This window comes from Trematomus bernacchii, unplaced genomic scaffold (genome assembly GCF_902827165.1).
Source record: "Trematomus bernacchii unplaced genomic scaffold, fTreBer1.1, whole genome shotgun sequence".
NCBI classification, from domain to species: Eukaryota; Metazoa; Chordata; class Actinopteri; order Perciformes; family Nototheniidae; genus Trematomus; species Trematomus bernacchii.
The window spans coordinates 1,750,373-1,821,729 of NW_022987616.1; the positions used below are offsets into that span (position 1 = coordinate 1,750,373).

Here is a 71,357-nt window from a genome sequence, read left to right on the forward strand (position 1 = left end):
AATCTGGGCATATGTAGGTTTTTATTCCCTTAGTAACGATAAAAAGAAGGTTATCTTTTTGTAGGATTGAAATTCAGATATTACAGTAAGGCTTGTACTGTACATAAGTCTGACAAATAGTGGATGTCAATAGGTAAGCCTGGTGCTTATTATATCTGATGGGTCTCTTAACTGTTATACTTTCTTAGATTCTCCAAATTTCTTAATGACATGCTGTGACATATGTGACACATTCCCCGAGCGCTGTACAATAGCTGCCCACTGCTCCTAAAAGCAGAGAACAAATGTCACTGTGTGTGCTGTGTGCTCTGCATGTGTGACCATTAAAGAGAGTTTCATCCCTCCAATTCTATACATGATGTGATTTGACAGTGACACAGACCGATTAAAGTATTCCATCATATTGTTTTCTAGCGTTTGGCAGTTATTTTGCCTGAAATCTCACTGCACGTTAGCCTATTTTAGCCAGGTTTACTGTTAGGTTGGGTCCAGGTTAATGGCAGCCAGGAACAACACACACACACACACACACACACACACACACACACACACACACACACACACACACACACACACACACACACAGCTATAATTAAATGTCTGCTGTGAGAAAAAAAACACTATTTTCCAAGGCAGTAACTCTCTTTTGCTATGTGAGAAGTTGTCGAAGTTTAGTGTTTTTCAGTTTCATATATTACTAAACCCAGCAGACACAATAATACACTAACACACACCTACAACTAAATTATAACTGCTCTAACAACCCTCTTGCTGGCTATTAAGAATAGAATATGTCTTCCTGTTAGCTTTTTTAATTTGAAGTTAATTACAGACAGAGAATGGAGGAATGGAGGGCAGAGCACCTGTCACCATGACAGCAAAGATGTTTGCTCCCAAACAAACAGCAAGGTTGTATATGATGTGAATCACAAATATGTATTATTTTAGCAATTACAGAGAAACGATCGACTTTGTACAAGTGTGTTTACAGTTGAGGTCATACCTGTTCTACACAATAAGAAACAAGGACTTAAGGACATTGTGTACAGGAAAACACAGAAATAACTTACTATTGCTGGACCAACCCTGAAGGAACAGTGGCAATTATATCACACACACACACACACACACACACACACACACACACACACACACACACACACACACACACACACACACACACACACACACACACACACACACACACACACACACACACATAAATTGGCCCTGATAAAGAGTTTTACCATAGGTGCCAATAAAACAAATTGTTTCTGTAGTTACTGCAGCATGTAACCCCACATTGTGTACTTTTTACACTTTGATTTTTACATAGATTAAGCAAACACAATAGTGCTATGCTATATCCTTTTAATTCATAAGCTTTATTGGTGTTTATGTCTTAATTTTGTTACCTTTTCTTGTAACATTCACTATATATATTTACTATATTCATTATAGTAGAAATAGTTCTGTGCCTTTTATATAAATTCAGTTTCTTTCTTTTATGTCTCCTTCTCCTCACCGCTCATGCACAAATTAGTGTAATTCATTTGCAAAAAAATAGACAAAGTGCACAATAAACCAAGCATTTGTTTTATTTTCTATAGGTATCACAATATTTGTATCACTCTTTTGGCCAGAATAATCTTGTAGTAAATAAATCTAATATTGAGCCAGGAAAGCCATGAGCAGTCTTTTATGCTAAGCTAAGCTAACCGGTGTTGGCTTCATATTTACAGTGCAGTAGTTATTGATGTCTTATCTAAATTACCTTTACAGCGCAAGTAAGTATTTTCCAAAAATCTCAAAAAATATATTTAATACTTTTTTTTAACAAAACCCTTGGCTGTCACCATTACATTACATTTCATTTAGCTGACGCTTTTATCCAAAGCGATTTACAATAAGTGCATTCGACCAAGAAGATACAAACTTGAAGAAAACAGAATCATATAAGTACATTAGGTTTCATAGAGCCAAACCATTTTAAGTGCTACTCAACAGGCTTTAGATAAGCCAGTCCTTTGTTAGTATATTAAGTGCTTTGTTAGTATGTAAGTGCTTAGTTAGTATATAAGTGCTTTTTATTTTGTGGAGTCGAAAGAGATGAGTCTGCGCCGGAAGATGTGTAAGCTTTCTGCTGTCCTGATGTCAATGGGGAGCTCATTCCACCATTTTGGAGCCAGGATAGCAAACCGATGTGTTTTTGCTGATGGGAACTTGGGTCCCCCTCGCAGTGAGGGTGCAGCGAGCCGTTTGGCTGATGCAGAGCGGAGTGCACGTGCTGGGGTGTATGGTTTAACCATTTAACCACCAATCAAAGAAATACTTAAATCATCCACAGTCATAAAAGTATACATAAATCGAATTCAAAGTAAGATCAATACATTGCTGTCATGCTAACCTGCTTTTTGCAGCTGGTCCTAACAAATTCTTTGAGATAATAAACCTCTTTTTAAAACAGAAATGTGCCTGTATATTCTTAATACAAATATTATTGATGCTCAAACCATCCACTTGTGCCTTACCATATTGTCATGTACTGTTGTCTTCTGTCTTCCCCTTACTTGCTAAGACTGCTGTTACAATCCCATACCTAAAGATGGAACATGTCATTTACACAATTTGAACAAATCAAAACAAATACAGTATAATAATGTTGTAAATTATATAATACACATAAAATAATATAAAACAAATATACTATATAGTTAAAGAGAGTTTAAGCTTACTCTTAAGCTGGATAGTTTATTCCATCAGCTGCCTTTTACAAGAGGTATAAATGTGCTTTGGCTGGGATGATGCTTATCGTCCCATCCATATGACGCATCTGTCTGTGTATTGAAGTGGTTGAATAAACTGAAATAACTCAACTGTGGCATGGCTGATGTTCATTGCCCTGTTAAGTTTATCTTTGCGTCTCAGTTTTGGTTGTACCGGTGTTCCTTGTGTTCTCTCCTCGTATTACGATTTGGTCCTGCGGCAGAAGCAGATAGCGTTGAAGAAGCGGCAGTGGCATGTGGCATTGGTGTCACAGCAGCCGGACAGCGGCAAACAGCTTTGTTTAAGCTGAGAGCACTTGTCCTTCATAGGTTTGCGTGGCACTTTTCTGGATGTTTTATTTGGACGAACAGGGACCACTTTGGGCTTCTAGAAAGTGAAGAGAACAGAAGTCAATTTGGGAGCATAACAATGACAGTATTATTGCTACGTTCTACTTTTGACTGGAACATAAATCACACAGCTCTTACCGGCACTTGAACCCTTTGCCGTTCACACCGTCCCCTCCTCGCAAAGAGTGGTCTCTGTCGGCCTTGGTTTGGAGGCACTGTTGAAACAAAATCAAGACTGTGTATAAAAAATACTGCTGCAGAATATCTCTGCTAGAGATTGTTCTGTGTCCAATCTCAAATCACGATTATTCCCAGTTTTTGCTTCTCTTGGATTACCATTACTATTCATTCAAAGCCACAGAGCTAAGCATCAGATGGTTGTTTCCCAATTATTATTAGAAGAGTACAACATGTATCAAAGGCTCTCATCGTGCAGAATGGACATTGTCATATCCTGTTATTTTTAATGCAAGTATATTGGAAGCATTTTGATGTTGTAGCTGGTTGAGATGGTGCACACGCTAACTACATATTGGATTAACTGTCTTATTACTTGTAATGCATATTCTTTTCTAAAAGTATCAAAATGATATATGCATTAACAGTTAAGTCATCATATGCACCTGCTCACTTTTAAGGCACAGAAGCATCATTTTATTCCCTGTAACATCCTCATAATATATTGGAAACATCTCCTGATCATGAGATGGAAAACCAGTTATGTTGAGATCATAAAATAAATATTCTGTAATCATAAAAAATAAATACATATGATTGCAATGTAGGCATATCCAGCTTTCTGACACATCCCTCCCCTCCCCACCAGAGGTCCTGAAATCCCCTGTGAGCCTTTCAACTCTGCCTACTGCCAGCTGCATCTCATCTCCTAATGTCTCCGGGAACATACTTTAGGCCTATATGGGCTACAGTACTGTATAGCCCTATATAGTGTAAAATAAACAGAAGTTTTGGCATGAGATTTTACAAAACAATCCCAATTACTTTATTCATAACTCATGATTATGAGAGTTCCCTGGATTACACCAAATACATTCAAATGTGCACCTACAGAATCATTTATCACTTAAATAAATTACTATTTCAGACACAGCAGCTGTTAAAACCTATGGGACTTATTTTTAAGAGGTTAAAACAAACACATCATCTCCGCAGTAACCACGCTGAGAGATAAAACATTTGGGGCCAATTCTACAAAGCTGTTGGAGGTACCAGGAGGCCTCATGGCCTGTTCAATTATTATTAATAATAAAATACTATAAATCCTAATGTACTGCATGACATTCATATGGATTAATGCCAGTTAGTTCCCAAAAGCATTTGACCACCATGTTAACACAATAAAACCATATTTAAATGGTGTTCAGATAGCTGGAAAGATTTAATTTATGTATTATTAGGCCCACTAAGCTGTTTTCCTTGAAGATTTTTGAAAAAATGGCCATGTAGACATGCTGTGCTATGTGGAGCCGAGGGCCTCCTGCCTCCATATCATATTGTGCTAGTCAAACATGGGAGCTGCCTGACATTTTAGGGTTTCCATTTGAACCCCTTTAAATAGAAATTGTTTGGTGTTACTGTGTTTACTCAATGTAAGCACATACTCCTGACTCCTGCATTCAACTCTAAACTAAAATTACGCTGTCATAAATCTGCACGCCTATTAAACTGTCTCATTAAAAAGATATACATAACATAACTTTTATATTCTAACTGTAAACATGTTATACTATCCAAACTAACAGCATGTGCCATGTGTATCATTTTTACAACGTTATTGAGAAGTATTTTGTCAGTATTAGCTTTATCGGGCAAGTATTACATACAAGGAATTTACTTACACAGAAATAGAAAACATCTAAGTTATGGCAATTTCTATTTGCCAGCTCCTTTTAATTGACTCTAAGACATAATAGGCATTAATGTGCAATATCATGGATTATTAGATCATCAACATTCTTTATTAACCATGAATTTTTACTTTACTTCAAATCTGATAGTTGCCATAAATCTATAGACCTATCCCAGACAATCACCTATATATATTTTTTTTTCATTTGATATGTACTGTTAAAGCATTTTATTGAATATAGTTTGGAGTTTCCACTTTTTTGGCACTATTCAAATTTGAATTATTTCCCCTAAGTATTGCACTTGTTGCATTCCCCTGGTATACATTACGTTTTATGTTATCCTAAATATCTAACCTCTTGGTCTGTCTCATGTAGTTATCACATCTGTCACTGTGTAAGATCATAACAAAGGAATTTAACCACCGACCTGCAACCTTACTCCAATTCAATCTCCACTATAAAGAGACTTATGCAGGAATTCAGATTTTGGAAAGCCAATAAGATCAATTAAAATGCATTCCTACAGTTAAAAGGCTACATTTAAAAAACAATATGGAATAGGGTAAAAAATCAATCGGTTGAAATTGCGTTATCGATGCGTAGAGATATTATATTCCCTTGAAAACAATTCAGTAACTTTGTGAAATGTAATGCTAATGTTAAACTTTAAAACAACTTGTTCTACACACATTACAGTTTATAATTAAATACAAGTCTATTTGTCGCTTTTTTTGTGCAGTTATTTTTATTCCTAAGAGATTTCCTCGTTTTATTTGTGTTTAAATGTAAACTGAAGGATGGTCTTTCTTATGTTTTCTTACCAAACAAATCGGACGCGGATAGTCCATTTTGAATACATACTTTAAAAAAAATATGTAGGCTAATCATTACCGAACATTATTACAGTTTCGTTCGTCTACATTATAGATTGTGTGCGTCAACATCAGGTAGCAGTGATTATTGATGCATTTAAACTATTTTTTTTAATCGATTTAAACCCATGAATAAAGAGCAGCCATGCACTCACCTGTGTTGGGGGTCTGCTGCCTCTGAGGGGCTGGGGCCCTGCTCACTGTCACATTGCTGTGGGTAGTTTGGAGATCGTTGCTCCGGCGGAAGAGTCCACCACTAGCAAAGGCCAACGGCAGAAAGGACAACCAAATGAACGTCATCTTCATCATGACTGTAAACTGCCTCTCCTCCGATGGGTAGAAACCGCAGCGTGGAGATGGCACATCCAACTTATTTGGAAGTCTTGTTCTTAGTCTCTGCTTCTCACTCCTCGCGGACTTTAATTTATTAGAGAGGCAGGTTTATACATGCACAGCACACGCCCCCCTTTGTCTTCACGCCTCCCCGTATAATCAAATGTGACTTGCGTTTTTTTATTATTCTAGATTATACACGCAATAAAACTGATGAATTATTTTCTACATTTTAGTGCAGTTTCAGAAAGACTGACTTTAAGACGAGCAGGTTATTCAACATTTATGACTTAATATTAATTGTAAGACAACAATCAAAGCCTCAGGTAAAAATCAAATAAAAGTTTGGTTTGTATGTTCCTTAATTTTATTGGGTTATTGTTTAGTTGTTGCTCCAGTTGTGATGTGACTCATATCATAAAATGTCCTCTTAAAAATGTCACACATATACCATCCACTTCCCTGCTGATAAAGCTAATCAGATTTCAAAGACATGCTTGCTTGAACTTCAGCTTTACATTGCATGTAGCCGTGACAGTAATTGATGGGACAAGGATTCTTAGCCACACTTAATAACATACAGGCCATTACTGCAGTGCTTCAGGGCGATTTCACTTTCTCCCTGTGTTCCCACTGTTGATACAAAGAGAAAGTAAGCCAAAGAAATAACACATTTATTTGATGAATTCACAGATTTATCTTCAGATTCTAAACTTGGGAATGTGATGTTAACATAAGGCTATTCAGAACATATTTTTTGGACAGTGTTTCTGAAGAAAAAAAATATTAGAGAGATATTTATAATATGTCTTTGAAATACAACATGGTGTTTTGTACATGCCCAGTAATTTGCAGCATGGTTAGAGCGTGTTGACTTTATTTATAGCAACAGTTTGTCACACTTTTATATTCAAATGTTATTTTTTTGGCCAGCCATTGGTCCTTTTTACCGTTTTGGAAAAGGGAGATATGTTTATTGGACCAGATGATTGTTAATGGTCATATCCAAGAACATGTCTGACTGATTGAAGGGATTATGTCATGATCCTGGGTTGCGTTCGAATACTCCAAAAAAACAGCTCCTATCGTCTATTCCTTGACCTCGGAGTGAAACGTCATGGGGTTAAGGGATAGTGGATAGGAGAATTCAAAAGGATTTAGGAGAAGAGACTGCGGCACTTTAGAGAATCCGACTGCACTTTCACTATCCGACGTGTTTATGATGCGCCAGCAGAGGTCATAAATGTGCGCCTGCTGCTGTGGGGAAACTATGGAAACTACAGTTTTCTATACAGCGGACTACAACATGGATGTTTAATAAGAACGAGGGACTACTGTAAACTCATCTAGAGACTCTGCACCGTGCTCTGATGCTGTTGTTTTATGCTTTATGAACGGGGACAACAGAGAAACATATTCTTCATGACCAAAGTTGGAATTGAAATAAAAAAGGAAAGTGAAACTTATGCTCGTCACCCTCTCCCTCCGGTCCACATTAATACAAATGATCCCAATACGTATGATTGTATGAAAAGATCTTAAAATCAATACAAATGTATTTATTATAACGGTTAGTCCTTAACATCTATCACTGTGTATATCACCATTCAAACATCTTTTAAAAGTTGAACAAACCCCACACAGCTCAGTAAAGACTGTGAAATGTTGACTTTATTTGATCATTTCAGTAAAAACTAACGTTCATATTTCTCTTTTTGATTATAATACTGATGAACGTTCAAAACAAAGCACTTTGGCAACTTACCACATACGTTTTAAAATGCTTAATAAGCACCGTAACTTTCATGATATCATTTCTCGTTCATAATCGGTTGTTTCCGTGAACGGCCGACTGTTGTGTGACAGCAAATGCTGCGGCCGCAAGGCATTGTGGGGCAGCATTTTCTCCTCTCCTTTCGGTTAGGGAGGTCCAGTGGTTCCTAAGCTAAAGGAGGTTATAAAGGAAGTTTGAAACCTCCTTTCCTTTTAATTTAGAGAATTCGAACGGCACTTATCATGGCTGCCACTGAGGGACTTCCGGGTCATTTCACTCCGTTAGGAAGGTTCCTAAGCTAAATGGACTATTCGAATGCAACCTTAGTGTTATGTCACAGGTTTAGTTTTGTCTGTCTTGTAATGGGTTTTATTTTGCTGTTCTGTGCTCCCTGTCTCTTGTTTTCCTTCCTGTGTTTTTCCTCCTGTGTCTGATTGTCTGATTGTGTTCACCTGTTGCCCTTGTGTTTCTGCCTCCCCTGCCCAGCTGTGTCTTGTCCTGTGATTACCCCTCTTTGTATTTAGTCTTGTCTTCCCCTGTGTTCCTTGTCGGTTCATTGTCTTTCCTGTCTCCCTCCATGTTGGTCACGGTCAGTTTTGGTGGTGTTGTTGTTTTACCTATGTGTTTCATGCCATGTTTTTTGTTCATCAGCTTTTAAAATAAAGCTCGCTTTTTGTTTCTAGACCTTTTTAGTAGTCTGCATTTGGGTCCTACCTTTTCCACGCATTCTAACAGATTATAAATAATTGTGGTTTGAGTTAAACCCAACCCCAATAATGATATTTGCCTTGAAGATTATATATTATTGATCCGATCAGAGGTGATATTTGGTTGCAGCATTACAAGGACCGAACAAGTACAGATAAAAAGAGAAGTAAAATCAAAAGATTCAGAAATGTATTTTAATTTTATGAAACATTAATACTGTGTATATGCTTCACAAAATAGTCTCTGAATCCTTCTCTGAAGTTCTTAATGTTGTAGAAATGTATCATTAAGTCTAATTTAATCATAAGTATTACTGTAACTTAATTATCTATTTTATTTCCCACGGATTGAATTCACATCTAGCCTCTAATTTCCACTTCCTTAGAACAGACAAAAGTCTGCCTCTATAACCATTGGTTTGTAATGAACATGTATGCGAGTTAAACCGTCTGGCCAAATGTTTTCCTGTAATGTATATTGCATAGCTGTATGTAAGTTTCAACCGTCTGGTCAACACTTCTTGTAATGTAAATTCGCTTGCTGAGGACCTTCCCCTTCCCTCCTTCTGTAGTGTATAAAGTGTTTGTATTTTCTGTTGTATGTTGTCAGATCTTGCACGAACTTCTTGGTGCAAGACTCTGTCCTTTCAGCTGAAATAGATTAACTCTGTTAAATGCTTTTGGACTTTTATTGACTTTATTAAATAACACAACTTTGCTTTAAACTTCTATTATTTGTTCATTTCTTGCCAACCAGGTTGTTTCTGTTTTTTAAGTGGAATTTCCTCCACAAACTTGGAGCAGTGAGCAGGGTCAGACTACAGGCGGGGACTCCGAAGAGAACAGATGGCCAACTTAATAGGAAAATTCCTCCCTATCCGGTGAGAAGCTGAACACGGAAGGAGGACCCGACCAGAGCTCTGATCCAGATTTAAGGAAGGGCCTGTGCGGTAAGACAAGAATAAATAATACTTTTCTTTGTTCAAGAATAATTTAACAGAATTAAATGTATTACCGGGAAATCTTTTTAGACAGACGTGTCTAGTTATTATTGTAGTGGTTGTTATTATCTGGTTAAAACTGGACCAGATTTTGTTCATCTCACAAGAGGCAAAATAATTAGAGATAATGGGTGGTTTTAACAGTAAAACTGTGTCTGAGGATGATCTTAGTCCAGCACCAGTCTTCTCCTCAATAATGCAAACAATGTTTGACAGACAACGATAGTCTAAAACAATTAAAAAAAGTGGGAAGAATTGGGTTTTTCAAAAGATGTGAGCTTCAGTTTAAGACAACTGGATGCATTGAAATTTAAAAATGATAGAAAAAGAGAAAACAGACACCGCAGCACATTACATTTTTTCCAAAAAACAGCAAGCAAGGGAAAAGCAATTTATTCCAGATTGGAGAGCATATTGTGTTTGGAGGGAAGAAGCAGAATTAAGAGAATGAGAAGGAACATGTTAGGGAAAGGTACAAAAAGTAAATGTAATGAAGAAAACTCACATGTTGATGCAGAACCAACCACTAATTCTCTGTATCCTTCTTTGTCTGAGAAACAATCGAATAACCTGAAACTGGATCCGGATGTGGACTCCCTTCCACCCCCCTACGCTCCAGTTGCCGCAGAACCAGCTCCTGCAGCACCAGTAGACACAGCTCCCGCAGCACCAGATGAAGCAGACACTGCAGCCGCAGATCCAGAAGCCATGAATCCCTTCAACCCCACACCACCGACATCAAAAAGCCAAGCAGATGCTTTATCCCCTGAATCCAGCCACTACCAGACCAGAAGCAGAGGCCAACTGGATGACATCGACCATATTGGAAACTTCCCTATGATGGAAGTTCCAACAAACAACGGTCCAATGTTGGTGTTCAAACCACGAGAGACATTGATGAGGCCATGCACCATGTGACTTCCCCCACTGACAACTGTCAGAGATTTGAGACAACCTTCCGCCAGTTTGTAGGAGAATACAGACCTACCATGCTTGAAGTAAGAAGATTAATGGCAAAACTACTAAAAGAAAAGTTCCACAAGATATCCAGAGTTTTCACTATGGAAAGGATGGGACAAAGACTGACAGCCTTAGATTATGATGATGCAGTAAATCATGATTATCAGGTAACAATTGCCGCACTCCTTGAAGCTTGCAGAACAGTTTTTCCACTTCAAATGAACATGAGTCAGATAACCAGTCTGATACAAGGCTCAAAAGAATCAGTCAGTGCCTTTCTGGCTCGCCTCACCACAGTGTTTGATTTACATAGTGGATTGATCAAGCCTGTCGATTTAGGAGTGCAACCTCTCAGTCCATACTGTATGAAGCACACCTAAAAGAACATCTTTTAAGTCGTATGCATGACGAACTCTCCAGAATTATCAAGAAGAACTGCATCACATGGAAAACTGCATCATTACAGACAGTACAAGAACATGCCGAACATGCAGAAGATATCGTCAACACCAAAGAGGAGGGGAAGAAAAACACAAGGCAGAGGAAATTAGAGGAGGCCCAGCTGACAATGTACAGTGCGCTTGCCACTGAAGCAAGAGGAGGGCATCAGCGAGGAAGAAGCAGGGAACGTGGTGGCCGAGGAAAATATAGGGGAAAAGATGGATTTTCAGGAACATACAATCTGTATGTTTGTTTCAATTGTGGAGAAGAGGGACATTGGAGAAAAGATTGTTTGAAAAACAAAAAGCCGTCTACCGAAAACGTTGTGTCTACATCATCTGACTGAGAGCAAGGGAGGGTGGAATGGACTCCAGAGACGGACCAGAATCCACCATTTGGTGAGTCACAACACACTGATCATGATAAAATAATACTTGCAATACAACATTTAGAAGCTAAAGCTAAAATGCCAGAACCTAAATTGACTTATTGCATGTATAATGATCAGTGCTTGAATTGGGCCGGTACTTCTGATTTTTACCCATCTGGTACCGTTACTTCTTACTGTGTACCGGCACGGCGGTACTCAGTAGATGCGTCATGAGGTGCCGCCGCCGCTTTGCCCGCCTCGCCCCCGGAGCAGCAGTCTTCGTCGCCCCAAACACCGCCACCCCTCGGCGGCCCGCAAGTGCCAGAGGACCTCGGCAAAACAGAGCCTACCCAGGTATATTTAAACAAGTTCCCAACTCGCCTGTACAGTGGGGTAAGGCGCTCATTTTGCAGCTCATGGTTTAAAAACAGAGATTGGCTGGAATTTCCTGTAAAAAAGATGCCATCTTCTGCTATGCCTGTAGACATTTCGGTTCAAATACATCTAACTCAGATGCCTTCACCACAATTGTACCAGAGTACCAAACGCTGTCTCCTGGTACTCATGAGTAACTCACTAAATGAAATACTATATGACAGTAAAACAAGAATAGAGTTTAAAAGGAGAGTGATTTGTAAAATATCCATAAAGAAATAGAAAATCTGTTTACAGTTCTGTTTCATATGGATGTTGAGAGATGTATCCATAGATCTCTTAATTTTGCTCTCAAAGTGCACCAGATTGATGCTTTTAACTTCAATATTAAAAAAATAAATCTTGTGTTAGATCCACTCCCCACTTATAAAAATAGCACTTTACCCCTGCACCCCCTCTAATCTCAGATGCACCTCGAGTCATTTTGTTTAAGTACAGTGAGCCTTTCTAAAATATACAGTAAAGAGACAAACCCACCAGCATTATAGGATACTATATGACTTTGAGCCAAATTCTTCTTTTTGGGCTGTATAAATAAATTGACTTGAAACAGTTGCTGATTTAGAGTACTGGCACCTTTTTTTTATTCAAGCACTGATAATGATGTTGCAGAAGGGTTCAAAAGGTTACCTGAAATATGCAAATTGGAGGACAGGATGTTATATTTTTGGTAGATTCAGGGGCCACAGTATCTGTATTAAAAGATTCCACCCTGTCCAAAAGGCCAAAGAAAAGTAGTCGATTTTGTAAAACAATTGGAGCCATATACCACCCCATTACATGTACATGTATTGCACTATTCCACTTTTTTTTTCTTCTCACTTTTAAAAAAAAATATTTTTCTTTTTGTATTACTTTTAATATTGTCTGCTTATCTGTATTATTGTGTTGCATTGTTGGAGAAGCCTGTGACCTAAGATTTTCAACGACATAATTACTCTGTAGCTATGTTAGTTTGACAATAAAGAACCTTGAACCTTGAACATTTGAAGGCACAAACACTCTTTTCTGCTGTCTGCAAATTGTCCGATACATTTGATGGGACGTGATTTGATGTGCCACTTTGGCATTGTCATATCATATGCAGATGGCCTCAAGATCTCCCGCTTAACAGATGTAAATGTACCACAAATGGCAAAGTACTGCCCAGCCCCCCTAAAATATGCATATTAATGGTCTTTGACACCAGAGGGTGATCATTCTACTGCTTTACAACTCTTGACTTTGCAAGAACACACGTCACCGCTACAGTTCTCTATCGTATAGACGAACAGTCCACACGGAAACGGAGCCCTCAAACGATAACGCATCCCAAGGTGGGTAGATCTGCGGACGTAATGCTCTGGGGGGCCAAATGGCTCCGTGTGTACGCCCTATACGATCATTTCCTGATAACGATGACACCATAGCCCCGCCTCTCCCCACCTCTACTGCTCACCCCCGTCATTGCTGATGTGTTTCGCCAACAACAACAATGGCGGATCACAGGGTTGCTTTCGTGCTCCAGACGCTACTGACAATGCTACAGATGTTAGTGCATCATCTACAGCTCCTCTACCACAACCATCAGCAACAAGTGGACATGGAGAACTACATGAACTACATGTTGCTAAATCCACCGCGGAGAATAAACAGAAGGGCAACCATGCTCGGGAGGTCTTATCCGCTGCTTTTGGTGTATTTTGTGGCGGAAGTACAGCGCCACTTACAGGCCCGACATATGTACTACAGCGGGTCGAGCGGTCTCGTGTGGACGGACACGTTTCTTGAGCCGATTCAGTGTGGACGGAAGACTTTTTTGATATCGAATTCGGTTCGTTTTAGTCTTCGTGTGTCTCGTATGTTGACGATTTATTGATTTGCCGTCCATCTGAGGCCGTGTGTAAATCTGACACGATAGTCCTCCTAAAACATTTGGCTGCTACTGGTAACAAAGCAAGTCTGTCCAATTACAGTTTGCTCAAAAACAAATAACTTATTTGGGACATGTTATCACAGCAAATCCCTTTCTCCAAAGCGTATTGAAGCAATTATTTCCGTTCCTAAACCTACTACTAAAAAACAAATGATGAGTTTCCTTGGAATGGTGTCATTTTGTCGCCAGTGGATTTCTCACTTCTCAGAAAGGGAGTCTCCTTTCTCTTCTATGATTCATGGCAAAAATCTTAATGCAAACGACAAATTGACTTGGACTGCTGCCGCTGAAAGAGCATTCACTGACTTGTGAAAAGTGCTCTTTCAAACGCTCCCACACTGGGTCTTCCATCACCTGACTTACCTTTTACCCAGATTGTTGACCAAAAGGACGGCTACATGACTTCTGTACTGACACAAGACCATGGGGATAAGAAAAGACCTATTGCTTATTTCTCCACTAAACTTGACCCTGTAGCTTCAGGACTTCCTCTTTGGCTCCGTGCTGTGGCAGCCATTGAAAAAGCTGTGCTTGCCTCACGTGACCTGTTGGGATACGGAGAACTCACACTAATGGTTCCTCATGCAGTAACTCACATTCTTCACACCAGAGGTCGCATTAACCGAATATTTTCCGTCTATGACGGATTTTTTTTAACAATGACAGAAAAATCTGTAAGCAGTCCGTCATTTTGACAGATTAGAACAAACTCAGAACAGCGCCAAAGCTTCCCCGGTGTTATGCCGTGTTCTGGATGCCCGCCAAAAAGGAAATGATATCGTTTGCAACAGTTCACTTTGGGATTGCTTTTAGCAATGAAAGGTGCTTTATAAATACACTTTTTTTAAAAAAAATTTATATTATTATTATGTGCCTCTTTCTAACCCGGAGATGGAGTTGTTTGTGGATGGTTCAGCATCATGTGTGCTTCTGTAAATTCAGTTTGGTACACAAAAGGTTTCTCTGTTTTTGCAAAAAAATTCTGCAAAAGGTGTATTATGTGCTGCTAACAATGCATCAGGTACTATTCATATGCCTCCCGCAGCTCATCAACCACCAGACAGACCCTTTGACCATTTTATGATGGTCATTGAACGAACCCCATGTGAAGGAAAGAGATATTGTCTTGTCATTGTGGATATGTTCAGTAAATGGGTTGCAGTTTCCCCTCAGCTAAACAAGACTTAAGTGCAGTGGCTAAAGCACTAGTGAGGGAAATTATCCCCAGATGGGGTATACCGTCATTAGTCAGCAGTGACAACGGCCCTGCATTTATCAAAGCAGGGCCCTGACTGAGGTATCACAATATCTAGGTTTTGATATACACCATCATTGCTCTTACCACCCACAGAGTGCAGGTGCGGTAGAGCGCGAAAATGGTACGATCAAGTCAAAACTAGCCAAATGTTGTGATGACACTGGTCTTTCATGGGTAAAAGCTCTTCCTCTGATTCTTTTCCACATGCGCACTCGAGTAAGATCAAAACACGGTCTCAGCCCGTTTGAAATATTGTTTGGAAGGTCACCACAAACTGGCATAGGTCCAAAAAGACATGTTATACCAACACACAGAGCCGCAAGCGGTACGTCCGCAGATCTACCCACTTTTGGGATGCGTTATCGTTTGAGGGCTCCGTTTCCGCGGTTCCGTTATGGCCTCGTGTGGACGAACCGTCTATACGATAAAGAACTGTAGCGGATACAACCCGTTTCGTCTCCGTGTGGACGGGGCCTAACTATCTCCCTTGGCCCAACTACTAATACATGAAATGTCTATTTGCATTTTACTTACCCTTTTTATCAGTGTATGATGTGTTTATGTAAAACTCTTGAAATGTATTCATTGATGTCATGAAATTGTGCAAAAAATTGTGTAATATGTATTGTGGTCAGGCCAAAGGGGAAATTGTTGTAGAAATGTATCATTAAGTCTAATTTAATCATAAGTATTACTGTAACTTAATTATCTGTTTATTTCCCACGGATTGAATTCACATCTAGCCTCTAATTTCCACTTCCTTAGAACAGATAAAAGTCTGTCTCTACAACCATTGGTTTGTAAAAGAATGTGCTTGATTGTCTCCCATTTCACAAGGATCAAACACAGTCTTAATGTATGTCCTGAGTTGAATGTGCAAATGTATGCAGATGATGCGGTCATCTTTGTACGTGGGGAAAAACACTGAAATTAAAAGTATGTGTTTCTTTTATAAATGTTTACATGGACTCCACATCCACTCTGAAATACTTGGGCCGAGATAAGGTGAGAGGCTGTGACCCAGGGTGACGTGTCTGGGTGCTTTGGACTGGGTGGTTGAAAGATTTAATAAAGGAAAATACCATAACTCTTACAGTGCTGTCCTCTAAAGTTCAATGAAGGTTTACTGAGTAGGGGAGTTATCATCTAAGTGATGTTTTCTGAGTCTCTGGCTAAAGTGTAGATAGGGGTTGGAGATGGATGGGGACCCATACCCACTCAGAAAAAACAGGCGTGGGGGTTGTGACAAATATACTGATGAAAAGGTTCAGCTCGGTATCAAATTCTGTACTTTGGAGACAGGCCTGCTGTAGCCTGTTATATACACTAACCTCAATGGTCTTGCTAGCTGTTTTGCCCTCTCTGTGTCCCCTCATCTCCCTATGGACAACCGGTTCCTCCATTTTAGCCTGCGTATAAAAAAATAACATTTGTCTTAATATTTAACTAGTTTGAGATATTAATCATGCAGAGGGTAAAAGTACACAGAATAATGTATGCAGCGTGGGGTGATCTCATATGAAAAGTTGTTACAATACATTACATTGTAATTCATTAAACTGACCTTATAGTGGGATACAGCCTGTCAGCGATGGTTCCCACGGATTGCAGCGTTCCACAGATGTGCAGCAGAAGTCTGTACTAGCCTTTAAGCTGAAGGTTTATTGGAGCTCAATCGAGGGGAACAAACGATGACCAAGGTGATTGAGGAGAACAAGAGATGAGCAGTACTTATTTGAACCCTCCTTTCAAGATCAGCTTGCTTTTCTGTGATGCGTCATGAGTCTAAACATAGAATAACCAAGGGATACCAGCTGTGCCGTATGACAACATTTGAGATAGAGAATGACAATTACCTATCAACCTTGTGAGTTTGTGTGTGGTCATCATGGCACAATCTGGTTAGGGGGGCACCGGCTGTATCAATCAATCAATGTTTATTTATATAGCCCAATATCACAAATGTTACATTTGTCTCAGTGGACTTCACAGTTTGTACAGAATATCAGTATGACAATACGACACCCTCTGTCCTTAGACCCTCACATCGTACAAGGAAAAACTTCCAGAGAAAACCCACAATTTAAAGGGAAAAATGGGAGAAACCTCAGGGAGAGCAACAGAGGAGGGATCCCTCTCCCAGGACGGACAGACGTGCAATAGATGCCGCGTGTAAATTGAAAAGATAATACATTTACAACATAGGTAGTCAAAATGTTTGGAAATGCGTGTCTAATAAGAAGATGAATCCACGAGGATATCCATCCAGGACTCATGATCCAGGACCACAGCAACAGGCACAGCCACGACTCAAGATCCAGGGCTCGCGATTGTAGATTGAACTAGATAATAGCAGTTGGCTTTGAAAATGGGTGAGTCTAAACAAGGGGGCGAGGAGCCATTTCCAATTTAGGCCCCTTCCTTACGCCTCTGGCCAGATTTTGCATGTCAAAAAGGTGCGTAGTTGAGTTCATACTAAAGGTTGAGTTTGAATATATGTGTGGTCAGAGCGAGGACCCTAGAAGAAGGCCCCCCCAACTTTGTCCCCTTATTCGATTTGGTGTTACGGCATTTTTCTTTCTCCAATCCCACATGGTTCTGGAGTCCCAATATAGCTAAAAATCTAAAACAGGTCCTCTCTTGCTGCCATGTGCCTACTTTAAGTACATTTGATCTATCATAGTTTTCAGCGTAAACACCACCTTACTTGACTCTTGAGACAAATTTGACCCAGATGTTTATTTTCAATTCTTACTTTCATCAAAAAAAAGTCCTAAATGTGCAAATATAAACTAAATACAACTGTGCCTCTCTAATGTGAGATCAGTAGAGAAAACAGTGAGCCAGGAGGCATGCTTTTCCTATGATATCCTCCCCTGTGTCTCTAAGGTAGCTGAGAAATGGGTGTCAAAACTAATCACCAAACATTTAGATAAAGGTTTCGCTCCACTCCACCCAATGCAGTTTGGTTTTCGTGCTCACCACTCCACTGAGACAGCTAACTGTGTTTTTGTGGAAAAGGTTAAATGTATGTTGGACACGAGCTCATATGTAGGTGCTGTCTTCCTTGATCTCAGGAAGGCTTTTGACACAGTTGACCACCAAGTGCTCCTTACAAAGCTGACGTATTTCAATTTTTCAGCAGATTCAATACAGTGGGTTAAGTCTTACTTATCGAACAGAAAACAGTGTGTTTTGGTCAACGGCGCCAAATCCCCCTACCTTGTGAACCCATTCTTGGACCATTACTGTTTTCTCTGTACATTAATGACTTGCCTAATGTATGTCCTGAGTTGAATGTGCAAATGTATGCCGATGATGCGGTCATCTTTGTACATGGGGAAAACACTGAAATTATCTCATCCTGTCGCTCAAATGCTTTGGGCAAGGTTCAACATTGGCTGAACAACATTTGCTTACAGTTAAATGCAAAAAAAACAGTATGCATGATGTTCAGTAAACGACCAGTCAAAATCGAAGGATCCAATGTGTTTTTAAACGGAACAGAAATAGAACTAGTCTCCCACTTCAAGTATCTTGGAGTCATAATGGACTCGAACTTGACTTTTAAGAAACATATTAAGAAAGTATCCAATACCATTAAATTCAACTTGCAAAATTTTAAACAAATTAGACCTTTCTTAACTGTCAATGCTGCAAAGTCATACCTCCACTGTATGATTCTATCCCACATTGAATACTGTTTGACAAACTGGTCGTTTGCTTGTGCCACAAACCTGAAACCAATAGAACAGCTGTACAAGAGAGCTATCAAGGCTTTTGACAGAAAGCCAAATTCATACCACCACTGTACCATCCTTGATAAACACAATTTCTTGAGTTTTGACAATTTTTGGTCTTTTAAAAGTATGTGTTTCTTTTATAAATGTTTACATGGACTGGCCCCCCCTCCCTTAGGGGAATTCATCCACAAAAACACACTGGACGCTGCACTAGGTCAGAAACCAGAGGAGACTGTGAAGTCCACCATAGACGGACCACTTTTGAACAAAATGTACTTTCCATTAAAGGCAGCTCATTCTGGAATAGCCTCACCTCTGAAGAGCACTGTACTTGCTCAGGCAATTCCCTTGGTTACCTAAAATAAGAAATTCGGTCCTACTGTAGCACCAGGTGTTCCCTATACCTAATGTTCACCCCTCAGGTATTTGAAATCTGCAATGTCAGAGGGGTGAACATTCCGAAGATTCCTGGTTGTTTTTAATTCAGTGCATTTTTTTAGTCAGCTGGGAACAATGGTAGGACAACAGCAGCAATTTAACTCAGAGGGTAACAGAGAAGCCAATAACTGCAATTTTCTTTTTTACATCTGTTTAGTCGTAGTTGCATTTTAACAGATTAATTCTTCTAAAATGTTTCCTTAAACTCTTTACAACCTTATAGTAAACTAACAACCCCTGACTTACATTAAGTAACACCTTTTTGGAATATTATATTCAATGCAGTTCATGAAAAATGTGTGATTTGGATTACTTTCATCAATTATTTTCCGTGAATATTACCTTTTACTTTTAAGAACAGTAAATAGATTTTTTTATTTATACCAAATCTATGACCAATTTAGTCAGTTCTGCTCCCTAAGGCTTGGCCATTGTTCTATAAGCTCTATTTAAAAAAAAAAAGGTTAATTATAGCGTCTCTTATTGAGAAAGAAGCTGATTCATGGAGGAAAAGGAGAGTAGATGAACATTGTCAATTGTAATGGCATTTTCACAGAGATCCTTAAATGTGTTTGGAAACTCATTTCTGGAAAGAACCTGCCCCAGAGCTGTGCGCCCTAACGTTATCATAAGATCAAAAATGTGAGGTTGTTTCGCTAATGCATTCATCTCAGTCTGTGTGACAAGCGTCAGTAATCCCAGCTGATGACAGGACTGCAGCCAGCGCCAACCAGCCTCTCAGCATTTTTGGACACAATTCAGCACCCGAGGCTAGTCTTATGATTCGCACTGTCAAACATCTCTGTTCTGTCAGTGTAAAATCTATTTTCTGATTATACACAACTGAATAGGATAACAAGGATGATTTTCTTAAAAGGTCAGGAGGGAAGTTTATAGCTTGGGGGTTGAACTGTGAGAAGCTGTGGTCATAACACTTTTGGATACTGCATGATAATAAAACTGATATCAAGTGTATCAAGTCACTTGATTAATATTAGTTCCAAACTGGTAAACAACTTATTAAGCGTTTATGACTTTTTGTTAAATCTTACTCTTTACGACACAAAAGGTGTGGCATACGATTTGATGTGTTCATGAAATGGCAAATTGCAGGGCTGGTGTTAAAGTGAGAAATCTAAGTTTGTGTAAATCCAATTTTCCCATTTCTACCTTATTGGACAAAGAGCCTTCACCCATTCATTACATTTTTTTAACATTAAAATGTATCTAATTTACAATATAAGTCAAAGTCTTAATATTTTAAGAAAAATATCTACCTGCCCTATACAGAAGTGTCATTAGCCTACCGATTGGGTAGTATGCCCTTCAGATATATGACTAAGAACAATGATTGGGGGCATATGTCTCTGGATGAGACAACGTTAAGTGAAGTGGATGTGCGCCGCTGGGCTGGCACCAGGAAGCAAAGAATTTGCTACTGCAGTGTGGGAAAATGGCAAAACCCCGCACAAAATCTGCTAAATGCAACAGTGTCTTTGTAGGAGGTAGGGAATCTAAAGGGAGAACAGATGATAACGCATGTACAGCAGAGGCCAAGTCATCATTAGATATGGCTTTTTACCATCTAACTACTTTTCTGGCAAAAACAACCTGTGCATGGGGGCCATTTCATGCTGAGAGACTTCACAGATGAATCTTCTCCGAGTGTCGTTACTTGTGGCTAGCCATATTGCAAAAGAACATTGCCATGAACTGTTAGTAGAAGCCAATGACACAGGTTCATCTGTCAGCACTGTTTCTTCTTCTTCTCTCTTTGCTGCAGATTTTGCTCAATGGCTGTAATACTTGGGTCAGAAAAGTCTTTCCTGAATGCCAGTCACACTGCGTCATACACTAAGAAATGTTGGCTAGCTAAAACATGTTACCTGGTCTGTATTATGCTAGAGTTAATGGTCTGCAGAGGATGAGGGTGAGTTGAGAAGCACCACAGTCTGAGGAAGAAAAGCAATAGCTCCTCAGTAGATTGGTACCATTTATGTTTTAGGAGCTTTTAATCACGCGCCGCAAATCACTCCAGTCCTGTGGTGCGCAAATCACATGCCAGTTTGTTTCTAGTCTAGTCATTAGAGCTTTTGGAAAAAGGCCAGGGATGTTACCATGCCATGTAACTTTAGCCGGTTAGCTTTAACCCGCTGTGGATGCCAACAGTGGTCGTTTCTCTAATCAAAGAGAAGATACAGAAGTGATAAGCTCCACGGGAAACATGGTCTCGAACATTATGGGGGCCCACCTGTTTTTATAGCCTTCCCTGTGGTTGTCTGCTAGCCACATGTCTTCTCTCTCCCAAATGTCTTCCGCTTTGTACCTTTGACCTAGCATTCTGTTGGTGCTGGATCCATATCATAAACACTGATGAGAGTCACTGATGATTCCTCAAGATTTATGAGGTGCTTGGGGTAGCGGCATTTCTGAAGTTGTGCCAACTAAAACAGTACAGTTCTGTAGCTTCATCTGTACATACATTAACAGTTTTCTCTGAAGATAAGTCCGCTGTGAGTGATATGGTATCAGGATCAGAGAAATGTGGTCTTAAGGAGGGGCAGGGGAGGAATTTGTAGCTGCAATGGAACATGGTCATTGTAAAACATTATGATGTGCTTGTGGAATTAAATAAAACAATTCTCATGAGCAGTCTGATTTCCACTGTTAAGCGATTTTTGAATCACGGGTCCAGAAAAACACATATTTTGCATTTACACCTCAAGGTTGGAGCAACGTACAGTATTCAACAGTATTTTGCTGTGAATCTGCAATAAATATAATAATTTTTCCATGTCCCATTACCTGAATTCTCCCCGAATTTCGTAGAAACCACCGAACATGGCCAAAAGCATAACATATTTTTTAGCTATAAAATAAATTTGGATTCTGCTTTCTTGGTCATCCATCATACATCTGAAAGGCAATAAAAACCAGAAGATCCAATGGAACTACCCGTGAAAAGCTAGACACCTTGTAAAATCATACCCCTGAATCATATAAGCTGTGCCATCGTGTTCTTCAAGTATTTACTGCTCAGGCAGAATAGCCCCCTCTCCAGGGAATCTATTAAAGTAGTATTTTTGGAGTTACAGTTGAAAATAAACTACATTAGTAAAGCAAGATTCTCATAAGTCATAAGAATTTATTACATTTCGAGAGCATCACACTTTTAAAATAGGACATACTGCAACTGTAAGCCCATATCATCTTAGCACTTATTCGAACGGACCCAATTTCACCCAAGCAAAAACTACTGATACCATCTCCTTTGACTTTAAATGTGAACAAGTATACATGTGAACTCAATAGATCATTCCACATTTAATTTAGTGAGTTAAACATTTATTTCTGATAAACATCTCTGCTATAGCATGGGCTACAATATCTAAAGTATTCATTTCAGACCAGATTTCTACGTGAATTGTTCCTTTAAATCCAGGACATTAATAGTGATACCAAAGTAGTGCAACTATGGGTGCATATGTGAACTTCATATTAATGAATGCAATATTACAAAACCATGTCTGTTCAGTCTATTCCAAACAACGACATACACGAGTGTCAATTAAAACATGATCTCCTTCAGAGGAACAACTTTAATTTCCTACCAACATCTCTTGTTTTACACAAACCTATTCAAACACATAAAAAGAAACATTAAGTGAAAGATGTTCAAGGCACTTAGAATTACACGTGAAGGGAATTAACCCGAACAAAACCCCATATACATAAATGACATATTAACACATAAGATCCAGTTGTGAATCGAGACAGATTCAGTGGTTGAAAAGGCACGTTTCCGTCGCAAACAAATGAAGGAGTAAAAAAAGCATATCCTAGCAAACATGAGGGGTTGCCATTCATCCATAAAGTGCATAATTTGACCTATTCACAGGCCTCGTTTCAGACCATTTTACAATAGCTGTAGTAATTATACACTTCATTAACTCAAACCCGCAGCTGGTCATTACACACTGCCACATGTGAAACCATTGCCCCTTCTCAAGTGTTCAATATGGCTTTTGAGTATGAGGTTTAATTCTGATAACACACACATCACAACCAGCCCTTCCTGAAAAGTAGTATAATGGTTCCTCATCCCATTTTCATTTTTGGCCTTGATCTCTAAAATCCGAGCCCGAGTTGTAAAAACGAATGTTTTTTGAACTCCTTTGTCTGTCAGGTCATAACCTGGATTTGTTTCAGGTAAATGAACACCACAAACGGGGCTTTCTTTCTGCATTCCTTGACTGAAGCAGAGGTTCATCCTAAAATAAATAGACGATCGTGTTCCTAAAAGGACAGTTCACCTAAACCACTCCTCCGGGTATCTTGCAATGTATATTTTTGTTTTTATCTGCAGAGATTTTGAGGTAGCTGGCCCTTTCTGCTTCTACCGAAATATAATGGAGGTCAGCTACTCCCGGATGTTAACCCCGGCAGGCGTTGTTAAGGCGTTATTATTTTAAAGATGGTGGTTCCACTAAAGACAGTCATACCTCTTGATTGACTGGATTTCTGTTTTTTATATGCAATTTTCCAATACTTTGAGCACCAAACAACCATCAGTTCACATAAACTGTATCAAGAAGATTGAAAAACCCTTTTCGTAAAATGGGTGAACTGATCCTTTTATATAGCTGCTTTACAATATCTAGTTAGACCTTGAGGAAACTGATACAATTCCAGGCTCAGTCTACACTTCCTTAACAGGTGCCAGAAGAGGTTAAGTGTTGTAAATATTATGGACTCTTTTTACATTAGCATAATCAATGTTGAAAACCAAACTGATGCATGATAGTGTACATTACTTAAAAAGCAACAATGGGCCACGTTTCCTTGGTTTCTCTCTCTCTCATTAGAGTACATTACATCTTTTGTAGTCTCTCGCAGGATTACACTTTATAAATAATCCACCATGGCACTAGAACATTAAGGGAATCTCTACTTTTAGATGCAAATCAGAAGTGAAAACAGTGAGGCTTCTCAAGGTCAGTCTATAGCCTCAATGAGAGTCAATGGCAGTACAAAGCAATGACATAATGTATTTGAATCAGAATCCATCCTCTGTGATACCCACCTGGTTACCAATGTGTATCCTGAGACTTCTCATTTATCCAGACTTTTTTTTATTCTGTAGCCACATGGGGGTGTTGTTTCTCTTATTTGAAGAGGGCCACTTGTCACAAGGAAGGAGCCATAAGGCAATGCACATTTGCAGAATCACGCGAGTAGATTCTACGATTGTCACAATTGTGAAAGTCTTCAAGTTATCTTCTTTTTTTTTGGCCAAGAAGCCAAACTTTGGCTTTGTGACCACAGGATCCGATTGATCCAATTGGACTGACGCAGTTCATGGTTCAAAAGTGAACAAGGAGTACTAAGAGTCCCCATTGAAAGCAGCCATGTAGTTCCAGATAAAGTTTATATTTTGTACAATTTGCACAAGCTCTTCGGAATGAAGTCATGTGTATGGGAAGATAGAATGACCCGTAGGTGGAATTATAATTGAAGCTGAACCAGCTGTTGTATATACAAATGTTTCCCTTTCAAACATATACACAGATAAAGGCTGTGCCAGATCCAGCACTAAGAATAGAAGGTAAAACAGAGCCTTCAATCTGGAAGGGGAAATTGGTTTGTGGGAAGAAAAACACAAAAAAGGGTGTGGAATAGCTCTAAAACATTAGAAAGGTGGAGTGTTCTGGAGGAGGAGATGAGTGAAAAAAGAGAACCTGGGTTTTTGTTATTGTTCCAGCTTCTGGTGGTAAAGCTGAGTGACTTGGATGATCGGAGGGGATGTGCTGAGTGACGGCCCACACCAACACGCAGACGATCGCACCGGCTCGACCTCACACCTGCCACTAGAGAGAGGGAAATCACAGGAGAGGAAATCAATCAGCGTTTGACTCGAATCAAAATAAACTGATTGTAAGAAGTGAAAACTGAGAGAACCAAAGAGGAAATGTACAGCAGAGGAGAGCTGTTAATGTAGCCCGACTTGTGGGCCATCCTTGTGGGAGAAGACTAATACTGTAGGGACATTATTTATGCTACAAAAACACTAGTAAGGATCTGTTACATGTCCAATGAAAACACAGCAGACAGATTTTGCTTCTGACTCTCCGATCCCACAATTCAAATTATTATTTAAGATCCAAATCTAGGTCTTTATTGTCATATAAAACAAAGTTTGTTGAGAATAAATACTAACCGACACTGTTTTGTCAAGATTGATATGATCTTACATGACTTCTGCATGTCAAAACCAAAAGATGTAAGGAGGAAGCAAGAAGACCTGGAGTCCCACAACCCACAGTTCCCAGGGACTGACATCACCACGTGAAAGAGAGGCGCTAACAGCATGTATTAGTAACATAGGATGCAAGGGAGCAGCCACAAGGTTTACACAGCATAGAACACTGCAGAACAATAAATACACACCACGTTGGGAGCTAATCATTTTCAGGACAATCAATTCAAAAAGTAAAAATGTTACTTTCTCCAATTTAAGATTGTATTTTGTGGCCTGAAACCCTATCCTTTTAATCTCTGGAGTTGAAAAAACTATCTTTTAAGTTTGTGTCAATTACGCCACTATAGTTTTGCTGATTTGCACTGAAAGTGAACTGACCCCAACCTTAATAAACATCCTGTCTGCAAGCACATAAAAGATGGGTTTGTATTTTTTTCAAGTAAAACCTAATACGATACTCAAATGTCATAATGTACTGCCAATATGGACAGCACATATAGCATGTGAGCATTGTAAAGCAACACGTGAAAATAATAGGAACCTGTGCTTTAATATCCTCATAGCACAAAACAGGACAGATCCATTACATAACAGTGGGATGCATGTTACTGCGAAGAAGGAGACGGAGAGAAGGTATGTAGTGGAAGCCTGCTGAGCTATTTGAAATACCTCACATGTTATGAGGCTCTGTTTTCAGATAGGGGCGGCACTGCTGTGAAATGTGAGGGCAAAGAAAAACACAAAAAGGGAAAGGGAAAAATCAAATGAACAGTTGATGAAAATGATTATCCGTTTACAGACTTCCATGAAATTGATTGAAGGACAAATAAGATAATCATGTGACCACTCAGTGATGAAGGCTGTCATTTGACCCTGAAACTCCTTTAATTAAAACTCAGGGTTATTAATTCCTTTACATTACCCAACATTATATCCAGCAAATAGGATAAAATTCTGAAAATGAACACTGATATCTTGCCCCAATGTGGATATGCAGATGCTAATCTATTGACTGTACTGTCAGTGGGTAATAAAAAGACATAGATAAAATATAGAATAAACTTGATGATGTCTCTGTACTGTCTGAAGTAATTTTTTCTGGTAAGGACAAATAAATCAATGCAGTGCAAAAAAAGAGTCTAGAAGCTGGGGAGAACTGATTAATCAAAGGAAATTAAATTAGTTTTAGCAGTTTATTTTTGGGTTGTTTTACTTATTTGAATACTTTTCCAACCATAATATGCAAGAAACAATCTCTTCCTATGTAATTTGATTGATAAAGAACAGACCCTCCATCTGTCTCACATTAGGTACTTCCAGTTTTTAATTGTGACAAATCCCTTTACTTCCCTAAAAGGCAACTGTCTAATGGAAGAGTGGAGTTTCATTAGAAGCAGCAAGAAAAACAAGTGGAATTCCCCAGAAAATAATTAACAAACATTAGTGAAAGATCAGTGCATTTGTAAAGCGTAGGAAATAATAAACCTGAAACCTAACGCTGTTACGCAGAAAACAAAGTGAAAGCTTTTCCAAAACAGCTATATTTGTTGGGTCAAAAGGCATGAATGAGCCTTGAAACTATTGATGTACTGTAGCCTTCCGACCTCCTAACCTTTCCCTTGCCGTCTGAACTGCTTCCTGTTGTTGCTTTTTGAAGTGTGTTTGGTTTCTTTATTTGTGTGGTGTTTGCGTTTTTTTACCCCGAGTCGTCAGGCACATCCTGATCCGCCTCTACAGCAGACGACTCCACATCTGGATCTGCGTCTGCGCTGCTCTCACTGCCCTGAGCTGACAGACCACACAGAGACCCTGGGCTCACACACTCACCACTGGGACAGACATACACACACACACACACACACACACAACCAGGTGGTTCTTATTGACTTGCATTAAATGCTATTTCGGAACATGTGTGGACCTCAATTAATACCGTCTGCTAAGACGAAACACATGCTGTGAACCAGATGTGACTTTCTTAACCTTCATTTGTTACATGTGTGTCCAACCCTTATTCCCATTGCATTTATTTATGTGTATGTGTTGTGCACTGACTTGACGTGCTTCTCCAGTAGCAGGATGGCTTGCTCCCTTTCATCCAGCCTCCTCTTCAGGGAGGCGATCTCCTTCTGTTTTTCCTGCAGCTCCTTCTGGAGACGGTAATTGCTTTCCTCCAGAGTCTCGCAGAACGCCTGGAAAAAGAAGCAGCGACAGAGAAAAAAAGTATTTAAATTATTTGCTGACGAGAATAAAAAGGGACAAACTCTGACAGACAGAGGAGAAGACAAGTTAAGAATTCTTGATACTGTACATTAATCTGAAGACATGCGTTAAAACTATTTATAAACAGATTTCAACATAAGTATTTAAGCGTTTGACTGAGATGTGCAGGTGAAATGAAGAGGGTTATTTTATTTGACAACTGAGTGATGTTTACGGCCTGATGTAATGAGAGTGAGCCCCTGCGCTCAAATTTAAGCTACTTTATTTTCTTGTAAAATGAAATACTGCGTATCAATTTAAATGCTAAAATACGGTGCACATGCGATACATGAGGTTTGGCAGTAACCTGAAAACGATACCACATTTTATCTTGAGCACAAATATTTGCATGCATACAAAATGGTCAGCACACAAAGAGTAAGAGACATTAAGTTCAAAACAATAACGGCAGCAGAAAGAACAGAAAATGAACAGATGCTTATAAAAATGTCATGGCAAACGTCTCCAGTTTTTTATTATCAGATGCATAAAAATGTAGGATCTGACTCAATCTAACAAGGCTGATTAAGTACTGTATATATAGAAAAAGATAATAAAATTGTACAATAAAAAACAATTTGAGCAAATAAGACATAAAATAAAAGCTACTATACTGGCATATATTTAGACATCAATAAAATACAAAATAAAGTTATTTATATTTGTGGTAATGACGTTATATTTATTATTTGTTTTATGGTAGACAGTCATGTCGTAATATGTATATTCGCGGCATTTACTATCTCCTAAAAATTGCTGTCTACATCACATTTATATTATATTTTAGTATATACAGTAAAAAATGATAAGGTGGTATAGTGAATCCGTGGTGCACAAGCAAAGTTTCAGAATATCCTGGAGTCCATATTATAATAACAATAATAAGTTTATTTATTGAACCTCCAATGCCTGCAGAGGAAGAGCCACTGTCTTGCAGCATTGCTCAGTGTGGTGTCTCTGAGCTTTAAGGGCACATTGGTGTTGAATACAGTAAGTAAACAGATATGTGTCCGTCTGGTCCAGGTCGGAGAGGTCCGTGTGGAGGGCGAGAGTGAAGGCGTCACTCTTACTGCCCTGTGTGCAAATTGTGTCCAGTGTTTCAGGAAAGAAGGAGCTGATGAGAGGAAAGAGATCGAAGCACTTCCTGATGCTGGAAGTAAGTGCTACAGCACTGCAGTTGTTTAGGACTTTTTTTAGGACAGGAAAACAGCAGTCTCCTTGAAACTTGGGCTGCCTTGAAGGGGTTAATCTTTTTAAAAGATCTGCACATATCTGCCATGGGAAGTTAGTCTCAAACCGGGCATAGAATGTCTTTGGTTAATCTTGGAGGGATGCAGACATTACCTCAGTCCTATAGGATTGGCACAGACTTCCTCGTTAACAAAGGGCTTTTGCAGTGAGTGTACAGAATAATAAATGAAACTCTACAGGAGCTCTCAGCACCTCAAAACACCAGACCGGTGCAACGTATTATGTTTCACACATAGCTACCTTTCTTTCTTCCCAAGCTTCCAAGTTAATGTGTTATTTTATTTGTCTGACAGCAAGGTGGAGTTATTGTAATCTCATATATAAATAATTATGACTATTACGCCTTAAATTCAAATAGGCGAAAATGCTAAATACTTGCCTGTGAGTATTTGCATCCAAACTATTTATACTGGCAGCGATGTGAACGTGTGACAGTTTAAATGTTTGTTCAATAAAAGGTTCAGAAATGAATGCAATGGCAGAGGACCAACTGCCAGGATACTTTTGACTCAGAGAAGAGAATATGTTCCTTTTCTGCAATATTTTTAAGACTATTATTAAGAACATATTAACATGCCGATTAATCCCACGTTAAAAAAGAACCAGCGTATATTAAGGTTTTAAGGTTTAAAAAAAAGCATTCTCTATACTTCCTGCATGGACCAAACTCATTCAGTTCTCAAGCTACTGTATTCATTATCAATCCCTAGCTTTTTTTAAATGCCAAGAATCTTTTTAAAAGGCCTTGAAGTAGCATGGATAGCAGCACAGACACACATTAGCACACATTCACATGTATTTGCACACTTACTCTGCTTTCCTCCAGACTATCAAAAGGCCCAGGTGGGTCATCCAGACACAGAAACTCTCTCACTGCCTGGCTGTCAAGAAGAACAGATAACAGAAATAAATACTTAAACAAAAAAAAGTAGGAGTTGTTGATTATTGGGCGACACAAAAACGCTGAATGATTCCATTTAAACATAAGAATTGCAGCGTGATCATGTGACATACGAGTTGGCAATGTCCTTGTGTGCAACCAGGTTTTGCAAAAAGGCCTGTAGTCCTAGCTGTCTGTCTTCCAGGAAGTCTGTGTCATAGTTGTCTTTGAACCACCGCTTGGGAGGCAGCGAGAGGCGGAAACCTGGAAACATATCCTTAAGCTAAAACAAAAACAAACAAAGAGAGAGGAATTAGTATCACATGATCTCTACAATATTGTTCCAGCAGGATAGTTTGAAAAATATTCAGTGTTTGAGACAATATAAGGTTATTGATATGCATTGACGTGACGCAGGGACAAGAGACGAAGAGAAATAGTACATGGAGCTTTTCTCTGTCGTAAAAACACTATTTATTTAGAATTACGAGCCTTGATCAAAGTAGTAAAGCAAGGCTGCTGTCCTCCTATCGTTATCCCTTATTAGAAAACCACATTGTAATAAAAATGTGCATATTGTCCCATGTAGTACAAGCTTAAAAGTCACAGGTTCTTCATTGAAATGTATGTATGCACCATGAACACTAAAGCAAATTCCTTGTGCAATAAACCTTATTCTTACTGGGATTTTTACAATTTTGATGGCTAAGAGGAAGTTGCTGGCAATGACCCTTTTAGATCTCATTCCAACAATGCTCTTACAATTATGTATAACAGAAATAGATCTGAAATGTGCATTTCAGTGTCTGACACAGAAGTAGGAGTAAACACATCATATACCAATAATTGGGGGTTTTCCATTTACTGTATATTGTTATGTAGGTTTTTGTGCATGTAAATGGTCTGCAAAGGCTTAAATCCCTCCAGAGGGATCGTCTCTCAAAACAAATATGAACTTAAAAAAATTGAGCATAATATGTCCTGTTTTAGAAAATACAGTAATTGTGAAGAAACAAGTGTCTGTACCTCTGGATCACCATTGAATGGCATTCTTTCCTCACAAACCCAAAGTCAGGGACAGAAATGTCCTCTAATGATAAAACTTGCTTGAGGTCAGTTTGCTCAACAAGAGGTGTGTAAAAGGTCTGTGTCTGATGAATAGCACATGCCTACTTGTTTTCACATTAGTAGCCTGAGCCATGTATGAAGAGTAACGCAATGTTGGGCCGGGTTCAAACTACTAACCAAGCAATGTTTTGTGCCAGGCGCACAGTTTGGGAGCGGTGATGCATGTCGAAAACCTGATCAAGTTTCAAGTTTGTATGATTTCAGATTAACGCAGTGGTTCCCAACCTGGGGGGCGCGGCGCTATTGCAGGGGTGTCGCGTGAAGCTTGGGAAGAAGTTGTAAACAAACATTGTTTGCTTGTAAAATCTATAAAAATGGACACATTGTTAACACAACCGGCAGTTAAAAGAAAAGTGGACACGCCCACGACAAGCCTTTCAGCTATAATGCCCACATCCACAAAGTATGATGATGAGGCATACATCTCCCTTGACATCTAACGTGGTCGGTGGGGAGATCTCTCTCTCTCTCTCTCTGTGTGTGGGGGGGCAGCTCGCTCACAGAATCGCTGCAGCACCGTGCACACAGAGATCTGCCGGTGGAGAACAGATCAAGTAGGCTACTTGAGTAAAAGTAATATGCTGCAGGGTAGCTTGTGAATGTATTCCAGGTGTAACTAAAGTCTGATTTAAGAGTTGATTATATTTCACATAATTAATCCAAATCTGTAAAGTAACTAAAGGTATTAAATACATGTAGTGGAGTAAAAGTACACCATTTACCTCTGCACTGACTGTAGTGGAGCAGAATTACAAAGAAATACTTAAAGGTGGGGTAGGTACATTTGAGAAACCGGCTCGAGAGATACACTTTTTGTTATATTCCATGGAATGCTCTTAACATCCCGATAGCAATGAATATCTTGGTGCTTTGACAAAAAAAAATCCATAACAAAATGTCATCTGTGGAAGCCATAGTACTGTAAAAAGCACGACCAATCATTTTAGCCGGCCCAGCTAAAATGACTGGATGGCCGACCTGCCTGTCAGCCTTCCATCTGTGCACAAAATTATCTCGTGCCCTCATTGGTCATGTGCACGTTTGTGTGTGTTGGAGGAGGGGCTCTGTAAGGAAGTGGCAGATTTTTTCCGGCTGTGTATTTTTCAAATTCTAGCGCACTCGAGCTGGTTTCTCCAAAATTACCTACCCCACCTTTAAGTACCTCAAAATAAGTACAGTACTTGAGTAAATCTACTTAGTTACTACCACCACTGCAGGTATGTCATGTGTGTTAGCAGCTCATAATCCACATTATACATAAAATAAATCAATGTTAATTCTGTTTCAAATTTGTTTATTTTATCCTTTAAAAAGTAACAAAAATAACCTATAAAAATAATGTTAAAGTACGGGATTGATAAGCAGTATTTGTAATTGTTTCAATTAGGCCTCATTATTTCACAGTAGCACAGGATCATCTGCCAATACAAGCACTTTTGTTTTGTTGTTCAATCCATAATAAAAATAAAAAATTCTAGTTGGATCTTTGTGTCTTGTTATTATTAGCAGAGAAAATGTAATGTTTGTACAACTATATACAAGTAATTCTACCAATCTTGGTGGGAACCGGGTTGGGGGGGCTCGAAAATATTTCCAATTACCCAATGGGGGCCTGACTGAAAGAGGTTGGGAACCACTGGATTAACGCATGATTTTCCTCAATTACATGTGCGTGTTTGGCAATGTACGCAGAAGGCAAGTCCTCTTAAATTACATTGAGTACTTTTTGCAGCGCTTCTAGATTAATACACATAGAAATATCATCCAAATGTTTATGTGACACACTGACATTTCCAGACACTTAAACGTAGCCTCTACAGTTACGGTACACGCACGGCATAAGGCCATCAAGCACAGCATAATCGTTACAGCTGCCTCTATGGAAAAGCCACAGGAATGGAGGAAAGGATGTCCACACACCCCTCTCTACCCTCACTCTCCACTTGTTGGATGTAGGGTGTTCCCCTTGTTGAAAACATTCTTGCCTGGGGTTACTGTTTATGAATCAGTCAATTGTGCTTTTCTGTAATCAATATTTTACGGGCTTACAAAGATCATATAATGCTTTTTTGTTACAGCTTTCCACCCATTATCTTCTCTTGTTGTAGATAATTTTCCTTCACAAAGTATCACATGGCTCTTCCCTTTTGTAATCTGTGACCAAACTGTCCTTTCCGAAACCACGAGAGACCTGCTCCCCTAGTTGGCTCTGGCCTGTTGGCTATTTGGGAACAGAAGCCTTCTTTGTGAAGCTCTGATTAGTTCCACAGTGCAACTCAAAAACAAAAGAAGACATGCTGAAAGCAATACTTTAATGGGTAAAAAACTGTGTCTGCAAAAAGAACAAAATTAAGCTTCAGATAGGCTTGATTTGGGAGAGGTCATACTTTCCACATAGACGTGCAATTGGTGCAAACATATGTAAATAAAACACACCCAAACATACCTTGTCGTTGAGTCTGGAGAAGTCTGTGTACCTTCGAAAGACAACCCAGCTCTCATCTGTAGTCTTTCTTACCAGAACTTTAAAGACCTGCAGCAAAGAAAAAAAGTCTTGTTTATGACTGCAAAAGTATAGAGTTCTTGCATTTTGCTAAGCGCATGTAGATTCTTTGTTTCAAATTAATAATGTGTGTTGAGTAAATGTTGACATTACACTTTTTATCTTTTGTATGCATCATTCTGTGTGCTTGTCCTCAATGAGCATGTGTAAGCCTTTTGCTCATGTGTTTATCCTGCCACTGGAAACTTAAACAAACTGATCAAATGTGCTGCCAATCTAAAAATCCTTATAGGCTTAAAAAAAACGTAGCATTTTAACGTAGCTGGAGAGTTGTGCGACAAATATAAATAATCAAAAAGGCTGTCTTGATGCAAGCTTGTTTTCTGGTTTCATACCGTGAATTTAGCCCTCTCCTCCATGACCTCATACCCCAGTAAAGTGGGGGTAATAGGCCTGTCCTCGTCTAGCTGACTTTGAGCAGGATCTGATATGGAGCGGGGACAGCTGGAGTACTCTATGGAGGGCTCCAGAGTGCCGTTCACCCTGGCCCGCGTGACAGGGCTCTGGGAGGGTGGTGGTGTCCTGCTCCGGCTGCCGCAGCGTGAGTGGCGCTGGGAACCTAACAATCCACATTCTCTTTCGTTGTTCTCCCCGGCCAAGCTGTTTGAGACGCTGCCCAGAGACGAAGCTCGCTGTGGTCGTCTCAGCTTTCCGTTAACTCCTGACAAGGCTCTGCCCATCGGCACAGGTACAGGTACAAAGGGTGATGCCATCCTTCTGAGCTGCGTGCTCCTGCCCCGCCACAGCAGTAGTCAACAAGGTTCTTCACACTGACCTTGCTTTGCTCCGTTGCCGCTGTGTGAGGAAGTGCAGCAGCCCTCGCCCTGAGAAGCTGATGAAGACTCTGAGCACCCTGCACAACAAAGAAAGGAATCATTCGGTATGTTCATTGCATTTATCATGATCAAAATGAACTTCCCTTAACACAGCCTGCATAAATGGGAAACTCTGATTCCCTTTAATCCCAATATTAAAGAAAGGATCTGTCAGCCAACATCATCATGAAATAAGGGTACCAGACTGTGAGGGCAGATGAATTATTGACATGTCATTTATCATTTATGGGTTTGTGCATTATGTGTCAAATTCACGACGGAAAAACCCTGTGAAGATCTGTAGGTAAACAGTCTTTCAGATCATCTTGTCAATTGAATAGCTTTTATGCATTTGTTCCATTAGAAGCCTGACCACTCCCACCTGCAATGCTGCAAAAAGGATGGAGTCAGTAGCTTTGGTTTGAGATAAAGAAAGAGGAACCTGCGTGTTGGTTTTCGTGCAAGAGCAGGCCTGGAATAGATTTCTGATCTTACTGAGAGGCTGTCAGTTACCTGTCAAATGATTTAGCATAAATTCCGCATCAGTGGAGCTGTTAAAAGCCAGCCCTGTGTCTCTGGATGAGTATAAATTATAAAAAAACACAAACACAATATTACACATGTCATAGGTGTTAATAATGCCAAAATAAAAATGTCATTGTCATATCGTGGCTGGAGAACAAAAGGAAGACACATATGGAAACTATGAATATATAATTAAAAGACTGAATGGTAAAAGGAGTTAACAACAGAATTAAAAAGGTTACATTTATTGCTCATGCTGCTTACTCAGTCTTGACTGCAGCTATTAAAAAAAACACATGACGACAGAGCTTGGACTAGGGCCAGCATGACAACAAAACGTTGGCTATCTGATATCTTACTTTAACTATACTTTTAAGCTGCTGTTGATGTAGGTAGCGTTTGGGAGGGAACGTTAGCAAGCAAGCAAGCTAACTAAACGACGACTAATGACGTCCTGAAAACTACGAACTCCGTCACCAAAATGTTGTAATGTAACGCTAGTATTTGTATAACAGCGCTGCTTCTCGGTTAACATGAGGCACAACGTGTAGCCAAAATGGTCAATATTACCGTTAAGCTCTGTAATGTAGTAAATACTGAAAAAAATCACAACTTAAGTCACGTCAACAGCTGCTGCTAACGCTAGCAGCCCTACTAACCTTAACGGTTGCTTGCGATTCACACCCGCAAAAAGTGAATGCTAACACACATTGTGTTTAAAACTAAAGCTTTAAAACGCTGAATTATAATAAACTCATGTCTTATCTAGAAGCAATTCACAATAGTCGGTTGAAAGTCTTCTTTAATTTTGTTTCAGGTATGTTGACACGCTAAATAGACATCTTTTTGGACGTCGTTTGGTGTGTCCTCCACACCATTGAGAGAACCTGGGATATAAGGCTATCATTGCCTTCACGTTAGCTAGTAAGCTAGGACAGCCTATGTGCACAAAGCTGACGCATGATGACACCGGCTTTAGCTTACCGTAGGAGGCCAGTATCCGTCCCCTTCAGAAAGTAAGGTTATTATATACATAAAGCCTGATGTCTTGATATCCTGTTGCTGTTAATCCTCTGCAATACCTCCTCTCCTGTCTTCCTCATGTTTACTCGTCTGGATTCTGACCAAGACAGGTACAGTGCTTTAAGATAGCCACTGGAGGGCGCTGTAGGATACATAATACTGAACGTGAACCGACTTGAACCCAATAAAAACCCATTCATTATTGCATCCATCCATCCATCCATCTATCTATATTTGTTATGGTACTGTGGAGTGTCTGTGGTTATCACAAAACACACCCATGTACACACTACCTGTACCCAAAACATAGGGTGGGTGTGTCTTTTTTGCTGATGGGTGTGATCGATAGATACTTTCTCAGTTGTTGCCAGCCCGACATAACTTGGGTGTGTCATATAAAAAAATTACACAGACGGCTCAAACTAATCTTTCTTAAAGTGAATCATTCCACACAACTTGATCCCCTGAAGAAGAACCTCTGTCAGTAAGTTGATGTTCCTTTTTGCAATTTAATTTTGTTGATTTAGTTGAAAATGATTGTAAAGGATAACAGCGGTCAACCAGGTTAATGCCACTAACAGTTCCTGATTTACAGCATTCCCTTTTCACCTGGTTCCCAAAGGCAATAGGCGTAGACTATTAATGCAATATCTTGGGGATTTTCAAGTACCTAATATGATTTATATTTACCGGTGAGTGACAAGATTTTGAAATAGGATTTGGAACTATAGAGATTTGTCTGCACGTCTGGGGAAGGGAGAGCATTTTTGAGTAACGGTGCCGAGCTGTAAAATAAAACACAATTGCAAAGCAGCTAAAAATGGATAACATACACAAATTATAAAGTTGGCAACTCTTACCTCTTATCAGGCTAAAAAAGACTGATTCATATCAATTTAAACTTTTATTTAAAGCTTATTTCACATAATGGCTTAACCTTATCTAAACAGGTAAGTGCAATTATTCACAGAAAGGTATGCTACAGTGTATAATGCAATGATTTATTTTCTTCTCTGTATCAGGCACAATGGAGACATCAGCCCCATCCAAGATATCCAAAGCCAACACCACCTTCGCTCTGGACCTATTCAAAAAGCTCAGTGATGCCGACAAGACCGCAAATATCTTCTACTCCCCCTTCAGCATCTCTTCAGCCCTGGCTATGGTGATGCTGGGGACCAGGTGCAAAACATCTGCACAGATGTCAGAGGTACAGTATACACACACACTTAAACTCACATTGTGAAAATGAACAGCAACATATTTTAGTTCTCGTGCTAACACACCCATTTGGAAGTGTTTCTACAGGCACGCATTCAAATGTCGTTACAAGTGGGTTGATGATGGTGTTGGAATTTCGCAATCGTATTATTGTATGAAGAAAAATAGGCCTGGGTTTGGGTTATAAGCTTCATCATGTGCACAGGTTTTATTCTTAATAAAAGAAAATTCATTCTCCAATCAATGTTAAAAGCATTGGTATAAGGACTTGTTTTTAGACAAAGAATGATATGAGAGTTGATATGAGGTGAATTCCTACTGGGATAACTTGCAGAGTCAGGGTGTGGTAGAGAAAGTGACTGCACATGCAATAATAACTCTTTCTGTCTCCCAGCAACAGTAAGAAGGGGCAGGGATCGGTTTAATCGTGCCTTGGGTTACAGGGAGAGGAGTACTTAATTGAGTTAGATACGAATATTTTCCATTTATAAAACTCAAATACACATCTAAAAATGATAAAAACTATGAAGTATAACTTTGATGCATCGCAAACCAAAGCACATTTACACCAACTTATTATATCAGTGCTGTAACATAACTTAGATACAGGAAAAATAGATGTGTGAGTTGGAAAAGTGTTCCCCCTATCATTTTATTTTATGGCAAATGTATTTTATGGGATGGAATGCAAACTTGGCCCCCTGTATTAGACAAATTATACCTTTCTTTGTTTTTTATGGAAAAACAATTCAGCCTGATGAATATAGGGCCATGAAAAGAAACAGCTAAAGCAAGGGGCAGCTTCACAGTTATGATATGATGTAGGGTGTTGACCGTTTATGAGTTCACAATGGAATATTACTTGGAGGGATTTTGTTGTAATCCTGCCTGAGAGTCATCAGTCTGGCAGACGAAAACGTGCATGTGGATGCATGCCTTGATGACTCAACATAAGAGTTTATTTTCATAATCCAGCCACTAGAGAGTGCTTTTGCAAGCCTTGGTATTGGTAACCTGTGCAATGAACTGCCCTGTAACACTGCTCTTCTTACATTGATCCACCTGGTTAGAAAAACTTCCGTTTGCCCCCCCCCCCCCACCCCAGGTCCTGTGTTTTACTGAGACCCAGAAACCAAAGGAGTTAGGAGCAGAGACAACATCATTGCAGTCCCCAATGCAGTCGCAGATGCAGATGCGGATGCAGATACAGGAGCAGATGCAGAAGACCAGCAGACTGCCACAGTATCTGCGCAAGGTAACAAAGCCAAATGAAAATATACTATTAATTATAAGGCTCGATTAGGTTGTCTGTTGAGGTGATCGAAGATTTGTGTTCCAAAGTATTTCACACTTATTTCCCCACTGATGATTTGATATGCTTTGATGCATCTTTAAAAATGTCATTAGAAATCTATAATTTGGAAGTGTAATGTGAAGCTCAAAACTGAAAAACAAGTAGATGCAGTAGATGGAAAATGTTACGATCTCTACAGAAACAAAAGCCTTTAATCCTAAATAGTATTTGGTCCACAATGAACAAGAGACAGTGAAATAACAAAACAGTGGGTCATTGTCTGTGAAAATGCTTAAAAAGTATGCTAATGGTGTTAGGTTTTTTGGATGGACTGTCTTTGCATTTTATTCATTTCAAAAAGGTGCTGTGGGCCTAATCGGGAAAAATTCAACTTCTGACACATCCGAATCATGCAAGGTGTTGCCTGAAATCAGTCGAATTACATAAAATGTTGAGGACAATGACCCTAAAATTAACAAGGCCGTGTTCCATGCTAGGACACAGACAAAAAATACACTACCGTTATCTTAAATAAAATAAAATTGACTACAATTTGGCCTACAGTATGGATTCATGAACAATAAATAACATTTAAAGGTGCTTAAAGCTTTAATGTTCTCCTTTGGTAATGGTTACCTTAATAATCAACATACAGTAACTGTAGCATTGGTAACAAGGGCAAATTATTTTTGTGTCTGTTCTAATCATTAAACAGGTAAGCTGTTCAAAAGGCCAATGATCCGCATTATACATGGAGGTTGTCTTTTATCTATCACTGGTTCACTGTGTTTATGGAACTTCTTCTCTGGCTGATTTGCAGTGCCTGAAGCCTGAGAAAGATGAAGAGGAGATCCACGCAGACTTCTCCAAACTTCTGAGTGAGCTCATCAAGGACGACGCTCCGTATGCCCTCAGCCTCGCCAACAGGCTTTACGGGGAGCAGTCCTACCAGTTTGTTGAGGTGGGTGTATTCCTTTGTGATCCTTCACTAACGTTTTTAGTTGCAAATCCGGGATAGCCAGATGTATCATACTTGTATAAAACTCATGCAAATTATATACTATTCTTTCAAGTATTTCTTAATTCAAGTTCAAAGCATAATGAGTCTTAAAATGTGCTGTTTATCATTCCAGCGTTTCTTAGAAGAAACCAAAAAGTACTACAGCGCTGAACTGGAGTCTGTGGACTTCAAAGCCAGCGCAGAAGCAGTCAGGGTCAACATCAACAGCTGGGTCGAGGGGCAGACGCAAGGTACAGCTCACAATAACTCATACACTTGCACATTTTTTTTTTGCCTACCTTTTTGTTTTCAGATTTTATATTTAAATGCTGTAAAGGTGGATCAAAAATGTAATTTGGCTGTAAACATTGCTACTGTAGCTGCCTTAACGATGATATCTTCTTTCCTTACTGTTCACCAGGTAAAATTAAGGATGTGCTTGCTGAGGGTGTGGTGGACAACATGACCAGGTTGGTGCTGGTCAACGCCATCTACTTCAAAGGGAAATGGGACAAACAGTTCAAGAAGGATTCGACTGTTGATGCTCCGTTTAAAATGAACAAGGTAACACTGCAGAAAAACTGGGTGGTTTCTGGTCTTTTGGAAATGATTTAGCAGTTAACCTGACCATATTTCTAATCTAATTGCAACCCAGTTTGTTAGGAGTAGGGAAAGCAACATAAACCAGATGTTCTTGGTATTTTTTAAAGTTATTTATTGATGGTACTCAGATCAAATGGACTTTGATTGGAATATGATGGATATATGATTCTGAAATGAGCAATTCTGCAGATTGAATACTTTGACTTTTAGTACCCTATGGGACAATTGAAAGCTAATATTTTCGTATGATGGGACGATCACTCAAAAGGAAAAGTGCTTGTTGTGTTTGCTGCTTTCCTTAGAATGACTCCAAATCGGTGAAGATGATGCAAGAGAAAAGTACATTTCTTATCACCTCCATTACCGAGTTCAACTGCCAGGTAATATACATGATAATGGTTAAAAAAAACAATAGATTTATGTATGTTAAGCACAATTCCATACCTTTAACAATTTGGTGATTAGATTCAAAATGAAAAATTGAATGTTTTGACAGATCCTTGAGATGCCTTATAAAGGGAAAGACCTCAGCATGCTCATCTTCCTGCCCAATGAGATCGAGGACGAGACAACGGGCCTTGAAAAGGTAGAACCAGTCTATGGGTAGAACACCGACACATACAGTTAACAAATGCACAAACTGGCACACTAATAAATGATATTGTCTCCACACTAGCTGGAGAAGGAGCTGACCTATGAGACATTTGTGGAGTGGACTCGCCCAGACATGATGAGTGAAACTGAGGTGGAGGTGAGGCTGCCTCGATTCAAGATGGAGGAGTCGTGTGACTTGAAAGACATCCTGATCAGCATGGGCATGGTGGACGCTTTTGATGTCAGGATGAGTGACTTTTCAGGTGAGACGTTTTCCATAAATATATATACTGTATATATAAACAGCATCATTATTTTAAGAGCACAACATTTCTAAACAGACAAATAAAAGAGTAACACTTTTCCATGCAGAAATAAATACAAGGATGTCTTTCAAAAGCCAAAAAGGAGTTCTATAAAACACAACATTGCCTGTATTACTTATAAAGCTTGCATCATAAATCATTTCTCCTCTGCTGACAGGCATGTCCCCAGCAAATGACCTGGTAGTGTCAAAAGTCATCCACAAGGCTTTTGTTGAGGTCAACGAGGAGGGAACTGAGGCTGCTGCTGCCACTGCTGTCGTGCTAACAGAACGCGCTTTATTGGTTCCGGTTACGTTCATCGCTGACCACCCCTTCCTCTTTTTCATCCGACACAATGTCACCAAAAGCGTTCTCTTTGCTGGCCGATACTGCTCCCCTGAGTGAGCGCTGCTGTATGTCCTGCAGTACAGATTACAGTACACCATTGTCCCTATGCTGACACATCACAAGTCAATGTGACTGGGTTTCTTTTTAGGAAGTTAACACAAACTTGTTCCCCTTTCCAGCACATAATTTTTTTACAGCATCTTGACATAGATACACTGGAGTGATTCAAGTGTGCAGATCCACTCAGATGTTAGAGATGCCGCTGACTTTTTTTAACAGTTATGAAAGTGTGTTCTGGGGTTGTGATAATGTTGATGTGAAGTGCACAAAGACACTTGACATGTAACAGAGACCACATTAAATCATGTGTTGTGTATTTGAGTCATGGCCCCGTGGCTGCTCTTTGATTCCTAGCTATGTGTGCTGGTAATGTTTGATTCTCCTTCTCTGTGATCCACGTCCTATTTTCTCATTCCATTCATTATATTATTCATTCATCTGTCACAAGTGGAACGTTTAGCAATTGTTTCCCACGGTCTTAATAACAAATTTGGTCTAAAATGTCATTAGTTCTTCTGTCCATATATTGACCAAAATGTATAAGATTAATATTTTCCTGTAATTGAGTATGAAATAAAATGGTCTTACTTCTGTTTATGCAATCTGAATGTCTTACAAATCATGGCGTTCTCGTCTTTATCTAGAGAGAATATATCAATTATGTAAAGTGTTGACATTATGAGAAGGAAGAAACCGAATAAAGAGTCTTTTGTCATATTTTTGTTTTCGTCATATTGTTTTGTGAAATGAGGGCTAGGTCATTATAGCACAATCAGTGGAAATAAATCATGAGAGGATAAATCTAAGCAAAGGTAGTCTGCAGTTCATATTTCTGGGCTCAAACAAATAAAATCATTGTAGAGGTCCTTTTCCTAGTATGATCCCTCTCTATAAGAAGGCCAACGCAGGTACAGTTCCTCTGTCCTAAAAATCTTCAAATTATATGTTTTTAATTTCCTAAAGTGTTTTGTTGAGGCCTTGGCTGACTTATTGACTACCAAAAATAAGCATTCCAATAAGAGCTGATGGAAGCCTTGTATTTTGCAGAAATGTCCCAAATTGGGATCAATAAAGTACTTCTTATCTTATTTTATAAGCCACACCACAAAAGTAACCAAACATTATGTGAAAAATAAAAACATTTAAAAAAAAAGGTCTTTATAAATCTTTAGTAATGGTCTCCTTGTATTGCACATGGGGAATAAATGACAAACAGACCTTTGTCTTTGATGCCAAATAATGCCCAACTCTACCTCTCAAACACAACATAGAACAGTTTGAATGTATGAGCATCCATTCATCCATTTATGGTTCTGTTGAGTGTTTGATTAGCAAACTCTTACAATTGACACACGTCATTTACCCAAAACATCACATGGGTGGGTGTGTCCTTCAGTGATTGGTGTAATCTCGACACATCTTGGAATGTGACAACTCAAACTAGTTTTTCTTAAACTGAACCATTCCACATCACCTGTTCGCTGAAGAAGAGCCTCTGTCAGTAAGTTGATGCACCTTATTGCCATTTCATGTTGTTGATTTTGTTGATAATGCTCGTAAAGGATACCAGGAGTTAACCAGGTTTAATTTAACTAACAGTTCTTGATTTACAGTAATTCCTTTTTCACCTGGTTTCCAAAGGCAATGATGCAATATCTGTGTGATTTACAGTAACTGAGTTCCATGCCTTTTCCCTTCTGATTAAGTAAATAACTGGATTTATATTTACTGATTAGTGACAAGGTTTCGGAACATAAATAATGGAGAAATTCAGAAGAGTATATTGCAAGGTGCTAACATTTTAAAACCTACAAATACTGAAGACCTGGCAAATCAAACAAAGAGGCCTAATACATAGATTTAACAAAAGGACGATATAAGTTAGGAAGATATTAAAAGTGCAATCATTTATAAAAATAACAAATATCACCTCTACTTGTTGTTGAAAAAAAGACAACCAATCACTACCAAGACTATTAAACATTTTTTAAAGCTATTTGTGTCTCAGCATAACGGGCTAAAAGGGTAAATGCAATTTATTCACATAGAGGTTGTTACGGTTTTGTATTTATGTTTTCATTTTCCACCTTTGTTTTGAAATGTTTTCCTCCTTGTGTCTTCTCTGTTCCTTCTTCCTGTGTTTGCCTTCCTGTCGTTAGTTTCCCTGTTGTGTCTGATTGTGTTCACCTGTTGCCCTTGTGTTTCTGCCTCCCTTACCCCAGCTGTGTCTTGTCTTGTGATTACCCCTCTCTGTATTTAGTCTTGTCTTCCCCTGTGTGCCTTGTCGGTTCATTGTTGGTGTTTCCTGTCTCCCTCCATGTCAGTCACGGTCAGTTTTGTTTGTATTCGCTACCTTGTGCTATCTATGTTTTTTCATGCCTTGTTTTTGTGCTCATCGGCTTTGGAATAAAGCTCGCCTTTTGTTTATAGACCTTTTTCCTTTTTGAAGTCTGCATTTGGGTCCTACCTTTGCCCAACCCTAACAGAGGTATGCTACAGTTTATAATGCAGTGATTTATGTTCTGCTCTGTATCAGACACAATGGCGACATCACCCCCATCCAAGATATCCAAGGCCAACACCACCTTCGCTCTGGACCTTTTCAAAAAGCTCAGTGATGCCGACAAGACCGCAAATATCTTCTACTCCCCCTTCAGCATCTCTTCAGCCCTGGCTATGGTGATGCTGGGGACCGGGGGCAACACATCCTCACAGATGTCAGAGGTAGACACACACCTAAATACGCACGTACACTGAAAAATAAAACGGTCCAGTTCTCAGGGTACCACACCCATTTTAAGTGTATCAACAGGCATGTAATTTAAGGTGAGTTGCTGATGGGGCTGGAATTTCGCAATCTTTATGCCATCGTGAGGTGTGGGTTTGGATATCAAGCTCTGTCACGTGCACAGGTTTTATTCGGAAAAAAAACGATCTACTCTGATGTTTTTAACATTGATTGAAAGATGCCTTTTATTTAATTAAGAATGATATGAGAGGTGACAGAAGGTTTTGTTCTGGATTTCTTGTGGGGTATGGCATGAGAAAGTGCCTGCACATGCAATTAATTATTTGTCTCCCAGCAGCAGTTAGAAAAAGGGCAGGGATATATTTCATCCTGCCTTGGTTGACAGGTAGAGGAATAGTGTGTTAAATTAATTAGGATTATTTTCAATTTATACAACTCAAATACACATTTTAAAAAATAGTTAAAACGATAAAACATAAGTGAGAAAGCACATTTATACCAATCACAAATGTGTATGGTGTCATGTCAGTGGTGTAAAGTCATTTAGGCTAGTACATTTAATCAAATACCATACTGAAGTACAATTTTATACTTACTTTACTGTATTTACATTTTCTGCTGTTTATACTATGACCTTACTTACATTTCAGAGAGAAATACTATTTACTATTTAGTTGAAGCTTTAGTTGTCAATAACTTTTCTTACTCACTAGTTCATTTAGCTGGCAATCCTTCTGTTCCTCTTCATTGGTGATGTTTTAAATGCAATTATCTTACTCTTTCAGCAGGGTCGTAATTCTGCCTGGAGTCATCAATTATACAGAAGAAAATGTGCATGTGACTTAATGTGTATGTCCTTAGGCCAGACACCAGAGTGCTTCTACAAGCTGTGTCTTTGTTTACCTGTGCATCAAACTGTATTGTCACACTGACAAAATGTAACTTAACACCGATCCAACTTATGAGATACGAATGTGCCCCCCCCCCCCCCCCCCCCCCCCCAGGTCCTGCGTTTTACTGAGAAAGGGCAACCAGAGCAGACAGGAGCAGAGACAATGCAGTCGCAGATGCAGTCGCAGATGCATCAGTCCACCATTCTGCCGGAGTGTGTGCGCAAGGTGGGAACAAAGCCAAATTAAAGGCGTTAATAACGATAAGGGTAAATTAGACTGAACTTTATTCTATTGGTGTTACGTTTCCGTTTGGTCTGTTGATTCCATTTTTCAGATTCTTTCAAAAGGTGCTGTAGGTATAATAAGGAAAAGTTAAACTTCCGAAATCTCCCAGATTCTGGAGGTTTTGTCCAATGTCATTCTAATTACATTAAATGTTTATAACAATGACTCAAAAATCATTGGCTTTAAGGACAGCATTCCATGCTAAAGAAAGCCATACAGTAGCATTATGCCAAATAAAAAAAAGACCCTGAAACACACCTGTAGATTTTGGCCTAGAGCACGGATTCATGTTCAATGAATCGCTTTAAAAAAGGTGCTTAAAGCTTTAATGTTCTCCTATGGTAATGGCTGCCTCAGTATTCCACAGTATGTACAGTAATTGTAGCATTGATAATCAGGGCTAACAATGATTTTGGTGTTTATTCTCATTATTTAACAGCCAAGCTGATCACAAGGCCGATGATCCATACAAGATTATGATACATAATACAAGGTTTTCTTTTATCTGTCTCTGTGTCAGTGTTGTTTTTGTAACATGCTAATCCTATCTGGCTGTTTGCAGTTCCTGCCACCTCAGAATGATGAAGAGGATGTCCACGCAAGCTTCTCCAAACTAATGAGTAAGCTCATCAAGGACGACGCTCCGTATGCCCTCAGCCTTGCCAACAGGCTTTACGGAGAGCAGTCCTACCAGTTTGTTGAGGTGTGTTTGTGCTTTTTGCTCTGCATTAATTTGTTATTGGTCAGAAAGAAAACCTGTTAATGTGCAACCTAATTTCCATCAACCTGGATCCTTGCCCTATAATTAGAGTCACCAGTGTTATTACATGTTTCGATTAACACTGTTGAGAAATGTGGCATGCAGTAAAAGTACTCCCTACAACTATTTCATGATCAGTTCCACTTATCTTGGTTTTATCTCCAAATACAGAATTAACAAAACCATGGTATATTCAATTAGAAATCATGCAAATGATATAGTATCTCTTAAAGTGTTTCTTCTTTGTGCAATGGTTACATGCAAGTTAACAGTTGCGATGCGAGCATTTAAATATGCTGTTTATCATTCCAGCATTTCTTAGCAGAAACCAAAAAGCACTACGGCGCTGATCTGGAGTCTGTGGACTTCAAAGCCAGCGCAGAAGCAGCCAGGGTCAACATCAACAAATGGGTGGAGGATCAGACTCAAGGTAGAGCTCATAGTAGCCTACATTTGAGCGCGTCAGTAGATAAGAAATGATAGCTTTTGGTGATAACAGTGGTCGTCTGTCTTAATGTATTTTTATTCTTTTGTTCACCAGATAAAATTAAGAATCTGCTTGCCAAGGGTGTGGTGGGTAGCCTGACCACGTTGGTGCTGGTCAACGCCATCTACTTCAAAGGGAAATGGGAGACACAGTTCAAGAAGTATTCTACTGTTGATGCTCCGTTTAAAATGAACAAGGTAACACGTTACAAAGCTATGGATACAGCTTCAAAGTGATGTTTCGAATTAAAGCTTGTTGCAACCCAGCTCGCTAAGGGTAAGGGAAGCAACATAAATCAGATATTCTTGATCAACTCTGAAGTTATTTATTCGTTGTACTCCGATCAAATTAATACAAACAGGAGCTATAATTATTTAATAGGGAACAAACAGAAAACAACAAAAGGGAGAGTAATGGCTTTAATTTGCCTTTTTCACAAATATATAATTTTCCAATAATAAAATATAAATTATTCTGAAATCAGCTATTCTACAAGAATATTTGTACTTATAGTGCCCTAATTTGATGCTAATACTTTTGTACAACTTTTACTTGTACTTGTTTATTTCTCCACTGCTGTATTCCTACTGATACCTGTTCACAAGATCGGAGTACTTTTTCCATCACTCTTGAGCCCAAACATTCCCAGGGTGTTTGTCTGAGGGGAACAATTTAGCATGAAATGTTTCAGATAGAATTTTTTTTTAAGAAATTAGCCGTTCTGCTATATCTTCCATGAATTAAACATGATAACTCAGGAAAATAACTTGTTGTGTTTGCTGCTTTCTTTAGAATGACACTAAATCGGTGAAGATGATGGAACAGACCAGTAAATTTGGTCTCTCCTCAATTCGCGAGGCCAACTGCCAGGTAATGTCCATTTCTTTGTTGAACATTATTGGTTTTGTAATGCCTTTTTGCCTGCAATGCAATATGATATTAGTCATTTCCAAACAGATTTCAATCAAATATAGATTTACCATATTCCAAATGTATGTATAGTAGAGTAGACTTTCCATACTTTTAACAGTTTGTTGATCAGATTACCTTGAAATGAAAATTGGAATGTGTCTGCACAGATCCTGGAGATGCCTTATAAAGGGAAAGACCTCAGCATGCTGATCTTCCTGCCCAATGAGATCAAGGACGAGACAACGGGCCTTGAGAAGGTAGAACCAGTCTATGGGTAGAACACAGACACATACCGTAAACAAATGCACAAACTGGCACACTAATAAATGATATTGTCTCCACACTAGCTGGAGAAGGAGCTGACCTATGAGAAATTTGTGGAGTGGACTCGCTCAGACATGATGGGTAAAACTAAGGTGAACGTGAGGCTGCCTCGATTCAAGATGGAGGAGTCGTATAGCTTGAAAGACATCCTGATCAGCATGGGCATGATGGACGCTTTTGATGTCACGATGAGTGACTATTCTGGTAAGAAATATAACATAACTGCATCATTATAGCAAGAGTTGAACTGAACAAACGCCAAAAGGTTGCATTTGAAATGCAAACAAGCCTGAAGACATACATTGGTTCTTCAAAACACCTGTATTACTTATCAAGCTTGCATCATAAATAATTGTTCCTCTGCTGACAGGCATGTCCAAGGCAAACGACCTGGTCCTGTCAGCAGTCGTCCACAAGGCTTTTGTGGATGTCAACGAGGAGGGAACTGAGGCTGCTGCTGCCACTGCTGGAGTCATTTCAGTAACCTCAGTGCAATTTCCGCCTGAGTTCCACGCAGACCACCCCTTCCTCTTCTTCATCCGACACAACCCCTCCATGAGCATCCTCTTTGCCGGCCGATACAGCTCCCCTGAGTGAGCGCTGCATGTCCTGCAGATCAAGATAAATGGCCCCCCCCGGGTACAACCAAGTAACGTCAGTTACATCTTACTCATTATTATTTTCTGTTTGCCATCCTGCCCACATTCTCTTTCTCTGAGATCCACGTCCTACGCACTGCACCCTCACATTCCATTCATTGTCTGATCCATTTATCTGTCTCTTAAAAAAAAAAAGGTGTTTCAATGATTTCACAAAATCTGAAATGTGATTCTCTTCATTTATAAACCAATATGAATAATTTTGTACTGTAATCTAGTATGAAATAAAGTTTCCTTTGTCTCTATGCAATCTGAATGTCTTTCAAATTATGACATTTTCAAAATGTGTCAATTGTGTTGTATGAATTATTCTCATTTTTTGTTTAATCTTATGAATCCTTGTTTTACAATACTGCAAAGTGAGGGCTCGGTCACTATAGCTCAATCGGTGAAACAAATAAAGACAGAAAATAACAGAATAAGCAAACCTGCAGTTTATAATGCATTTAAAATGGGTTCAAACTAATACAAATGTTTATAAAAAGGTGTGTAATTGCATACTGTTTTTTTGTTGTAGGCCTTGGCTGACTTAATTACTGTACCGATTTTTGAAGTAGCCTTAAAACATTTTGAGATCTCTTTGTTTGCAGTCAATTATGGCAATTTTTGTAAGACATTGGTAATCTTAATCCCACTCTATCAATGCTGTCATGATCAAGAAATCCTGACATGAGCGCCATCTGGTGGAACACTGTTATTATTCACCTTTCATCACTCAAATTAAATGTATGCAGGCCCTAGAGCTAACAGAATGTATTGGAAATTGAATACACACTCCAAATATAGTTGAATGAAACACAATTACATTATGTGTGTATTTTCTCTCAAACTGGTTGAATCTTATCAGTAGTAATGTTAAATACTACCTCAGTCCAAATTATTGAACCTATGTTGCTGAAGGTTGTTTCTTTCCCCAGTGATATTTGTTTATTTTTACTTTTTCGTTTTGGTTAATTTCGACAGTGACAAAAATAATAATAATTAGTCATAACCGTTTGCCAGTGGTGTAAAGTAACTAAGTACATTTAGTCAAGTACTGTATTTAATTACAATTTCGAGGTACTTTACTTGAGTATTTCAATTTGTTGCTACGTTGTACTTTTTACCCCACTACATTTCAGAGGTAAATCGTGTACTTTTAATCCACTACATTCATATCATATCTTTAGTTGCGTTACAGATGTGGATTAATGATGTGAAATATAATCAACTCTTAAATCAGACTTTAGTTACACCTGGAGTAAATCCAGAAGCTACCCTGCACACAGTCATTCAAACTAGCTGCACCTTTACCAGCTTTGATAACACTTTAATACATTAATAATTATTATCAAAACATATAATACATATGATTCTGAATGGGCCAATCTGCATAATGAGTACTTTTTGGGACTTATACCATGTCTAATATTTAGATGCCAATACTTTTGTACTTTTACTTGAGTAACATTTTCATTGCAGGACTTTTACTTGTAAAAAAAGTATTCATAAACTCTGGTACTTCTACTTTTAATTAAAAGATTTGAGTACTTTCCCACCTCTGCCGTTTTATTTGAGCTAAGAAAAAAAGCGAATGAAAGCTCGTTTTGTCCTTTCGGCCTCCGTACAATGACATATGAGAATGCGGAAGCTCATCTGACAGGAAGGATTTCGGGGCGTGTCAGCTAACCTGTAAATAATAAAAACTGAAGCTTCAAACACAAGACTTCCTGTGACGGAAAGACTCCTGAACACTCGAAGTCTATCAGAAAAGTGTCTAACAGTAAGTTGGAAATTAATTTCGTTTAGTTTGTGACGGGGCGAATTTATTTATTTGGTTTGTGTACAGCAGTAAGTTGATCCAGGCTACAAACACATTGATTCTTAACAGTGTTACCAGACAGGTTAAACAGGACAGGTGTTACTGATTGCAGGTGAAAGAAATATGGCGTTATGAATAGATCAAAGTACTGTGTAATCTAATTATAATGTTACAGAAAGTGTCTTAATGTAGCATTATAAATAGTTTTTGTTGCCATGTTAGAGCAATTGTAATCATTATGTCGAAGTAGTGTAAATGTTGTGATTATGTAATATGTTTTAAATATATTTTTCTATCCATTTGTGAATGTGCATACATAGGATGAGGTTATTTTACAAGAAAAGCTATCAATGATAATTCCCAATCCTCCACTTTCCCAATTGTTAAAATGAGCCCAGATCACGGTAAATCAACCAATTGTTTTAAAAGATATATTGAATTAATCCTGCTTAGTCTCTCAAATCCTTTCTGAACTAAAGACTGCATCTAACCGGTTTTCATTTAATTGTCTTTAGGTCTATCAGGTATATTAACACACTTTCCTTTGTTCTTTCTTCCATCAGACACCATGGCATCACCAACCCCTCTATCCAAGGCCAACACCACCTTCGCTCTGGCTTTGCTCAAACAGCTAGGCGATAACGACAATGCCGCGAATGTCTTCTACTCCCCCTTCAGCATCTCCTCAGCCCTGGCTATGGTGATGCTGGGGACCAGGGGCAACACATCCACACAGATGTCAGAGGTACAGTACACGTATAGACACAGCCAAAAAAAAATAGTTTCTGAAAAGTAAGAGGTCGGTGCACCTCGCTTGGTGTCATTTTGTAAAGTTGTAAAGCAACATCTGCTGTAATTGCATCCGATTAAACCACCACAAACTGTGTCTTTTAACTGACCTTACAGTTAGCCCAGCATTGTTTGAAACTAAAAAAGATGGAGGGGGGGTGGGGAAATTGACAGGAATGAAGGGCAGGGTGTCGGCCGTCAGTCTCTATGATTCACAAGTTTTTTCTTACAGTGTCAGCAGGAATGACAAAAAAAACGATTCTGTTCAGACTCTGACTAGGTTTTATGAGGGGTGGCTCTTTGTTGTGTTGCCATAGGTACGTGAAAGGTAACATGGAAGTGTACATTAAGGGCAATAAAGATATAGGTTAAGTTATCTGTACACCTTATCGTTAGGTTATGTTTACTGAGTAATCCTCAAAGGGAGTTGCTCAATAAATGCCGGCTGAAAGAATATTTGCGTTCCTTTTTATATGGAAAAAAAAAAAAGTGTATTCCCAAAAAATCTAAAATGACTTTCGCTCTGCCATTTTCAATGTAGATACATCCAATAAAGAAGGAATTCCTACTAGGTTATTAAAAAGTATGAGACCCAAAAGCATTGTCAAAGCTTAGTGCAACGGTTTTCAGAAATATACTTTGTTTAATGGAAAAATGTATACTGATGTATACCTTTACACCGTGAAAGAAAGAAAGCCTTCACACAGTGGCATTCTGTAGCAGCAGAAGCTCAACGTTTCGAAGGAATTATGTCAAACAAGAACCTTTTGTGAGATTTTTCTAAAGAATTGCCAAAGCCACACCTAGAGGACTCTGGGTTGGTGGAATCATGGGTATGTGGGAAAGGCAGGGCTTCAAAATAAAGCCGACAGTACATGTTTCTTCTGGTAAGAGCAAGGTGAAAGCCACATGGATACGGTTATTTATTATTATGATTTATCATTGTCTGGGACATTGATGTGATTGATGGCTTATCAAATAAGGTTCCTGTGTTATGAGTCCAGGTGATACACCTGTGTGTGCATGCATGACTGCTCAATGACAGAGAGTGGCTCTGTGTTTCTGCATGAATCAAGAAGAACAGAGGTGAGAGTAACATGTGGTTGCTGCAAGACTTTCTTCCTGGCAGCCAGTTACAAAAGAAACTAGTTGTGTAAACCATATCAATGTGTGTGTGCCAGCAATGACACAACCCAATTTGTCATTTATCTTCATGACAACCGTTATTACTCAAACCAACTCAAAAGTAAAAAAGATATAAAATGAAAACCAGTATAATATACTGGTCGGTCAATTAAGACTGTTACAGTTATTTAAATAACGTTTTCTTAATATATTTCTGGAAGTGCAGTATCACTTGTGCTTTACAACTATCTTGTTAAATGTATGTAATCCAGTGGTTCCCAAACCAGTGATTTTGTCGGGCACATCCCCACAGCCGTCCATGGGGCGATTCTCCTTCCACAAACAGGGTGTAATGAGTTCACCCTGACAATATTGTTGGGTGTGGTTACCCTTTACGACCTCTACTCATCAATACATGGAGATAGAAGACAAAAAGATGCCAATGCAATTACATTTACCTATTTTCAAGTCAAAATCATTCGGGAAATGTATGTAGGAAAGGAATGTAAATACATAGGTCAATAGTTTGAAGATGGTGTTTGGACTGTGTAAAACCTGTATATTCTGATGTATTATATAACTACAATCATCTCTCGATTTCTTTATGCTTGAGAGGGGTTTATCTCAGTTGCAACAACAAAAAATCCTCACTTCTGTTTTAGCAATTTATTTACTTGGTATCATCTTTCATCCAGCTTCCCGTTGGAAGGGTAATGAACTTTCCTAGCTTTGTTGAATACTACTCAGCCCACACATCACTGCTCGGCAGATATAAAAGCGTTGTTTTCCAGACCAAAGGACACAGTGTCTAACTCAACAGTGAACACTACCACCCATAGGTGCTCTGCTTTACTGAGGCAGATAAGTCGCGGCATTGTGGAGGAGAGCAAATGCAAATGGGAATGGAGCAGCAGCAGAAAGTCAACGCCATGCTGCCACCATATCTGCGGAAGATGGTAACAAAGCCAAGAGTAAAGGAATGAAGAACTAACATTTTAAGGGCATTTTACTTACGGTCTGGTGTCATATGGTGCAGGGGAAGAGCGGGTGGTTCAAGATGCTATTTTTTACACTTCTTTGCTGCAATGTGCTGCCGTATCCAACTGAATTTAGAAAAACAAGAACAATACAAAACAGATGCTTTAGTTGTCTTTTGTTAACTGAAGGTTGATGTTCCAACAGCTCAAAACTCCAAAGTGTTACATAATACTCAGGAATGTAGTCATGTTTCTTATCTCCTACAACCAGCTGCTAAAAACCAACACTAGACACAAATTCTTTAGAAGAGTACAAACAAATAAAACGATTACATTTTGTATACATGCCTTATTCTAGTGTATTACTCAGAGAACACTCCTGTATGTGGGAAACACCAAATGTCAAAATTAATTATACGGAATTTGTATGGACACCAACACATACCATCCTGATTTCAGTCGACTAAAGGGTTTGGAAAGTTTTCTCTGCATGTAACAATGTAAATAACAACATGGTGGAGGGATCTCTTTATGTGAATGTGTCTGGAAAGGCTCGTCAAAGCTTGGGCTGGGGTTTCAAGGCTTTTTAAAGTCAGTGTTTAAGGTGTGTTTCTTTTTTCCCCATGTCAATTTTTGCCTTGTTATATTTTTAACCTTTGTAAATGATTAAGTTGTTCTCAGATATATATATATACACAATATATACAATAAAGGGTCTGTCAGGTGAGTGACTGCATACTCTAGTAATCAACAATCATTTAACACAATGTATGAAAATGAGTAGAACAAAGCAACAAAAATCTGCAATTTGCCTGTTAAACTTGCTTTATTTTCTCTCTTATCTCATAGGCAAGATAACTAGTCTTATACCGTTTATAATAGACCTATCCATCACATGCTTAATGCATCTCTGTAACACTTGTCTACTTTCTCCACAGTGCCTGAAAACCAAGGGCTTGCAGGATGAGGTCCATACGAGCTTCGCTGAACTGCTGTCAGAGCTGAACAGGGAAAACGCTCCGTTTGCCCTCAGTGTCGCCAACAGGCTGTACGGGGAGCAGTCCTACAAGTTTGTTGAGGTGAGTGCGTTTCAGCATGTGTGTGTGTGCCCATCTTTATGAATAGGTATGGTTCTGTTTACAAATGATTAGGCTGGAGAAAATGAGAGGCCCACATAGGAATCTGTGAGCTTTGTAAGAAAGAATGATGAGGGAGTAGCCAGTATATGAGCAAGTAAAACAGTGATTGTGATATGTTCCATTTGCTTAAGTTAAGAAAAGAGATTTTTGTTTCGGTGATCAGAATTAGTAAATTTGATGGTGTTGATTCTAGGATTTCTTAGGGAAAACCAAGAAGCACTACAATGCAGAGCTGGAGTCTACGGACTTTGTGAACAGCTCAGAAGTGGCGAGAGGCAACATCAACAACTGGGTGGAGCAGATGACACAAGGTGCATCACACACACTGAAACATGTCACCTGGGCTTGCCATTTTTCAAAGCTGCACACATTCTTTAAGTAGTCTAACATTGCTTCACAAATGTGTTGATTTTGTTTACAAGGTAAAATTAAGGATCTGTTGGCCAAGGGAGTGGTGGACAGCATGACCAGGATGGTGCTGGTCAATGCCATCTACTTCAAAGGCAACTGGGACAAACAGTTTGAGGAGAGCAAAACTGTGGATTCTCAGTTTAGACTCAACAAGGTAACACTGCTTTAAGCAAATAGTCAATTGAATATGAGTTTTTAAAATGTAATTGTATTTAATTATAATTTGTATTTGTAATGTATATTCAGAATGGCACCAAACCAGTGAAGATGATGAACATGAAATCAAAGTTCCCTTTCACCTACATCTCTGAAGCCAGCTGCCAGGTGATTCACAATTTAGTAAAAAGAGAATTGATTGGGTTTTGGTAACAATCTATTTGATTATAACTGTGTCTAACTAGCAGACAATGGTTGTATGTATTCCTTGTAATCTACCGAAAAAAACAATGGTTGTCAGACCAGTGCATCTACTATAATGTTTGAAACCTTTTGTTTGACAGATCCTTGCGATGCCTTACAAAGGAAAGGAGCTCAGCATGCTCATCTTTTTGCCCAAGGATATAGAGGACAGTACAACAGGTCTGGAGAAGGTAGGACATGCACTTGTACACATTAAGGAACCCAAATAATACAGACAAAAACTAATTATTGATTTTGTGTCCACCTACAGCTGGAGAAACAGCTGACCTATGAAAACTTTACCGAGTGGACTCGTCCAGAGATGATGGATAATGTTGAGGTCATGGTGGGGCTGCCTCGTTTTAAGATGGAGGAGTTGTATGATCTGAAAAATGTCCTGGTCAGCATGGGCATGGCAGATGCCTTCGACATGGCAATGAGTGACTTCTCAGGTAAGACATGGTCCCTGGATAATATTAGAATAACACTTCTGATTTAAAAAACCTGATCTTGCTCCTCTCACACTCACATTATTTCCATCATATGAGACCAGACATATTTGTTTAAAATATTTTGTCTCATTCTGGTCTGTGACAGGCATGTCCCCTGGAAACGACCTGGTTCTGTCAAAAGTTGTCCACAAGGCTTTTGTGGAGGTCAACGAGGAGGGAACTGAGGCTGCTGCTGCCACTGCTGCGATCATGATGCTGCGATGTGCCCCGATGCGGCCAGAGCGCTTCGTTGCAGACCACCCCTTCCTCTTCTTCATCCGACATAACCCCTCCATGAGTGTCCTCTTTGCTGGCAGATACTGCTCCCCTGAGTGAGCTCTACATAGTTAAGAGCAGTGGTTCTCAACTAAAGGGGGTGTAACCTCATAATGTAGAACGATGAGTGGTGTTGGATTTTTTTAAACTGTTGCTTCTGGTCTCCATCATTCCTTATATGAGTGAATAAAATATTCTGTGTTAATCCTGATTATTAGGTTTGTACACAGTTTGTGTTTTGCACCTAATATCTTCAGCCTTAAGACCTTGATTACCTTATGTCTGTAATGGAAGTATGGCCCTTTTTGCTGCAGCCTTACACCTTACCCTATTTAATCTATACCAATCACGTCTAAAGTCTATATCATCTAAAACACCCTTTGCAAGAATTGCCTTTATCACAATTTCCATGTTGTTCATTTTTTAACTGCCAGACCTGAACTATACTTTTTAACACGTAATTCTGCAAGATTCTTGGCACTTTATCTACAGAAAATACACTTTCAGCATTTTATATGTTCAGTTAACCAAAGAAAGAATGGGATTACAGCATATTTTCAGATAGATACGTATGCAAATTCTAAATATATTCTATAAAAAGCAAAAGCTTACATGAGGGTTTAAACTGGTGTCGAATCCATGTCCTTTTTATGTATACTTGTGTTTTACAAATGAAATAAAAAAGTGTGCCGTTTCCAAATCTTGGTTGTCATTGATATTGTTCTCAGATTTGAAACAGTCATGTGGGATGAAAACCTGTAGTTTGACCTGTCCTTGTAGAAGTACTAATACTACACTACACTGTTAATGTGTAACCCAAACTGACTGTAGTATAATGCTTTCTGTATGAGGCAGTACTACTTTTGGAATCCCATTTCTACAGGCTGTCTTTGTCATAAAAAGTACAACAGTAACAGGTTTTCTTAAAAGAAGATAACATTTTCAAGTAGATCAAATTAGTGTCATGTCTGACCGGTTTAAAAAATATATTTTGCATGTAGAAACAGGAGGAAAGGCTTGCTATGTTGGACACACCGTTTTTAATTTTTCATAGCAGGTAGTCATAGAATTATGCAGCAAAATAAAAGCAATGGGACATGTTTAGTGTGTTAAATACACCATACAGGGGGAAAAGGATGTCGTTGTCAATAAACGCATCTCACTCCTGAACGTTAGGAGGCGTTAATTCGTCGCTACGTTGGTAAAAGTCCGAGAAGAAGAACATGTTAGGAAAGGCACTTCCGGTTAACTTCCTGGATGTAATTTTTGAAGTCTGCTTATTTAAAACAAATCGCTGGACGGCAGTGTTATCCATTATTATTTTTTAAAGTCAAGATGAAATGATAGAGACGGGCAATTCGGCTAACGTTTTCCCGCTTAAAGACGACAGAGTAGCTGCTTTAGCTCCAGGTGCTGCCTGCTGATCTGGTTTGCTCTGCTTTGCTGGTGATGGAGCGGCTAATAACAAAGCTAACAGAAAAACATGTCCTTTTCACGGCTTCCTTCGTTATACGACTGGCCCTGGTCGCTTATGGAGACTACCAGGATAAGACTATGGTGGTGAAGTACACTGACATTGACTACCATGTGTTCACAGATGCTGCAAGATTCATTACTGAGGTAAGAGCATTGTCATAACTCCTGTGACAGTAGCCAGATAAAGCTGTTATAAGTCTATTAATAAAATACTGCGTCCAAAATTAAGAAGTAAAGCTAATTTATCAAGTATTATGTCCCTTTTTAGATACTTCTATTGACATAATACAAATATTGTGCTATGCTACTTCTACTATACTACCTTTCAATCTTCAAACATATATAATAACATTCAAAAAATGTTTAGAGTGAAATATGACTTTTTTCCTTACACTCAATAACAACTATAGCCCTGCAGATGAGGATTTTACATATAACATAAATTACGAGTTGTTGTACAATATGAGCCATTATTACATTAAACTCCAGCTACAACAAAACAATTAAAAGTCATAGAAGTTTTTCCTACTGCATTGCTAATTGTCAATCCATCTATTATAATAATCCAATAATATGAAAGTACAACACTGACTGGGGTCATTCTGCAAGATAATTATTTTTGATACTTTAATTCTTGTTTCTAATACTTATTTTGCACAGGGGCAGTCCCCTTACAACAGATCAACATACCGCTACACCCCTCTCCTCGCCTGGCTGCTCACCCCTAACATCTACCTCAGCATGGTGTTTGGAAAGATCCTGTTCATCGTATGTGATGTGCTCTCTGGACTGCTCATCTACAAAATCCTTCTTCTCAAAGGTCTTGGCACTGAGGTATGTTTTCAGCATTTTGTACTTTTGTTATGTTATAGTATTCATTTTGCCCTGTAATGCAACACTTTTTGGAAATTGTAAGTTGTGTTTTTGGGGGATTTTCTTTTAGGCTGCGCTGCGTGTTTGTTCTCTGTGGCTCCTCAACCCACTGCCCATTGGAGTATCCAGCCGAGGGAATGCAGAGTCAATCTTAGCTGCACTGGTGCTGGGGACATTACTCTGTATGGAAGGTAAGGGTGTGGAAGCCTTGCAGCTTCAAAAATACCTTAGCTCTGATGATATAGATACTGCTTGATTGTAATATACACAGCTCTTGTGCCAATATTCTTTACCTGTGCTCTTCTAGCCCGGCATCTGATGTGGGGAGCCATACTCTATGGTCTGTCAGTCCATATGAAGATCTACCCGGTGACATATGCTCTTCCAATTGCTCTGTCCCTGCGCACAACAGAGACCAGATCAGAGGACAAAAAGGGGATGAAGAGCTTAATGCGGTTTATTAGAAGCTTCCTCAACCGGGAGCTATTTCTCTTTGCAAGTGTAGCAGCAGGAGTTTTCTGTATGCTGACGGCACTCTTCTATTACATGTGAGATATGCAAACAAATTACACACAGTAAAAAAAAGGTGCTTATTGTGACTGTGGTTTTTAAATCTGCATACTGAGTGGTAAATATTAAGATTTTTCTGTAATTTATCCCAGCTAGTTTTGTACAATATTATTTTGAAGATGATTGGCTTCTATTTGACAACAGTAATATCTTGTTAGTCATGCTATTTTATATATATTAAACCTCCCCCTAAAGTCTTAAGAAGGTAATAGAAACAGCGAACCAAAAGTCTGATTGAAGTATTTCTAAATACGAAATAATCCACATCATCCCTTATCTTCTATTAATAATCCTCCCCTTTCTTGTCAGGTATGGATGGGAGTTCCTTCATGAGACCTACTTGTACCATCTGACCAGAAGGGACATCCGACACAACTTTTCTCCATATTTCTACATGCTCTACCTCACCGCAGGTATTTGTAGCCATTAATAAATTAGTTATAACTCTAAAAGTATGTTTATTAGCCATTCTCCTCAGCCTTATGTCTGGTCAAATGATTTTCTCCTCTGTTGGTGCAGACAGCGGGTGGAGCCAGTGGCTGGGCCTGGCAGCGTTCCTGCCTCAGCTCATCCTGCTGCTGGTCGCATCATGGGCCTTTCACTCCGACCTGTCTTTCTGCTGTTTCCTGCACACCGCCATCTTTGTCTCTTTCAACAAAGTCTGCACTTCACAGGTACATCATAAAACAGGGTCTAAAAGATCAGACAATGCATTGTGTTGCGGTCATTATCAGATTAAGTTGTCCTCAAGAGACTATTCGTCCCACCCTTTGTTTTTACACATTCCACTGTCAATTAAGTTAGAAAAGCGTGTATATTTGTAGTTAATTGCTGCACCACTTTGACAGCCATGGGGCTAACCACAGTGCCTGCGAGTGAAGTGTACAATAATATGCATTTATAAATAAGATTTCTTTAAAGCCTTTAACAATGTTCTGTGTTTTCCCTTTTCATAGTACTTCCTGTGGTACCTTTGTCTACTCCCTCTGGTCATCCCTCACCTGAGTCTGTCACTAAAACAGGGAGTGGGACTGCTGATCCTCTGGTTTGCTGGACAGGTAATTCACCTGATTGCAATTTGTGTTGTATTAAATAGGACTTCAGATATGAACCTTAACATATATCAAATCAAACTAGCTTTAAAATGGTAATCAAAAACAGGGTCTTCAACTTCACAGATTCTTTTATTCTTTATAACTTTATTTTCAATATTTTGATTGAATCAACAAGAATTGACTGTTCTAAAGAAATGTATGTTTTCTCCCCACTGTCAGGGTCTGTGGTTGGGCCCGGCCTACTTCCTGGAGTTTGAAGGCTACAACACCTTCCTGTGGATCTGGCTTGCTGGATTGCTCTTCTTGATCATCAACTCCTTCATCTTGATTCAGATAGTTTCCCATTACAAGCCAACACAAACCCCACAGAGACTGAAAGTTGAATGAAATTAAAATACGAAAGACGATGTTCCACGTTGTTAACAAATAAAGTGTATTTTTTTTTATGGTCAGTCTCCCCGTGACTGAATTATTTTCTGTTATCTAAATCATTTCCCCACAGAACACAGAACATATTCATAAAGTGCAATTTTCGTGGTGTCTAAATCTACTGTTTAATATCCTCATTCTGAAACCCTTTGATTAAATGCATGCCACAACATCTCAATGAGTCACATAAGGCAGAAAACAGCTGCTGCACTGCCTTTCTAGTTTCAAACTTTAAAGTCAGTTCCGCCTGCGGCCACATTTTAACAATCAGCTTAACTTTTAAGCCTTGTTGTAATTCAAAAAAGGTTCAATGGCTACTGTGTTACTAAAACCTTTTTAAGATAATGATTTGGGTCCTCTTAAAATCTAATTACCCAAACAAAGGAAGAACACTATAGAGGGAACCTTAATGTCAACTTTAATATGAATTACCTGCCCCAAACAATCACATCTCAGAAAAAAGTATTCTTAATGCATCTGAATAATCCAGTAAAAATTGAGAAAAACTGCAGTGCAAAAAGAAGAAAAACGTCCCAAAAAGGAATTGAACTCACCCGCATGTATGGTGCTCAGACTCCACTTGTCTTGATGTTCCTCCAGCAGATGGAGGTAACACCGTACACATTAGAAAAATCCCTCTTAATTCACTTTGTAGAGTTGCCAGGCTTCCTCATCTTTCTCCAAACAAACTCCTCTTCCAAACAATTATTTCTCCATTTGTTCCCAAGCCACGCCCCCTTACACCTGGGGGAACTGCACACCTGATTAGTGACTAGTGGGAGACGACAAGTTAAAGCCGGGGAGAGAGGGACACTGCAACAGGAGAAATAAACCATATATTTCCTCACATATGTGGCAGTGTCACAATGCCACAAGACAAGGTTTTACTTGCTGTCAATTATATAATACAGGCTTTAGATCAGAGAAAATATGGGCAAAGGAATGCTTCACTAACACTACTCTAGTCCAATAATAAGAGACTTCTGAGACTTCATGCCATGAGATGTCATTTTTTAGACTTCTCCTCAGGTGTAGTGTGCAGTTGTGACCAGTAGGTAGAAGTGTTCACCAGCAGAAGAGAAAGCCTTGGCCTCTATCCTCGGGTAACCCTCACAGATTAATCAGTCAACTGGAGCATGAGCACAAGCCAAAACAGGCAGTGCTGGCAGTGGCTCCATAATCTCACTGTACTCTCCCCCTAATCTCACATGGGAATTATTAGAGCATTCACTAGTCCTGTAGGTTCACATCATGTTTGCTGGCCCTGCTCTGCGGGATTGATTGCGGAAGTGTGTACAAATATATAAATATTTGTGGATGGATGGTAGATACACAGTAGAGGGTTGAATTTTGTTATGAAGCACGTTGTGTGTGTGAGAGAAAGAGCTGGCTTGCTTGTGTGTTGTGTATGTGTATGTGCGTGCGTGTGTGTATGAGTCACGGTCAGCTGCGGCCTGCATGTCTATTTTATGAATCACCCAGTTGCACTCAGTAACCTTTCAACTGGCTCATCGCCCCTGGGCACATACATGCACAATTTCATTTTAACATTGCATCCCACTGAATTCCATCACATTCAGCAGTTTATTTTTACATCCCTACGACTGAAAATATGAATGCTGTTTCTTCTTCAACTCCTTCCTTTCATCTTGTTTTTAGAGCAGGCTTTCCCACCCAATGATACTTGTACCCTAGGGGTTCTCTCTCCCGTTGCCTGGGGGCTGGTAAGACCAAAAGTGCTTTAATGTATTTGACATAATCAACGGCAACAGATAAGGGTATAGATGTTAAGTTACAGTATGTTTTTGCCAGGAAAGGATTGGTGTGTACTGTGTAGTATAAATAAACTTGTGAGCCTCTCTTCAGTTCTAATTAAGTCACTACAACTTAGTTGACGAAGGACATAGGAGCCCCCTTTGCCCAGCCAATTGGCAAATATTATAGCACCTCAATCATGTCAAAGTATATCTAATATAGAATGAAATCTATGGTCAAACAGACAAACCCTGGCATGGCTGCGTAAAACGAGGCACCCCGTTTCACTATCTGTGGGAGTGCCCTGCAGTAAAACTAATGCCCATGTCCAGGTTGATGTCCCTAGATGTCCTTCCATGTGACAAAATAGATTGCTAATCTGTAAGGACAATTAGATTTGTACAATTGGTTCTCTTGTTAGACTGATTGTGGTATACATAAAGGTCATATTTGAACTCTGATGGGTTGACCCTAAACCCTCCCTCCCCCTTTTCTAATATTCCTTTTTTGTTTGCTTTTGTGCATGTTCTGCATGTTCTGCGTTTTTTATAGTTTGATGTGTATGTATAGTATCTGTTTAATTTCAAATAAAAGGAACATTTAGAATGTAAAAATACTCAATTCAATATTATAATATTCAATATCTACGTACAAAAGTCAGCGCTAACACATGAACAAGTACCAGTTTATAGCACTTTAAAAGTAGTTTGCAAGCTAGCAGGCAAGCTCAGTCAGCTAAAACGTATGTGTAAATAACTAAAATGAATGGCTAAAAAGTCTTAATATGTTATATTTAGGTACAGTCAATGTACTGTATAGTAGATACCTGGCTGATAGTTAGCTAATAGTTATAAATAAACAATTGAAAATAGATAGCTAAACGCAGGCAAACATTTCAAACAATTAGCTTAAAATAGCACAAACACTAGTAAAAGGTGATGGATTTACTGTTGAAATTGTAGAATAAACTGACCAAAAGTATCATTTACAGTTGAACTAGTGAGCTAGAAGTAATGAAAAACAGTGAAAATACTTTTATATTTAGACGAAAAAAGGGTTGGAAAATGGCGCGTAGTAGTACGAAGGAAAACTTGACCAAACATTGACACTTAAATTGTATGAAAGAATACTTTTTACCAACTACTTTTATAAAATCAGTGGGGTGAAGTCATTTTAAATGTATTTAGGCTATATGGAACATTACTGGTGATTTAGCGGTACATCAAAAGGCTACTGTTAAGAGATATTAACACGGCTAAAGAAAGTAAGCAATGATGCAAGGTGCTGTTTATTGTTCATTAGCTAACTCAGAAGTAGCAAGGTTGTGGGGGTTAGGGCAGGGGATTGCGTGACTATCTTCCATATGCTTAGTAGGGTGTGTGTATATGTGCATGCTAATGTGCATGCTTAAGTGTATGTACATGCGTGTCTGTGATATACCCTCAAGGATTCCCCTCATTGTCAGCAGGGGACATGGGGAGAGGAGATGCGGACATTGTTGTGTCTATGTATGCATTGGTGCATCTGCCTATATGTGTGTGTATTAGTGTGTGTGTGTGTGTGAGAGAGTGGGTGTGACCAATTAGTGCAAATGGTGTGCGGAGCAGCAAAGAGTGGGGTATGAACGGTCACGCAACCTTGCATGGTATAGGATTATAGGTCTTGGTCTGCACACCAACGCACACACACACTCTCTCTCTCTCCCCCCCCCCCCCCCCCCCCCCGCAGATACAGCTGTCAACAAGCATCAAACACTTTGCTTACACTACAGTAGCCCTAAGCAGTCACTCCTCCCTCTTGATTGGATGTGCTCTTTTCATTGTTTTCACCCCTTTTCCCAAGTGAACTTCTCTTTTCTCACCTCTAGGTTTTGCCTCTCCACCTCCATCTCCGTCCCACTCTTTGTCATTCTCACCCCTTCCCCTCTCCGTACAGAACAAATGTCATATGGCGAGATAGCGTGATGGAAGGTTGCGTGCATGCTAACGAATATTAATCATTTAAAGTCAGCCGCATCCCCCCCATCATTGTCACATCAACAATAATGAAAATACAGTGAGACAAAAGCAAAGTACTCCTTTGGGGGGGATGTTAAAGAGAGATAGTACACAGTATCGCATGAGATGATTGTTACTCACTTGTAAAGAAAATGGTGTGTGTGTGTGGGTGTATGTATGAAAGACACTCACAATCACATATGTAATTAATGTTTCAGGCCTTGATTCCTGTAAGGCCACGGATACGTGCTTCACCATTGTTCAGACTGATGTATTACATATGCCATTATACCTTTTAATATTTAGGGTCCACAGTTTGAGTGCAAGTCTAGTTAGCAAACAGATAGTAGTCGGTATATGTAGTAAAACTGGACTGTCTGTGGGTCATTTATTGATTGTTAACTGTATCAATCACTTATGGAGATCATTCAGCCTTTTCTATACCTCCAGGTATGTACAGTACTTCAAGCAATGAACATCATACTTCTTCTGAAAAGTATTTGAATGCAGTGTTTCATTATAGGTCTGCAACCAGAGGAGGAAGTAGGATTTTAATTGAGTCTTTTTTAAGCCAAGAGGAAGTACAAGACCTCTCAACTGTCACGCGAGTGGCCACTGTAAACTCATCAGATGAATTGAAAAGGGAGATTACACTCATAGGAAGTTTAGTTTAAAATGGAGAAATACTGGCTATGAGGATACCAATTATTTTTTGAGTGACTTCTATTGTTTTGGCTGCAGGATAATGTGAACCATCAGCAACTGCATTGCCTCCATATGTAAATCTACTTAAAGTTATTTTTATTTAAACTTTATTGACAGCATTTAAAAGTTAAAACATTATTTTTTACATGCAGTAATCACTGTCCTTTTCACAGGATTTGGTTGTTCTATTGCTTCCCTTTAGGTCATGTAAAGAAGATAATCAAAACTGAATCAAAATGCTTAATTCTTTGGCATGGTATGATATTATATGATCTATTTTTAATCACATAGTGGATTTCATTTGTGTAATATAGTTAAAGATGTGAAGATCATGACAGGATTTCCTGTAATTAGATGTGGCTATCTGGTATTTACTCGCTCTAGTAAGTATAGTATTCAAACGCACCAACTGCCGCTCATGCACATAGACTCCCGACCCAATAAATACAATCCCCACACTAACTGATCCTTGTGTGTCCTGTAATTCCCGATAAGCCATACTCTGACTGTAGTGAAACAAACACAAGCTTCGGAACAGGGATTAGAGAGCGGAGATAGCTGCACTATCAGTAGGAGATGCTTGTTCCTTTAAATCAGAACAAACAAAAAGGGTCTCACTGCAGGTAAAGGTCATATACGATCAAGAGGTGATGGCTGCACAACTATAAAAATCAGATTATTCTGTGACATCTACTTCATCACCAATGTTTGTTTCTGGTGTGAGGTGAGGAGAGGACATATTATGATACATGGGAGAGATTTGAGCCTTTGCAGACCATTTACATGCACAAAAACCTATAGAACACTACAGTAAAGGGAATTACCCCCAAAATCATAATAAGGCCTCTTTAAATAAGAGTTTGAGCCTCTAGCTTCATTAGTACTTAGTTATTCTTATGTACCTATAGAGGTCAAAGGTCAGGCTAACTACGAATGTAGGCCCATGTATTTCATTCAAAGATTCTTAAGCAGGACATACGATAAAACATTTTCTACAACCTGAAATCGCTCCCCTGTTCAGTTGGAGCAACATTGGATAAAAAAGATAATCTATGTTCTTGGACTGTTTTAAACCTGATGTGCAGAGGAAATAGAAATAACTACTAAGTAGGATAGAGGTCCGGCTCTTCCGGCCGCCTGAGGACATGGACTTAACCACACATTTGAGGTAACATCTCTAACCTGCTTCTATCCTTGCCCTATACATCCCTGTGGACGCACATATTCCCCTGGCTGTAGCGCTAGTCCCAGACAGTGGTGAGAGACTGGCGTAGAATCACCCAGATCGTGTGAAGGAGCTGTCATGCCAACTTTACAGCGCATTAATCATACAGGCAATGTGGCTAGAGATACTCTGTATCCTGTTCTGCTGAGTATTTATTATTAATAGGGACACAAATCTGAAGGATGAGACCACATTCGAGGTACGTGAACAATTCAGAAGATACTAAAGAGGCGGGGACGTTACCGGAACAATAGAATTAGGCGATCTTTCATTCTGTAAAGCATTTTTTAGCTCTATTATTTTAATATGACATTTTTTATTTACTTTTGGTGCACCTAATACATTATACTATGACATTGTTTTGCAAAGTACAGTTTCTTTCACAAAGCTGAGTTGCCGTTAAATTCCACTCATCTATTTCAAATCTGTGTAATAGTAATACTCTAATCAACTGTGTGTAATCTGATTACTCCATCAACTACCATCAAATGTGAGTGTTACTCTCCCATCAAGCTAGCATTAATTTGTTGCTCTCTTTATTATCTGTCTAATGGCCAAAAAAACACACTTCACTCCATATTTCCATGTAAAGAAAAAAGTATTTTAATAGATAAGTCCCATTTGCAAAAAACACGTAGAAACATTGGAAGACACTGCATATGTACACTGTGTTCGCTACCTTGCAGCTACTTCCTCCATGAGACAAGTATGACAGTCTTCTTAACAATTATCAAAAAGATAGCAAGAAAATAAAAGCCATATTTAATTACCTTAGTGAAACAGAAAAGCCTTCAAAACTGTAGATTTTAAATTATACACGTTTTCCTCTTACAATAAATACGAATCATCAAACATTTATTGAAATGAACACACACAAAGAGAAAAAGACAATTTCAAAAACAGTGACACCATGTAACGTGTGCGTGTCGACTCAAAAACTTGTCTGGGTAGGCGGGACTTCAACTGAACTACTCCCAGTAGTGCAACTTAGAAACTACAACAGTAGCTTCACAGAACTGAGACTTTAACATTGAATCAATTTTGGTGCTTTGAATTCATTTGTGCAAAAATATTGATTGTGAAGATGACGCCTTTTCGGACTCAAAAGACAACACGGAAAGTGTATATGCTGAAATGCTGATCCTGGCGTAAACACTAATCCAAACTGTACAACATTAATGATCACTTGTATGTCCGACAGGGGTTGCACGACTTAAAAGGATAACATTATTGTGCACGTTAAAGAACGTTTTAACAATAGATAGTCTTTTTTTTTCCTTCAACTCAAACTAACACTTCAACTGATAATGATAGTCGTCGTATTTTCTTAGGTCCATCATTTAAAGGGTAATTCTAGTGTGGGGATCTCTTCCACCGGGGGTCAGAACCGAGGAGTACAAACTTAGACCACAGTTGATGTTCAGGTTTTTTTTTTCAAATGTATGTATGCCTTCATTTGTGTAATCAGCGTTTAGTTTAATAATCCGATATGGTGACTAAACTTTGGCCAATAGTTTCACATGTTTTGGTCCATTAACTACAAATTGCACACGTGTTCTGTCATTTTTTAAACTGTCCTTCATGGTGTTTTTAAGCATTCTCTGACAAAAGCATTAGCATTGCATACTATGCTCAAGAAAAATGTGATACAGGACACACATTTTGAGTGAACAAAGATAATATGAACTTTGTTGTGTCGTGCATTGAAAAACTGTATGCAACATTGTTTCAAAACTCTGAAAGTGCATTTAACACAAGTCTGAAATGCAAAGAAACCACTAGATTCCACTCATACATCACTAAGGGCAGTAATGAAAAAGGTAGACGATTTATAGTTAAAGCACTAAAACATGCAAAAAACCTCCATCAGGGCGGATTATCCTAAATAACTATAAGTATGCTTTCATTATCAGTCCCTCCCCCCCCCACCTGATGAACCCGGCAGTAAGTCATCTCCTGTGTACAAAGTCTCTTTTTACAACAAAATCTTTGTTTCTCCCACATAAGCCATGTGTACACAACACATAAAACAAAAATGAAATTGTGTTTCTAGACATAATTCGTCTCACTGTCACTAAACTGCAAAAGTGCTAGGAGCCGACTACAAAAATGTATTCCTTACAAACAAAATAATCTATCCATAAAGTGGATTTAAAGTATTATTTTTGATTGTCACAACACTGATGCTAGAACCTGAGCCTTGATTGTGACCTCTTCAGCAGAGAGATCGTCGTAATGTTGACATCCTGGGAATCCTAATGTGATGCTGGTGCGTGTGGTGCCATACAAAGAACTTTGATGCACGCTGAGTGTATGTGTGTGAGATTATCTTCTGTGTTTACACTTTTATGGCATATAAATGTAAGGACTGGACTTGTGGTGGCCTGTGCTCATCACACATGGCATAACGTTCCTCTGACCGACCATCATCATGGACTGGCTGATGTCGTGAGTGCTCTCAGACCACGGGGGGGAGTCCATGGGCTCCCGCTTGATGGAGTGGACGATGCCGTGACCTTTGAACTCGTAATTGCCATGCTTGTTGTAGTCCGGGTGCATGTAGGCCTTGTGAGGGTCCTGTGGGTAGACGTGTGTGTCCATGAGGTTGACGGATTGGTTGCTGCATACAGAGTTTGAGTGAGAGAGTCTCTGAGGACTGAACTGGTTGTTGTCGTTGTTATTGCCCATGTCTTTGTCACATTTCAACAGACGTGCGGTTGCGTTCCCGCCGTTGTTCATTGCATAGTTCTGATAGTTGCCGTTGTTGTACGGCGGGCTGATTCCCGCTTTCCCTCGCTGACAGGGCGAGTACTGCGGATCGTAATATTCTGCTTCTGTTTTGAGATGGGCGCTCTGGTCGTACACCCCGTTACCATAGCGGCGGTCGATGGCTTCCGGGTCGCGGCACCCCCAGGGTCGCCCGTAGGCATCGCAGCCGTTCTCTGAGTCAGAGTCGTGCTCTATCTTGATAGGTTGCATCTCGGGCATCATATGGCCGTCGTAGCACTCCCCGTAGCCGTTCTCGTTCTTCACCAGATCCACGCAGTAGGCATCTGGGTCCGAGGGGATCTGGACATTCCCGTAGAGCTTGGACACAAACACCTCGCCATTTCTGCCGCTCTGGCAGTTTGGGGAAAGACGATATGGCTTCCCATACTGCCCGGCCTTGTTCATGCGGTTAGAGGGGATGTAGCCGACACCCTGGCCCGATCTGAGGGGGCCGGAGTTCGGCCGCAGAGGCCAGCCCCCGCCAAGGCCCGGGCTGACCCCTTTATGGGGAGCCATGGTGGACTTGCAGTAGTTGAGGGGCTCATCCTGGTTGTAGTAACCATCAGCGCGGTACTTGAGGTTGTCTTTGGAGAGCGGGGTCCAAGGAGTATGCTGACCCCGCTGGGTTCCACCAGGAGTGGGACAGGACAGGAGGAGAGGGTCTGCTATGTCACCCATTCCTCCACTGAAAGAGTGCCTCCGCAGGGGGTCTCCAGGCTCACTGTGAGGGCATGAGAAAAGGCGGGGGAGGAAAGAGGGGTCAGGAAAAGAAATAAGAGATTAAATATCACAAAATAAAAAGGCAAACCAATCAGTTTAGATTATACAAAGTTTTTGTAGTCCTTGATAAAGAGGTGGTCTCCTGAAATATACTGAGTGTCTTTTTCTACTGATTGACTAATGACTCACAGCCCAAATGTCTAGGTTTGGTTCATGAGAGAATCATTCCAAAAGTGACTCATCTTTTCCAGGGTACATCTCATGTGAAAATTGAGAACAGAGTCAACAACCATAACCCGAGGATCAATGATGACCCGCACTCTAGTTTATAAGCAAAACAATGCAGCATTTGCCTTCAACTATTGCACATTGCATTACATGAGAAGGTGTTCTTTGTTTAAGCTGACCTGCAGTACTTTTCCCTTAAAGGACGGGAAGACTCCAGGCCATTAAACGTAATGGCCAACATGCTAACCAACATGCTTCCACTTATAAGTAATTGGTATTTTTCTAAAGAAAGCTGGATGATGTTTTGAAGGGTTGAACAGCAGAGGGGGTGGTAGGGCTCTGCTCTCTGACTACAGCTCAACTCTTGGCCTGTCAGCCTCCCAACGTTGTTAATGATGCATGAAGCACAGAGGGCCCTTTCCAAGCAGATGCATGCATTTGCTCCTAATTGGCCACAGGTAAGGCGTCCAGCATTTATTTGGTTTGCTGTGAGAGGCTGCTGGGTGAGGAGAGAGCTAATGTTTGTGTTGGTAACTGAGTCTAAGGGTAAATGCTTTGGGTGTTCATACGGCTGTTGCTGGGCAATAAACTGGTATATATAATAAACAAAAAATAATACATGGACTGATGCCCATGTGTTTTTTTCTACTGTTTTGAATACTTTTTTGTGTACCATTGCCTCATGGATCTTAGTCTAGGCTACTACTTAGGTCACTACTTTATTCTATAGCTGAATCGTTGTGTAACATTTAACTTTACTTTGTTGCCAGTTTAGTTGCTGTGGCCTTTCAAGGTCTGACCTTTACTCCATGAGGCAATTCAGTGAAATCTCCAGAAGAGATAACACGTTGCCAAGATGCATCAAACCTCAAGTTTGTGAAAAAAAAGAAAACTTGACCTTTAATTACACTATAGCACCCCCATAACATTTACACTAGGACACTGTACAGTACATCATCATTTGCTCATGTATAAGGTCTCTTACCCAACTCCTCCTTTGTTCTTTCCCCGCATTAACATGTTCTTCATTTTCATCTCGGAGATGGAGGGCAGTAGGAGGGGTACACCTATGCAGAATAGAGCCAGCTGGGGGGGCAGCAGAGCCCCGGAGCCGGACTTCTTTTTCTGACCGTTGAGGAACTTCAAACGTCCCTGGAACTGCACAGTCTGTGAGAAAAGAAAATAGGAATTTACTGATTGGATATCCAAATATATTTACATCCAATGCTCTTTGAAAGCCTGACATTACATCTTTCTGTGCATGTCCACTCCTAGATTAACCATCTAACCATTAGATAGTGTAAATGTGCCTCCTGAAACACACTAAATTGTGTCTATGTAATGATAAGGATAAAGATCTTTTGAGTATGCACAGCGGTGCCTTGAGCTAAATGCTAAGCATGCTAAAACATCAACAGTTCCAATGCTATCATGCTTATGTTTAGCAGACAATCTATCTTTTTAGCAGGTATTTGGATATAGCTAACCAGGTCTGAGATCTTACTTTATTTTTTTTGCATTGTTAACATTTACTATAGCATGGTAAAGATTTTGTGGAATTTCATTTGTTGTTGAAATATTTTACTAGCAGAATGAGGACTTTGCATTCCAATGTGTTTGTCTTTACTGCATTATGCTGACTGGTCAGACAAGCACCTCACCAGTTTTTGTTCACTACTAGGCTACAAGTGCTTCCAGTATAAAACTGCCATG

The 71,357-nt window shown here is 39.3% G+C and overlaps 5 protein-coding genes across 7 annotated transcripts in view; 3 read left to right on the top strand and 2 right to left on the bottom strand.

The window, feature by feature from the left end:
* Positions 1-22,362: 22,362 nt before the first annotated feature.
* Positions 22,363-36,050, bottom strand: snx16 (sorting nexin 16). Of its 3 annotated transcripts, none has more exons than XM_034132644.1 (9): positions 35,902-36,050; positions 33,913-34,430; positions 33,461-33,547; positions 30,021-30,169; positions 29,818-29,887; positions 27,549-27,685; positions 27,194-27,322; positions 26,168-26,205; positions 22,363-25,101 (listed from the first exon to the last, which is right to left on the bottom strand). In XM_034132644.1, the coding sequence occupies exons 2-8, from the start codon at positions 34,288-34,290 to the stop codon at positions 26,187-26,189; spliced, it is 969 nt and encodes a 322-aa protein (XP_033988535.1). In that variant the 5' UTR covers positions 34,291-34,430; positions 35,902-36,050; the 3' UTR covers positions 22,363-25,101; positions 26,168-26,186. The 3 variants fall into 3 exon arrangements, with proteins under 3 accessions (XP_033988535.1, XP_033988534.1, XP_033988536.1); XM_034132645.1 differs by having other exon boundaries at positions 24,979-25,101; positions 26,163-26,205; XM_034132643.1 differs by lacking the exon at positions 26,168-26,205.
* Positions 36,051-36,353: 303 nt separating this feature from the next.
* LOC117484158 (leukocyte elastase inhibitor-like) lies at positions 36,354-42,080 on the top strand. The gene is made up of 10 exons (XM_034132642.1): positions 36,354-36,424; positions 36,963-37,150; positions 38,267-38,416; positions 39,276-39,416; positions 39,589-39,706; positions 39,877-40,019; positions 40,361-40,438; positions 40,555-40,644; positions 40,735-40,915; positions 41,136-42,080. The coding sequence occupies exons 2-10, from the start codon at positions 36,968-36,970 to the stop codon at positions 41,360-41,362; spliced, it is 1,311 nt and encodes a 436-aa protein (XP_033988533.1). The 5' UTR covers positions 36,354-36,424; positions 36,963-36,967; the 3' UTR covers positions 41,363-42,080.
* A 1,785-nt stretch (positions 42,081-43,865) lies between these two features.
* LOC117483919 lies at positions 43,866-56,542 on the top strand. Its single transcript, XM_034132263.1, has 19 exons — positions 43,866-44,089; positions 45,119-45,232; positions 45,855-45,995; positions 46,365-46,482; positions 46,594-46,736; positions 47,332-47,409; positions 47,619-47,708; positions 47,799-47,979; positions 48,146-48,368; positions 50,126-50,196; positions 50,799-50,980; positions 52,989-53,105; positions 54,065-54,205; positions 54,459-54,576; positions 54,688-54,830; positions 54,923-55,000; positions 55,177-55,266; positions 55,347-55,527; positions 55,673-56,542. Exons 1-19 carry the CDS (start codon positions 43,883-43,885, stop codon positions 55,900-55,902), a joined length of 2,646 nt encoding a protein of 881 aa, XP_033988154.1. The 5' UTR covers positions 43,866-43,882; the 3' UTR covers positions 55,903-56,542.
* A 538-nt stretch (positions 56,543-57,080) lies between these two features.
* Positions 57,081-60,268, top strand: pigm (phosphatidylinositol glycan anchor biosynthesis, class M). Its single transcript, XM_034132551.1, has 8 exons — positions 57,081-57,462; positions 57,979-58,152; positions 58,262-58,382; positions 58,499-58,739; positions 59,071-59,174; positions 59,281-59,435; positions 59,718-59,819; positions 60,036-60,268. Exons 1-8 carry the CDS (start codon positions 57,292-57,294, stop codon positions 60,201-60,203), a joined length of 1,236 nt encoding a protein of 411 aa, XP_033988442.1. The 5' UTR covers positions 57,081-57,291; the 3' UTR covers positions 60,204-60,268.
* Positions 60,269-66,528: 6,260 nt separating this feature from the next.
* The window catches only part of ahrra (aryl-hydrocarbon receptor repressor a), a 56,282-nt gene continuing 51,453 nt past the window's right edge, over positions 66,529-71,357 (bottom strand). Inside the window, exons 8-9 of the mRNA XM_034132601.1 lie at positions 70,630-70,811; positions 66,529-69,417 (exon numbers count right to left, since the gene is read on the bottom strand). Of these exons, the coding sequence (XP_033988492.1) occupies positions 68,274-69,417; positions 70,630-70,811 (1,326 nt within the window). The 3' untranslated portion in view covers positions 66,529-68,273. The remainder of the gene's footprint in view (positions 69,418-70,629; positions 70,812-71,357) is intronic.

Bases quoted from the DNA above. Each gene is read 5' to 3' on its own strand.
- snx16 (XM_034132643.1), bottom strand. From the start codon at position 34,290: ATGGCATCACCCTTTGTACCTGTACCTGTGCCGATGGGCAGAGCCTTG. The intron at 29,888-30,020 runs GTATGTCACATG...TCTTCTTGACAG, and splicing joins CACAAGGACATTGCCAACTC to CCAGGCAGTGAGAGAGTTTC. The intron at 27,686-29,817 runs GTAAGTGTGCAA...TTCTTTTTCCAG, and splicing joins ATAGTCTGGAGGAAAGCAGA to GCGTTCTGCGAGACTCTGGA.
- LOC117483919 (XM_034132263.1), top strand. From the start codon at position 43,883: ATGTTCTGCTCTGTATCAGACACAATGGCGACATCACCCCCATCCAAG. The intron at 45,233-45,854 runs GTGGGAACAAAG...GGCTGTTTGCAG, and splicing joins TGCCGGAGTGTGTGCGCAAG to TTCCTGCCACCTCAGAATGA. The intron at 55,528-55,672 runs GTAAGACATGGT...GGTCTGTGACAG, and splicing joins GGCAATGAGTGACTTCTCAG to GCATGTCCCCTGGAAACGAC.
- pigm (XM_034132551.1), top strand. From the start codon at position 57,292: ATGGAGCGGCTAATAACAAAGCTAACAGAAAAACATGTCCTTTTCACG. The intron at 58,740-59,070 runs GTGAGATATGCA...CTTTCTTGTCAG, and splicing joins ACGGCACTCTTCTATTACAT to GTATGGATGGGAGTTCCTTC. The intron at 59,436-59,717 runs GTACATCATAAA...CCCTTTTCATAG, and splicing joins ACAAAGTCTGCACTTCACAG to TACTTCCTGTGGTACCTTTG.
- LOC117484158 (XM_034132642.1), top strand. From the start codon at position 36,968: ATGGAGACATCAGCCCCATCCAAGATATCCAAAGCCAACACCACCTTC. The intron at 38,417-39,275 runs GTAACAAAGCCA...GCTGATTTGCAG, and splicing joins TGCCACAGTATCTGCGCAAG to TGCCTGAAGCCTGAGAAAGA. The intron at 40,020-40,360 runs GTAACACTGCAG...TGCTTTCCTTAG, and splicing joins CTCCGTTTAAAATGAACAAG to AATGACTCCAAATCGGTGAA.